Genomic DNA, 72,089 nt, shown 5'->3' on the forward strand with positions numbered 1-72,089 from the left:
AAGGAGATTAATAAAGTATTTTATATATACTTTATATATGTCAGGTTTTGATTTCTCTGCAGAATAACGGGCAATATGTGGGCATCAGTTAAAGATAAATTTGTTCTGACATCAGTGTGTTTTTTTCACATGCAGAATTGTTAATGCATGAGACTGCTAGTTCATGCAGTAGACATAGATCTATGTGGGCAGTAAAAGGCTTGGATCACAGGGTTGGATATGTTAAATTATTGGTACAATGGCCTATATAGCCTTTTGTAATTATTATATTCTTTTTTTTTTTTTTTTTTTTTTTTTTTTTTAGAATTATATGCTTCTTTTCTAACTAGTTATACTGTGTCTCAAGTGCACACACACACACACACACACAGGTTTCCTCTTTGAGTCTCAATAATTCTTTGTGAATTGATTTGTGCAATTTGATCAAAAAAAAAGAAAAAGAAAAATCAGCATGCTCTTTGAAAGGCATTATCTGGTCATGCTGATCTCTGCCCCCCAATGGTTTTGTGTTTCGTGTCTCTTCATGGGTGTAATCAACCAACTTCAAGATGCCATTCATCCATTGCAGGTGCAAGTTACCTCAAATGGCAGATCCTACATTCATGTAGCCACAAGGCTACATAGATTATCAACAGCATACACAAGAATAAGGCTGAATCTAAAGTCATAACACTAAGAAGAGATAGATACACTCTGTTCAATGTACAAGGAACACATTACAAGGAAATAATTAGCAATAGGGCAATAAGGAGTTGCTGCAGACAACTAAGAGTTCACTGCCCCAGTCCTGTCCCTGCCATATTGTTTAATGTGAAAGGCTTGGCCTATGACAATTCTCACCAGTTGTTACTGTTCACAGGGTCTTACGGCTACACCCGTTACTGTTACTGTACTATTTGGGTGAAAAAATATAGTTTTTTCAATGAGCGGTTGCAGGTGCCATGTATGCGCAAACTTAAATGACGAGTGCGAAAACACAATAAAAAACTTTGGAAAGTGTGAGCCACCAGCAGCGTAGAGGGTGTACTTTTATTAAAGTCAGTGACATTTACAACCTGGATTACTATGAGGACTCATTATTGAATCCGTAGAGTGAAGTTTGGGGGTGGCAGCTTGCTTATCTCGGCCCTTGCATTGTCTCACATTAGATGACGTTTTATCTGCAATAAAGGGCTGGAACCCTTCAAAGACAAGTGATGAAAGGAGCGCTGTTCAGCTAAAAGGAAAGTCATTATCTCCTGATAGAGATGGGATGTTTGAAAATGACATTGAATTATAATGTAGCACAAGTCAATTCTGCGCATAAAAAGACTTATACAGTGATAATGCAAGACCAATTTACATTCAATTGAAAACGCTTATTTTGTCCTCTGCTTTTGTCCCATTGTCCCCGGTAATGGCTTGTTCCGAACCATAAATGTTACACCCGGACAATTATAATGATGGCTTTGAAATATATGTTTAAAATTCTCATTTCTATGATTCCGTTTTGTGTATGCCCACTGGGTCACATTAATGGGGAAGTGAAAAAAGTGCAACTGAGACAAAATGAATACGCTTGATGTAGATGAACATTTCTTTCTTTACTGTCTTTTATTTTATTTATGCATGCGCAAAGGCTATTCACAGAATTAACAAAGGCAATATTTACTATTTACAATTAAGCCATGTAAGTACTGGAGTGAGTTGCCCAACAGATGTTGTAACACACAAGTATCTCTTGAGGAGCACTGTGAGTGTCACAAGGATTTCCTGACATATTTTGGCCTACGTAATACATGCAACGTGTTGGGAGTTCAGGACGCGTGACATGTCTTGAGATTTGGAGAATCTCTTGGCTATGATGATGCAGACATTTAAACAGTGCGGTTAACACAGTATCCATGGTTATAAGTACGGAAAAGCTATGAAAACACATGGAATGCATTTCTTCTCCCCCTCATCCTGAAATGTTTATCGAAATAAGATTATAACACTGATAGTTTTTTTTTTCTTGCATTATGGGTAATAACTAAATATACAATTAAAAATTTGGCCATGCCTTGTGGTAACTAAAAGGAAAATGCTACCTGCAAATCTAGTCTTCGCAACTGCCTTCTGACTAAAACACAGAAGCACATACATATATGCTATGCAATATATGTACACAGTCTTTTTGTCTTATCTGGTCTTCTCTGTTGTTGTCTTGTCTTGACTCTGCCTTTCATGTCTGCCTGCCCTTTTTGCCACTTTCAGACACGCTATTGATTCTGTTTGTTTTCTGATGTTATTCTAGGTTCAGATGTAGACCTCTTAGAATAGCCCTGTCTCTGCCAAAAGGTGCCTCTGTTGTCAATAAACTCATTTTTTCTAGTGTCACACCATTTTGCAAGTCAGCCAGTGGAACAGAAAATAAATAAAATAAAATAAACGGTCAAGGCTTCATAGTCTAAGATTAAAGAGGGATGACAGAAATATAATTTTCTGTCTGACTTTTGTACAACTAAGTCATTGGTATTCAGCTTTAACAATTTCTGTTCTTTTTCTTTTTTCCAGAAAAAGCTGCAGGCTTTTCAAGAATGCATTTTTTAAAACTTATTTTCTTGCCAATGTAATTGATCATTATGAGGCGTGTGCTAGTGCACCACATCCTAAAAATCAAACCAGACATTGCCGTTAGACTCAATAATTCTAGTTTATTCCTCGGGGAAGACATTTATAGTGCATTGCAATAAAATCTGTTCCCTAGTTTTTCATTTAAAAATAAACTAATAAAATATATCTCTGTAAGCAGTATCATTCTCTCGGTTACGTTTAGTCAACAAATTAACATTACCAACTATGGTGGGAGGAAAAAAACATGAATTTTTTATGTCAATATGTTCTATTGGCTGAAATAGCATGACATTATCACTCTAAATTATTGTAGGTGATACAACTTATGTGTTCTGTTTTTGGCTACAATAAATAATGAACAGATGTTGGGATGTGAAAGTTTTTCTTAAGTAGATCTTGTTCAATCATGACACTTTATATGCGTGGGCTTGCAAGAAGAAGAAGATAAAGAAGTGTTTAGGGTTTTCTTGCATGGCTGTGTGATGCTGTATCTCACGTTGTTTTGTTTTGAAACAAATGAAGTGAGAGAATCCAGACGTTTAATTCACAACCGAGCCCTCACGTTCATAGATGGGTTGAAAATCGGCTGTCCTACGTACTGTGCCACATGGTCTCCCAAAAATAATATTTGTTAGCTAGGTAACCATAAATAAATAAATAAATAGTTGTTTTCCCACTTACAGTTAGCTGGCTTGCTACATTAAAGGAAAACTATGCAGGATGTTTAACTTAAACATATTGTAAAATAGCCAAGGCATATCTATGATGAACTGCCAATCTATGTATTTAATTAGTTTCACCAAATTCCTGCACCTGTATTTGTTATTCTAAAATGTGTTTTTGGCGTAGCACTATTTTCTGTGTGGAGAGGGGTGGTTATGGCTACAGAGCCTGTGGTTTGAGATCAGATTCCAGAAGTGTTTGTGGCTTGTTAGATGCTGCAATGATGGATGCCAAGAAGCCTCGATACAGCAAAGCAAAAAGACAAGCTGACAGGGCTTGTTCAATAACTCTAGTCCATTGCTTTTCCATGGTGGCGTCAGCTGAAGTTCACCCAGGGGATGAAAAGAGATGCAGAGTTGGTTTTCTGTTGGACCTGTAAATAACATTACTTTTAGCTAGCTAGTAATGTTAGGCAACTGGATTCCTGAGGTTGCAGAGCTTTTGTATTGAATTCTGTTCTCTCATCAAGATGTCATCCCTATGGGAACTGCTGCTACTGTTCATAGTTGCAATTTAGCTAGCTTGGTAATTCACCAACATTTATTTCAATCGGGAACTGAACTGCATGCTATCTAATGAGACAACTTCACTAACAAACCTAACAACGTTGCAAACAGAGACTCCCCATCCTCATCAGGATTCACTGATGAAAAAATGCAGCATAACTGCATAGGCATTGGTAGTTCACCTGCACTTATTTCAATCAGGGGAACTGATTTTGATGTAACGTGCATGTTATCTAGTTACATGTAGCCAACTTTACTAATGAAGCTAACCAAGTTGCAAACAAAGACTCGTCCTCATCAGGGTTCACTGATTATAAAACAGCATAACGTGAAATATTGAAAACATTTAACAATTGATTTCTAACTCTATAGTTCAGGAATATAACAAAGTGATATTAAAAGATGAATATCAGTGTAAAGTAGTGTTATACCACTGCCTAATTACTGATACCATCTATATAGAATCATTCATGTTGCAAAGAATGCGATTTTCAATACGACCTCACCTTCTCGTCTTACATTTTGCGTGTAGCGCTTGATGGTGCGTCCTCAACGTAAATCGGGATGGGGTTGAGGAGGAGACAAACACAGAGTCTAGAAAGGCTCCAAACCTGCATAGTATGGCTTTGAAATATGTTTTGCCCTATTATGCTACTTACAATAGAGCTTTGTAGATAATATAGTGTATTTATTTATTTTTTTACTTGTGGGAACATGATGTATGATATGGTCGTGACTTATTAGTACATGGGATTGAGATCCTTATGTTTTCACGACAAAATGCATGGAATTGAGATCCATATGTTATGGCCATGACTAATGCGTGGGAATTAGATTTGAATGACGTGGAAACGGTTTCATAAACCAGTGCAATGTGATTAAATTATACACTGTTAGCCATGCCGTCAGTAGGCTAATTTGAGAGGGAAGTTGGGGGAGCTGCTTGTAATGAATCCAAGTCTGGACGCAAGCGATTTAATTACACTTCTGTATGTCATTCTCACATTAAAATAAAATAGAATTGCATGAATCATTTCCTTTTTTGCACAGGTGTTTTTATAGTAGGTCCAGATGAATCATGATTGCTGTCTGGCATGCTTGTTCTTTGAACATGTAAAACCCTGGCCTCAAATTTGCATCTTGTGGCCACATTAGGTCTGTCAAGCCATGGTCGATATTTGAATGCTATTTGAAAGAAAGAAGAAAAAAAAGAAGACATTTGAGCGTGAAATTAAAAAAAAATGCAGCTTGTCTTTATAGCAGCTGTTTTCCTTTCAACTTTGATTGTGTTCAATCAAAAATAAATCTTGCCTTTTTGCACCTCCTCTATTGAATACGGAAGTTACTGGGTCATACAGGTCTTTTCTACGCTGTTACTGTACTTTATGGACATGGCACTTTAATTTCTTCCCTGGTTCCTTGGTGCAATCGGAACACATTTTTTTTCCACTGGGAATATTGGGAATAAAAAGAGTTTGGCACTGGCCTCTTCACGAGTGGACCATCTGGTATTTTTGGCAAATAATCTGCAAATGACATTTGGCATAAAATGCTTAACCAATTAAGTTAGTTTTAACTTATTTATTTATTTTTCCACATTAGCTTGTGAGAGTTCCAGAATTTTTGCAGATGCGTGATGCTCAATTGCTGAGTATATATGATGAAATTGCAAGTAATCCTAAAGTTACATTCAGGTATCTACAACAGGCCTCTGGTGGTGGAGCCTATCCCAGCATGCATTGGGCGAGAGGCAGGAATACACCCTGGACAGGCCGCCAATCTATCACAGGGAACACACACCATTCGCTCACACACTCATACCTGTGGGCAATTAGCCTAACTACTTGTCTTTAGACTGTGGGAGGAAACCAGAGTACCCGGAGGAAACCCAGGAGGACACGTAACTGTGAGACGACAGTGCTACCCACTGCACCATCGTGCCGCCTTCCAGTATGCTATCCGTATGCTAATTCAACTCATTTACATGTTAAACAGATTGAATTGTAACTTATCTCTCTTTGTGTCAAAAATGATCATTCCTTCCAGGCTAAAAGAATAAAAGGCTAAGAAACTTTAATTGCCATGGACAGTCCATTGGACTCGATAAATTCAGACTAGTTATTTGTTCTTATAGCACTGGGGCATGTCTGAAGCTCAGATTTAAGACTAGGTGGCGGTGCCTGTCAAGCTCATCTTTGACTTGTATCAGTGGTCCTGGTCTTCACCTGCTGACCAAAGATTCCAAAGTGTCTTTTCTGGCTGGCTTGCAATATTCATAAACATTTTCAATTCTGCAAGTGTTTCAACAGAATGGTTAGACTCACATTTAATGGAAAATTTAGCCTGCCCAGAATATTAACGCTTCTTGGTTCTCAGCAAACAAGCAAGCAATTTACAAAGCAACAACTTATTTTTTTTTTTTTATGTTAGAATATATATACTAGCCTTGATCAGTTTAGTTCGTGTTCAGAACCTATTGTGTGACTTTCTGCACTGTGAAGTAATTCTGTGTCTGAAGTACATTTTCTAAATTCAAATCAAATGATACACTATGAAAGATTAAGCTCTTCTGCTAATTGCATGCCCGGAGGTACATTAAGAATATAAGCGTTATCTCATGGGTATGTGGTTCAATTTATATCTTTAATTTTTCAAGCCTTAGAAAGTATAACACTGTCAGGAAAGAAATCACTTATTTATATATGTATTTTTTCTGATGTTTGAAACAGGGTAAATTTTTACCAGAAATAGCTTTGTTGCTGTGGCATAAATGGAGCATTGAGCCAGACTAACAGAAATTACCAGGGAAGAGGCACCCAGCCGATGATCAGAAATGACCGTCTGCATAAACGGAGTGAATATGAATGCTGCACGTTTGTGAAGGTCTTTTTTGGTGGAAGTTTTGATCATGCAAAAATACTCCCTTACATGATGTAAAACACACACCTCTTTTTAATCATGACAATTTTTTAGAGGCAGGAGAGACGAGACCTATCCCCCTTTTTTCTTCCTCTTGTGGGAAGATTAAAAACATATTTTTAAACGGAACTGGAAGGCTGGATGTCTAATAATCTTTGATGGCATCTCCTCTTGTTAAAAAGCTCCAGTCCTCTCAAGGCAATGGATGCCATACATCAAGGTGCAATGTGAGACAACATTTAAATAAGGTGAAGCCGATGCTCTCCATGCAAAAACCGCTGGGCAAATGTGATACTCCCTTTGAACAACGGGTATGAAAGCCATAAAGATGGAGCCGGATCCAATTATTGCACCTGGAAAGGAATGGTTATTGCCTGATGATGTGTCATCTGCTCGCTCTGTGCTGCAAATTGGGTTTCCAATTCGGTAGTGGATTGTCAGTGAGTAAATAGTGTAGATGGCTTTTTATTTATTTGTTTATTTCTTTCTTTATTTATTTATTTATTTGGGGGGGGGGGGGGGGGGGGGGGCTACACCTCTGTGCTGGTGACCAGGTCTGTCGCTTCCAAATGAGAAAAAGAGGGTCTGGTGGGGTGGCTTGCGTAAGGGAATTAAGAGCTACGCCCACAGGCCACGTGTGTTTACACGAGTGGAACTGCAGCTTGTAAAGTGTGACCTCACAAGGCTAATTAAGTTTGTCTCCAGACCAGCTCATTCTCCCTCCCCCCTACGCCCCCCTCCCAAGCAGTCTCAGTTGCTTTTGGTGGACTTGGGGACTTTCGTAGCTCAGAAGCAGCAACACAGTTTCAATGTGTTTGCAGTTATTTTTCAAAGAAAATCTCACAAATAAATAGTGGTGTACAGCATATTTCTTGTGGGAGCTTTTTGTGGAAGTTCTGGCAGGGAGATTTCTCAGGCAATCCTCACGCAGCCAGTTAGTGCAATCGTTACCCTTTCAAAAAGGTTATGCACTCATCCAATCTGCCTGTTCAGCAATCCTCCCATCTTCCTACTGCCACCAGCTTTGGCCTCGCAGGCCGGGGAGGGACACCATTTTCCACAGTGTGCCTCCACTGAGCAGACAAGCAATTCCTGCTGTGAATTAGGGTTGGATCTCAGGACCCAAAATCCTTTTTCAGTCTGTTCTCCTGAGAAGATTAACACGTAAACACGGATTCCTGGAAATGGGAGAAATCTTAATATGCGAGGCATAGTTAACAAATAAACAATATTTTTTTGAAATATAAAAAGTCACGTGAAATTTCCTCTCATGTGGACTACATTTAAACGTATGCTGCGCTTCAGTTTTGCTGTGCATTTGCTGTTATTTGGGGATAAAATAGCTGGTCAGTGTGGAATGTTTTCGCCAGAATGAGTGACGGAATAAGACATTCATAGAAGTTGCACCGTTAGAATGCAGCCCAAAATTATTGTTATTATAATATTTTGTATGCTATTGGACACACAAGGAGGAAATTGGTCTTGATCGTCCATGGGTATGGTAGCCAAAAAGCGACTTTGCTTAAAAGTTTGGACAGTCCCTTTTTAGTCAGTTGTTCTTTTTTCTTTTTTTGGGGGGGGGGGGCACTTTTTTGTAGGTACAATATTTAACTAGGCTGCAGTGTGCTATTAGAATATGTGATGAAGACATATTGTCTTAACAGACGGGTTAATGATAAAGTGCTGTTTAATAATTTTCATTTTTTTTATGACAGAAGCTGACACTTTGTTTAACTCATTTCACTGGCTATGTCTGATTTAAGTTACGTTTCTGGAAATTGGATACAAATGCCCATTTATTGTGTGGCTGGTTGTAGTTGTATTATTCACTGAGCTTAAAGTGGGTAAAAGATAAGTGCTGGTATTCATATGAGCAAAATCTAGAAGTACCAGCCTCTTCTGGAAACTTCCCATTTTTAGCCAAGCTAACATTAAAGGTTCCATTGCAGCTGAACATTTACAGAACTATACCCTTGAGTCAAAAAATAGTTGTTTAACAAGAGGTTCAACAGTTTTGCAAGCAGTTTGTAAATAGCATCAGGTGTTAGAATTGTACATTCCATAAATGTATATGGAAGCATCTTCTGTTACCAGAATTATAATCTCTTGAACAGTGCAATGGGCTTCAGAAGTCTGGTAACACATAGCAAAATCTGTACCCATATACAGTATAGATTTCCACATCAAAGCATAATTTCTCTATGTGGAAAATGAATGGGACTTTCACATAACCGTCCTTGTCACAGTCTGTGATTTACTGTAAACTGGTGTTTAAAACTTGTACGCTTCTATCCAGACACATTCGTCTCTTAAACAGCACAGGGCCTACTGAATTGCGATGCCGATTTCCAATTATGTAATTATTATGCTAACAGCAAGCTAACTCTGGCTGTGATTGTTATTTATGTCACAGCTAGCCCGCCAGCTTTTCAAACTGGCCAAAGCTGCCGTTAGCCAGCAAGTTTTCTTTTCTTTTTTTTCCATATACGAACAAACTTCCAAACTTCATAAACAATGTTTAAAGGAATTAGTAAAACACCATTCATTTCTCCCATGGGCAGTCAAACTGGCAGCCTAAAAGTAACAGTCTTATTGTTGTAAATAATTATAGCATGCATGCTTACATGCACTAACAAGTGGCAGTATGCAAAAAAAAATAAATATGCATAAAAAAATCTAAAGTGAGTGCCAGCCTAATATGGGAATGAATACCAGGAGCTTAAAAGTGCTGGTGCGCAAGTCACAGTACTCCAAAGAGCAAAATGTAGAAGTGCTGACACTGCGTACTACCAGTGACTAGGCTACCAGGCCATTTTAAGCACTGATTATTGAAATAAGATATGCAGAGCACACTTATTTTCACTATACTTTTAATGTTTGGAAGAATATTTGCCTTCTTATGGACCGATTGTTTTTTTTATAGAAATAAAAATCCAGTCAGAAAATGTGCTTGATCTCTAACTGTTCTTGTGGCAGAGATGTTTATTTTGCAATGTATTAAACCACAATAAAGCTAAAAGATGCTTCTAGTTTCAGTCAGAATCTCGGGTTTCCCTCTAGGGCCTATCAAAATACCAGGATTTGAAAATAGTCCATATTCGGGAAAAATGTCCAGCCCTACTGTGAATCTGTGAAGGCAGGGTTGCCCCCGAGCTTGTTTGCCGTAACGATGTATGCCCTACATGCCTAATTAAAATTATCGCTTTGCTCTGAAATCTGACTTGCTGATTACAATTTAAAAGGGACATTTGGAAAATGAAATTGCTCCACTTGAATGCACCCAGGTGAGGGTTACGTACCCTATGTGCTGGGTGCTCCAGATACGATCCGGGAGTCTCAGGTTTATGCTGTTCCACCTCAGGTGTCACTTGATTACTGAATGTGATTGGGTAGAAATTATAATCACTTGAGTTGAAAGGAGATTTGAGATCTGATTCCATTGCCAGATGAGAGGTTTTTCTAGAATCTGCATAATCACTGCCCTTGAGGTCCCAAGAAGGCCACTCTGTATTATGTCATGTAAATATGTGGATTATCAAGTGCCAACTCTGAATCCTCAAACAGTGATTACGGGTTATTTTCCTGGTTTTATTTCCCTTCTAATTATGTATTTGGCAATGGCCAGCCCAGCATGAAAAAAGAGGCACTGCGAGTTTATTTGAAATGTTATCCAGATTTGTAGTAGACAAACAGATTAAGCACTGTGTAGTACAATAAGTCACTTACATCTCACTTTAGCATCTGAAAAGTTAAGTTTGAAGTTTGAGACAACTCAACCTTTTCTCCTTTCAACACCCCCCCTCCCCCCCCCCCCCCAAGTCATTATAAACGTGCTACACTTGATAGTTGTCTTTGAAATGTTCTCATAAAAGGTAGACCTTTATTAGGTCACAGCCACACACCACACAAGATGAAATTATTACTAAAAAAAGCATAAATTACCTGATTTTCTTCGACTCAGTGGGCCTTGAAACCCCATGCGATTTCATATGAAGAAACACTACAACCTCCACTGTTTTTTTTTTGGTTGAGCCTGAAATGATCCGTGTCCATGCACAGTGTGCAATGACCCTATGTCCCATACTCCTGTCCAAACTGACTCCAAACTGAATGATTGAACTCATGCTCATTTACAGTACTTTATCCATGTAGGGTACAATGACATTCCAGGACATTATGACATTCAAATAAATTATAAGACATTACTGACATAAAAAAAAAAAAAATCCTCTTCAAAACGTATTTGGTAGAGTTGATAAAAATGAGCAAAATAGTCTTCATAAAATGACACAAGCATTTGGTATGTTGAAAAAATAGAAAACTAATTCTTTCATTCTAATGACTGAAACAGGTTTATTGCAATTTTACTTAAGAAGTGAAGTAAATCAGCCTATGTTGAACCCCAGAGGAGGGAGCATTCTCAAGGTCATTTAGTAGAGCCCCGACAGACCACTTGAGAATAGCAGGTCACCCCTGCTGAGTGATATATTGGCTAGAGCAGAAAGGTCAGGATCTCACACAGCAAATACCTTTACCAGGCGAAACACTCATCACCATTTGGGCTGAATCAGAAAGCAGGATAAGTAACAGTCAAACACTGCCATTTATCTTTAACCTGAAAAATAAATGCAATTCATTCTAATTGTCTGCTGTAACAATGACATTAAGAAGCACAGAACCTCCATTTTGTTTCATAAAATGCAGCACCTCACAGCTATAACAATTACCGGTCTCGTAATCAGATCTCATTATATGACCACTTAAACTGATAATCACGCAGTTTAATTTATACGTATTTAATTTACAAGAATAATTAGGTCAGTCTGACCGATTAAGATTTCACAAATGTGGCTCTATTACCGTAACTCATTTTATTTTGAAATGGTGTCATCAAGCTCAGCACATTCTTGAAATAAGCCAAACTGACACTAATTAGGCAATGTGCTTATCTGTTAACACAGTCACTGAAAGGAGTCCAGGGGAGAAACTGCCAGTCATTTATGTTTCTTTCTTTGTGCACACAAAACAAGACAGAGGTTCCATGCTGTGCCCCCTGTGTGATCGACACAATATTAGAAGGTCAGTCTAGTGTGAAATTACTGTCCATACTCCATCTGCAAAGCAGCTCCAACAGGAGTAAAGTGTGAAATATGTCTCCCAAAGGAACAATCACGACCGCTGTGGACAAAACATTTTGCCACGGATGCAGACCGACAGACAATGAAAGATGAAGGTAATGACAAACTTTTCCAGTGTTAGGGTACAGGGATCAACTTAGTGTCAGAATTATTGATTTGGAAAGTCCAGACCATCCAATGGTGCAGTGCTTTATAATCTGACAGTTAATGATGACAGTCTTTGTGAATCTGAATTGATGATTGCCTTGCGATGTGTTAACAGTGACTTGCTGATCGGAACCAATTTTGATGTTTTCTAAGAGAAAAGTTTTTGCCTGATTGATTGGAAACAGTGATGAAGACCAAAAGGGTCTGTGGTGGTTTTCAAAAATAAAAAAATAAGATAAAAATAAAAACCACATGGCCTAAATGGTTTTTAAATGGTTATGACATACAGGGGGCGTCGATACTCTGAATCATGTGGATTATGTACAAGATGAACAGTAACAAACCTATGGAATGACACATTGTAAATGAGGCAAACAAGGTGTAAGAAGCCTGTAGTTAGACATGCTAACTAGCTTGTTTTTCCCTATAGCCAATACTAAAGATCTCCAAATAGACGGATGAATGCAGTTTCTTCAAGACCTGCTACTAGATAGCAGAGAACAATTATGTTGTCATTTTTATTTTTTTTTTTGGCAAAAAAAAAAAAAAAAAACTGCCTTAAACGTCCATTTAAAACTAAATATTACAATTCAAAGCCAAGCCGGATGCAAATAGTGTATAATATGCCAACAGTGCCTTGCAGCTCGGTTTAAAACTCTGTGACACTTTAACCTATCATAAACTCGGAGTATAACATGTGAACAAGACCACAGACACCTCGTTAAAAACGTGTCTTTCACCGCAGATCCCCGCTGTCGCCGCGGCATCCTTCAGTTCTACTGTTAATGAGGACGAGTGCATCTGGCACAGCCATCATCATCACACACACACACACGCACCCTGCTGCCAGCGGCTTTTCTGTTGAATAACTGTCACCGTACAGTATATGAGGGGAGAAAAGGCTCTAGCTCCTCTTATAGACAAATAAATTAATAAATACCAAGGAGCTAATGTAACCATGTGTACTGTGCTCCAGATACAGTAAATCAATGAATTATGTGTAAATTTTCACTGAAATGTCACCTGGACTTACTAACTTATTTATTTATTTATTTCTGGTGATGAGAGTGGAGTGGGAAAACTTGAACCCCACTGAAGGAAGTATAAACACAAGGTTATGGGAGTTATAAGTAATTATTATAGTAAATATTCAAATGTGTCTCCCTGGCCCTTTCTGAAGTAAAACCGTACTATAATTTTGAACACCACAACAGTGTGTCATACTATTTTTTAAGCATTGCGATTGTGTCAGCATGCTTGATTCACTCATTACATAGCACATTAATGGTTAAGAGAGAACATGCCATACATATCTAGACTGGATTAAACTTTTTTTTTTTTTTTTTTGTTATAGTATTGTCTTAAATGTCTTATAAATTAATTGTCCACACCAATTTACTAATGCAGTTTATTCAGAGTGTGTTTTGAATTAGCTAGTAAATCTAGCAAACAGCTAGCTAGCTGGCATAGCTGGCTGGCATTGTGGTCATTATCTCTTTGCTTTGGTTTGTGTGTCTTTTGTATTTGCCTAATTAATATATTTATATTTTATATAATAACTTTGATACATCAATTACTTCATAATATGTGCAGAAATAATTGAATTAATTTAAATAGCAGAGGTCTCCCTTATTGCAGATAGATTTCATTCACAGAGTTGACATGAGTGAAAGGACGGGCAGTGATATACCCATTCTTTGGCCAGAAAAGGACAGAGGTAATAATACTGAGGGTTAAAATTTGGGGAGCAAGGTGAAGCTCAGACACCCCTAACCCCCACCCACCCCGCCTAAAAACAATAAGCAATAATTGCGATCAGTCTCTTTTCCTCACTGCAATCTTTCTTTTTTATTATTTTTCTTTTCATTCATTTTCACAGCAATTACTTGATGTAATCTCTAGGCAGGATTCACACATTACCTTTCAGTAAAATCTTCCTGTGAATTTAGTGCTCTTGTTGGCAGACTAAAGAAGTCGTCACTGTTTTTGTCTTAATATGCCACAATACTTAAATGTTACACTCATCACTCACCGAGGCACAATAATGAAATTATTTTTCTTGAAGGTGCATTAAAATCCTAAACTAAAAATGAGCTTAGCATCTCCTTAATCCCAATGCGAAGAATAATAAAAAATAAAAATAAAAACACATCACAATGAATAGGGATCTTAAACTATATAGTATGCCTGTGGTTATGTAGTCCCAAAACACACATAATCATTTAAGCAGTTAAGTGAAAGCTACAGTTAAAAGCTGTTTCAACTGTACTCTGATATACTGCCAGTATATCTGCCATGTAGTAAATCTTGAAAATAATGTCTTAAGTTTTCTGAGAACATGTAGAATTGTACCACACGGAAAGTATTAATTTACACCCTTGTTCATCAAAGTCTGTTTAGAAAAGACATGTCCAACACTTGTATTTATTCATTTATTGGTGGCAGTTACAATAAACAATGTATTTTACTCACATAAGTTAAAGAGTGAAAAGTGCATGTTCTTAATCACAACACATCTGGCAGAATATGCTGGACTGCTAACAAATGGTGTTCAAAAATAACAATGCTGCATAGTATATTTCCCATGTGTAAGGTTTTCATATTGCACAAACCAGAAATCAAAGTGGATTTTCTGGAAAAGATTGTTCCTCTCCCTAAATAAAACTTAAATAAATAAATGAATAAATAAGCAAGCAGGTGTAAACACCTTTTTTTGCTTAAAAATCAGCCTGGCCACTTCTTAATTCTTGAATCTTTGAAGACCTCAGAAGCTCCCTCATGCATTTGTAAAACTACTCTACTACGGCAAAATGTAAACTTCATTGCTTTCGTGTCCTTGCCTTAACCTGTGAGCCTTTTGTGCATGACAGCATGAGCTGTGCAAGATGGGGAGCAGTGACTTAAAACGTTCTGAGGTGCACATTTTAAATTTTTTTTTTTTTTGAGGAGATGGTTCCAGGGAATTGAATTAAATCTTTTCACCTGGATTAACCAGAATACATCTGTGGTCAACACATTTGGAAAAGCATTGGGAGCCCAGGTTCATAATATATTTATATCTGATGCACCATTTTTACAACTGATAATCACCATCATTATCATCATCATCATCATCATCATCATCATCATCATTATCATCATCCCTCTCTTTAAAACTGTCAATAGGAGTTGACGGTACAATACAATAGGAGTTCACAGCCATCCAACAACCTACTTTCAAGCTTAATCAACACATCTAGTGGGTGGGTCATTCACAATTATTATTATTTTTTGTTGTTGTAATCTTATAGGTGAACAAAATGAGTATGCCATCTCCATGTAACAGTTTTAACATACAACTAATGCACAAACACATTTTTTTCCTCAGAATACATCTCTTATACTGTACATACTGAAGAAACACAGCTGTCATTTATATTTCACCACTTATTTGGCAACATTTCCACAAGAGTATCACAAATGTAACAATATCCCATTTAAAATGAATAACTTTTTCCTGTCAGTGGCTTGAAAGCATGTGCATGCAGTTTTACTGAGTGAATGAAAGTGATGGCAGTTTAAATGGCAAGGTGAAACAAATGGATGACATGCAGCTTTACTAACTTCATAACAAATGCTTTGCTGCAATTATAGCGTACAGTATAATTACACTTTACATAGTAAATACATGGTATACAGTGTAATTATGTTTCATACACATTCACTGACATTTCTTTATTATTTTTTTGCCATGGTGATAATGTCAAGATCAATTCAAGAAAGAGTCAGCATATTGTCTGTGGTTGGCCACATGGTTGCACATTGAAAAGAACTGCAACAGCACCATAGAACAAACTCAGGTATGACACTGTAACACTGATAGACATCACTCTTCTCTCTGTAACGTTTTCAGCACTGCTAAATTGATTATAACCACTTATTTTCCTTCTGGAGTGGTAGCGATCCCTTTGTAGTGTAATGGAGTGACATGTGAGGTCAGGTTGAAAAAAGCTTTGCTTGGAGTATCCACTGAGGGAAGAGAGAACGGACACGCCACTGTTTTCCCCCTTTGTTAGCGCAAGATACACCTCATAAGCAACTGGGAATTTCTTACACTTGAGGGCCAAGGTTAAGGCATTCAGTCAGAGGTCAGATAAACAAGACCATCTGTGGGCACTGGACTGATGAGAAGGGGGGGGGGGAGGTAAGCATCTTGGCAAAAGTAATGTTTTCACTGTTCATTTCACTTGCTCTTGCGCATTCTGGCTGTGCGATTATAACAAGGGTTGGTTTGGAGAGATGTAAGGGAGGAAGTGGCTGAACATGAGTAGGATGGTCAACTTTGATCTGAAAGTAATTGAGTGCTAGAGCTGTAAGAAAATGGGCTAGTATGGGTGTTCTGACCTATCTGCCTCAGGAATAAAACTGTGGTGCAGTCCTCTTCCGATTGCTAATGGCTCCATGGAACCGATCCAGGGTGAGCATATTGTTCCTAGTGGGTTGAAACTGACAGATGTAGCATCTAAGAATGATAATACCTGGAAATAAATAGCTGATACTGCAAAGGCTGAGTCAATAACTTGGTGTTGACCATTGTGTTCATGAATGAGCTTTCCTGTGCTAAGTTACGTATGGGAAGAAAAAAAAAACAAAAAAACAATTGCCAATATTTTAATGTTTCTAATTCCCTGCAGTCTAGATCAATGTTTTAGTATATTGTATATGATTTCAAACATTTGATTTACAAAATTTGTATAGCACAAGGCCTGCATGGAGTCGTTTAATAACTCATTACTTAGAATTTCAGCACACAAGCTGGGTCTTGGTCCGTTCAAAGCAGCAAGATCATTCTAAAATAAATAAATAAATAAAATAAAATATGGTCGGCCAGCATCCGATAGACCAAGGATTAAAGGCCTTGCAGCAATGATGGGGTGTGTAGTAGGAGTTTTCGTTGATGTTAAACCTGCTGAAGAAATCCCCTTGTGTGGGTTTTAATTATGGATATTTTAGGGCTTGCTTTACAGTAAATAAGAAACATTTATATTTTAGCTGTAGAAAGATTCTCATTTGAGAAAAGTGGTAAAATGTTTAACAGTATTGAGAATGCAGTTATGCTGTCTGCCAAGTTACACCTTGAAGGATTATACCTACACCAATACATGGACATTAAAATTTTATAGTTTCCCATGTGAACAGCTACCGTGACCCCAGACTCCGACCCCTGAAAAACCAAAGTTTTTTATTTTTATTTTTATTCTGCTTTTTATTATTTCTTTTTCTTAAATTTCCTGTGTCTCTGTCAAAAAATACCAATTCTGCTGACTGCCCTGTATCAACTTCAAGAAAAATCTGCCTGCTTCATCCAATCACAACATTACATTGCAAGGCCTTAGCAGACACTCTTATCCACCGCGGTATAGAAAAATAAATGTCATCTAAAGGGGGACAGGGCAGCCATGGTGCAATCTGAAAAGGTGCGTCTTCAGTCTGTGTTCGAAGATGAGCGAGGTATCTGCTGTTCTGACTGCAGTGTTCAGCTCTTTTCACCACCTGGGGGGGGGGGGGGGGGGGGGGGGGTGCCAGATACCCAGAGGTAGCAGAATTGAGAGGGCTGCTAGGTGTGCCGGGATCTTTTGAAGATATAACAGTGCTGTCCCTTTAGCTGCCCGACAGGCCAGCACCAAGGTTTCGAATTTGATGGAAGTCGATACAGGTTGCCCGTGGAGGGAGATGAGAAGGGGAGCGACATTGCTGAGTCTGGGGAGATTGTAGATCAGATGAGCAGCAGTGTTCTGGAGAACTGCAGAGGTCTGAAGACAGAGACAACATCTGTTTAATTGTCACTGTTCCCAATGACATGGCACGCAGGGACAGGTGCTGCTGTTACATGATGATTTTTTTTGTGTTCCAAGACACATTGCACTGGTCATGTCCTGTAATCTATTTTGTAACGCTCACAATTTTTGCTATATGGAATGATGTATCTTTTTTTTTTTCCTTTCGATTATATATCCATTTGCATTCCTGTGCTGTCTATTGCCATTTATTTGGCCTTTTAAAATTTATAACCAGGAATGGCAAGCAGACGTTTCTGGCTTGTTTATTGAAGACACGACCATTTCCTAATCATAGTTTAGCTGAGCATCGTACATTGCTTATGATAGTTTGCTGGACATCAAAGCAATTCTGTTTTATTAATAATGGATTATTGGAAGGACTATGATGTTGCAACATGGCTTGTGTGTCACCTACTGAATTATGGGTTGAGAAAGTAGGTCTATCTCCTACCACTCGTTAAGCAATAAACACATTTAAAATTAATAATGAATCTTCCTTGCTGGATTATTTCTACCTGAACCATCATTAATTCAAGATAAATGATATGCTATAATTAACTATTCATGATCTGCTGCCTAAAGTATTGCAAAGCTACATCATAAATAAATAAATAAAATTATAATCATTGGCAGCAGTGTGGAATAATGGTTAACCTAAAGGTCACAGGTTTCGATTCCCAGGTAGGACACTGCTATCTTACCCTTGGGCGAGGTACTTAACCCAAAATGCTTCAGTGTTTATCCAGCTGTATAAAGGATGCTATGCCAACAATTAAAATTATGAAGTTGCTATGGATAAGAGCTCCTGCTAAGTGGCAGTAATGTAATGCAGTTGGCCCTTACAGTGAGTAAAGGCTAACAATTCATAAATTGCTGTTGGAAAAATGCATGGCATGCTACGAGCAGGGATCGAGATAGTACGTGTATATCAACATTTCCATTTAAACTGCATTGGATGAGACCACTTTTAATATTTAGCTTCATAAAATGTAAGATCAACATTAAGACAACCCACTGTGCAAATTTCAGCTCAGACGCAGCACCAAGTTCACTAACATGGGGAAAGGCAGCATTCAAACTGGCAGCAATGAGATGAGTCTGTTCAACAGCAATTTACTCCCTGAAAGTCCCAGATTAAAGAAAATGTGCTCTGTGTGAGGTGCGTGTAGGTTTGAAAGGAGTCATTTTTTAGTTTTCATAACAGAAATTCATGACAAAACAACTGAATTGTTCTGCAACACAATGTTGCCAAACAGGAAGTTTTTAACTGTCGTTGATGACAAAGGTATTCTTGCTCATAACCACAGGAAACACTTTCATAAAGTTAATTTCAACTGCAAACTGTCAACAGGCAAAGGAAGAGATTGTTCGGTGAATCACTACAGTGGAGAGGTTTGAATTATTAGTCAGCACAGCTGTGAAGGGGTTCTAAGGGGAAAGCTAGTTGCTGTACTGCTACAGATACTATTGGTGAGATGTCTCCACAGGTGTTCCCACTATGTTAAACAACTGGGATGAACAGGTCTATGACATTGTTTTCCGAATAATGAGCCAGTGTCATTCGCAGAGTTTGGTGCCACACTGCCGGGTGACACACAATCCTGGCACAGCGACAGGAATGGTTTCTTGGGTCAGAGTTCTGATGGTCGCGTTGATCTAGCGCCACCAAATGGTAAGGCTGCTAACCGACTCTCTGCACCCCTGGTGCGGTTCGAGTTCAAGGGAAATTCGCTCTCTTAGCATTTAAGATTTACCACTGTTCTGCTGCCTGTTCAGAACTAAACAAGAGATTCCATGAAAGAAAAGCTCTGTGATGTCTTCTCCAGTGATTCCTCCATCAGTTCTGTCAGGGGCATGTCAGTGCTTATGGGGGGGTGGGGGGCGGGGGGGAGTGGGGGGGGGGGGGGGGGATTAAACACTCCGGCGCTCACGCTGCTGCCACCCATCGTGTTCCGCGACCCGTGGAAGACAGCAATCGCGTGTTTCGGCTGTCGCGTCACCCTCGGAAGGTCTCCGAGCGCTCAGATCTCCGACTCTCAGGCTCCGAGGCTCCGGATGATCTGTTCTGGTTCCTTCCCTTTGGCTTTCATCAGGTTCCAGCAGAGTCGCTGGGATCTGACACCCGATTAGACAAAACCATCATTACCCTGCCGTTCAGCGCTCGACTTGTACTTTTTATCGCCCTGCTATAGTTACACTTTACGCTGCCGCACGATTCCCAGATTCAGAAATAGAATAAATCAAAGATGCCTTGCGGTATTAAATCTGGGCAATGGTTATTGTTTATGTTTGGGCATTTTACCCACATTGCTCGTTTTGTTTCATGATTTCAAGCTTCATAAAGTTGTCTGAAGAAACACAAGGAAGCACACAAGTGATATATCCAGCTGGTGCTCTTGTTCTTAATACAGCGAGACACACCGTGTCAGTTTTTACCAATCTTGTCACATACCTGCCTGGGGCGTTGGGGGAGGGAGGGTCACACAGGTAGGGAGAGTTTTATTTTAAATTCCCCATCGCATTGCTCTGTAGTGGGGCCACTGCTCAGGCGTATGGCAAAACACCCATTTTAAAATCAATTATGACAGAGTACTTTTGAGCACATTCCGTCCCAGTTATTCACACTGGGGATTTTGTTGTGTGCCTGCAGTTTGCAGACTCATTAGCGCTCAATCTGCACAGCTCAGCCAGTGGCTTGCAAAGTGAGATATGGAGAGTGGTGGCTGTCTGCACGGATGATGTCACATTGCCAGCTGAATGGATAAATGACAAATGATGGAAAATATGACTGGACAATCTCAGTCATTCCAATAATTGTTTTTTTTTAAAAATGACCCTGACACATGCCACATACCAAACATGTATATATACAATTTGATGTGTCTGAACTGCTTTTGTGAGGCTTCCTGCAAGAAACGTGTGATATAAATACAATTTGACTTGATTTGATTTCATTCGCAGTTATGTTGAATTTAGGGCATTCTGTAAAACATCCAGATCTCAAGAAAAGATTTGAGTTGTCTGTGGGCGCTGGGTATCAGTTTTGAGAATAAGCATGGCGGGGCGGACATTAGGTAGGTTTTGAAATCTCCACACAGTGCTTATTTGAATCTCCAATACTCTGTTGCATACTTATTTCAGCACAATCAATGATATGGGTCTCACATTACTCTTCGTAGCTTCAACCCATCAGGATAGGAATTAGCATACACCTGGCAAAATTGCTAGATAAATGACAGATGGATGCCACATGTACTCGATGCCACATGTGTATGTGTATGTGTGTGCGTGTGTGTGTATGTGCGCACGCGCATGTAAAAGAGCATATGTGGCCTATACCATGATGGGTGGGTCGTGAGAGAGGGCTGCTCTGGCACTTGTGGTTTGATTTGATTTCCTACATGCAAGGGGAATTTGGTTCAGTAAAGGACGCTAGCTGATTTCAGAAATGAATGAAATGGGCTATTTGTATGCTTTAGTGAGCTTGCTGTTCAAGCAAGCAAACAAAATCGCCATTCGTACATTGCCTACAATAAACATTGTGCTACTTATGTGCTTTGGTGATATTGCTGCTCAAGCAAGCATGTGTTTTAAAGAGAACATCACTTGACTAACAAACTGGTTACTGAATAGGCTCATGTTTTCAGTTAGAGGCCTGCATTGGGCTGGGATTCCTGAGTGTCCCTTGGGACTCCCAGTAATTTGTGCAACAGTGGGAGATATTTAGCCTACCCTTGGTGGGAGCGAACGGTTAATAAAAAAAGCTGCAGCTCCCAGCATCCCAAAATTATTTGGGATTTAACTATGTACTGACCAGCGGGTGGCACAGAGGTGCGGTGACTTGCATTGGCGCCTCACAGGAAGAAGGTCCTGGGTTCATATCTGGCCTGGGCCTTCGTGTGTATAGTTTTCATGTTCTCCCTGTGACTGTGTGGGTTTCCTCTGGTACTCTGGTTTCCTCCCACAGTCCAAAGATATGCAGGCAGGTAGGTAATTAGAGACTCTAGATTGGCCGTAGGTATGAGCGTGTGAGTGAATGGTGTGTGTGCCCTGTGATAGATTGGCAACCTGCCCAGGTTGTATTCCTGCCTCTCGCTCAATGCACGCTGGGATAGGCTCCAGCACCCTGCGTGACCCTGACCAGGATAAGCGGGTGTAGATAATGGATGCGTGGATGGATGAAAATAATTAAAAAAACTTGGTGCTTGTGGCTTGTGCAGTGAAAGGTAGCTGTTTATTGAATTCACACATTGCTCTGTACATTAGTGTTTTCTGCATTGCTATACTATTTGTAGTAGGAACCTTAAAATGGCCCAAACTCACATGTCTGGTGACATATTTGTGTCTATTGCTGGTATAAATTAACTATGAGATTAAATATGTAGGCTTGGCGAGCACACATAATTTATAAAAAAAACTGGGAAGGCTACATTTCAACCTAAAAGCCTTCAACACTGCATCCTATCTACACTTACTGTCATTGTGCAGTGGAGAGAAAGTAGTGCGGTTTTTTTCTGTGCCCATTGCTGCTTATACAGGTCTGCTGTCTGTTCAGCAACTCCAGTGCTATTGCTCTCTGGGAGGCCTGCAGCACCATGAACATTGTCAACCGCACACACTGGCAGGCCGGCAGCTGCGACTAATTGCCAATCATGCAGCTGCTGCCCAATTGCCTGGCTGAGTGCTGGAAGGGCCCGGTTCTCGGGCCAGGGAAAGATGCCGACTGTCTGAGCGTGCTCTTTCTTAACCCCCAGTCACTTTTTGTACTTTTTGTTTTTGGTGGTGTGGCTTTTGTTGTTTTTGTGCTTCAAGGAGTCAATAAAAGGTGGTTCGCCAAACTATCCACCATATTTATCTTGTGTGACAGAGTGGCCAGACCCAGTACTGTGCCACAATGTATAAACACAACATACACATTTTGGATTTAAGGAAATTATTGTTGGGGCAATTTAAGTGTCCCAACATATATATTTGTGGGGATGTGGGGCCCCTTATCCCCACCTAAATACACACCTGAGTTTGGAATGTTTGTGGTGAATGAATGAACGTGGTGACTAATTCACAGTTTGGGGTTCAGTTATATATAAGAATACTAATAGTTTTCAAAGAGTATATGGAGAGTACATATATGCATGTTGTGTACCTGGGTTGACAAGATCTTTATTTGCCTCACTTGGGTCTAATACATCATGGCAAAGCTTAACTTGCTATCAGTTTGAAAATACACTAAACACATGTTCAAATGAATACTCCTGTGACTGACGTACCAGTAAAGAGTTGTTGATAGTAGATGTCCATCATGAACGCTACTTCAAATCCTTCCACCCCACCTCTCTACCTCAGGCATAATTCGTTCTGCTACCTCCTCCACATTAGGCATCCTCTCCGCTTCTCCCTCCCCTTTGCCTCAGGCACAGTACCTCACAACCCATCCACCTCTCTCTCCTGTACTTCTTGCAGTGTTGATATATATACATGCAGTCAAATCAAATTATGTGTCATGAGCAGAGTCTCATTTTAATTAAGCAGATGTCACATTTCATGTAGTTAATTATCAAATCACATTACTATTACACACTTCACATACTTGTTGCCTTTTAAATGTCTTTTACAGTGAATTTGTGCAATAGTGCTGATTTTGGTCATCAGTTTTGAGGAAGCATTGGAGGTGAAGGACAGTGAAGATGAACTGCACATCAAGTGCATTACTTGGATGAGAAGGGCTTTTTTAGGAAGGGATTTAGTCTTTTCTTGAACTTTATGCATCTAAAGATGCACCATTTTCATTCATGAGTTAGTTTCAAGTTATCTCAACACAAGATTAGCAAGAAAAATATAGGGATGAAGTTCAAATGTATTGCTATTGCTAAATTAACTCCTGCCCAATAAGTAGGGACACCAGTTTCTCCCCACTGTGACCTGCAGGGATTTAAATTTGTATTTCAGTGGTTTACCTCAAGGGGTCCCCATAGACACTCCAATAGCACAGTCAAGTGATTAATGATACAATTTTGTTTCTAATTGACACCTTTATTTAAAAAAAATAAAAATAAAAATAAAAAATACACTAACAATTAGTTGATGTAATATGAGGAGAATCAGGAAAGAAAGTGAACATGGATGGCAGTTTAAATGCTGCATAAACCATTTATTTGAACACATGGTCCTCACTCTAGGTCCTGAAGAACCACAGGGTCTGTTGGTGTTTGCCGTTACTCAGCATTTGAGTAGGAGAGAAATTGATCAGTTAAACGGCTGATTACACACTTAATTCAGGTCACCTGGTTTCTTTAGACTGAATCAGTCGCTGAAGTTAACCCCTTCGTGCAGATGCCAAATCAGGCCCATCCTTGCCAATTGTTGGGATTTTCTATTTAAGGCTCTATAACTCCACTTGTGAGAATCACAGAGACTTGGAAGATGGCTTAAATTAAGCAAGACAATTGTAGAAAAAAAAGTTGTTTCAAATTAAATACTGAGAGATTACATATATAAGACAGTGAGCAGTGTCTTTGCTCGCTGTATCGGCATACCTTTGGGCTATTTCTGGCTTTATCTGACACAATACTAATTATGAGTGGAGAAAGAATATTTTATGAACTCCCAGACACTATTGTCCAGTGTGTCATGCTTGGTGGGTATAGTTGGAAATGAGACTGCAGGAAGGGGATCCTTGTTAATGGATGAACTACATGACAATTCTGGCACTTAGAAATGCCATATTTGGTGTAGCTGTTGTATATCGTCTACTAATAGAGCTAGAATCCAGAGTCTGTTGTTTCCTTTCATTTTTTGGTTGCAGGAGCTCTGAATGTATCAGCTCAAACTTAGGACCCCGGCATCTGCGAAGGGCCTAAGGGAAAAAAAAAAAAAACTGCAGATTTTGTGGCTCTCCAGGACCAGGAGTGAGTACCAGTAAAAAAAGAAATGCATCTTTGTAAAGCAGGTTTTTGTTTTAGCCCAGCACTATGACATATGATTCTACTTGATTGAAAACCATGATTAGTAACTAAGATGAATCATTAATAGATTTTTTTTTTTAATATATATATATAAAAAAAAAAAAAAAAAACAGTGTCAACTGTAAACATCACTGTCAAACATTGTCTCTGCTTAATTATCGCCAATTACTTTATCATCTTAGATTACTGAGATGGTGCAAATGGGATCATTGTTTGAGCAGTGGCTTGGCAAACAGGTTATCATGACCTCTAGTTGGCAGGTGACTGAAAAAATTAAGGGTAGACAAACTGGTGGCCCTACCAATAAGACATTGGATTGCCCACTCATTCAGAAATATTTACAAATTAAAATGTCTTATAAACGCATAGTGACAATGACCGTAAACATTATTGTTGTGAAAGGGAACTCTTCAAAAATATATCTCATTTAAAACTATTTATGACATGGAACATTCTGAGAATCAATTTGTTATATTCAGTGTTCACAGGCCCAAATTCAATTCTGATACAATTGTTTACAGAGGGAGATGTACATTGTTTCTCTCTGAAGATTGTCATCAACTAATTGAATTTTTCATTTTTTATTTTCTTTTCTTTTATTTATTTATTTTTGCTGAAGGTAAAGGAGATCTGTGGTATTACTTTAGATATTGCATTCTGTGGTTGTACCTTTGAGTATATCTAAAATATCCATTACTGGTGAAACTCCTACATATAATTATGTTCATATAATTTCCATCTGTTATCAAGAGATAGAAAGAGAAGACTGCCATATTAAATGCAGTGCCTGTATTTTTACAAGGTCAAAACAGTACCAGTTGACCAGAATGCACACATTTCGGTCTACAAACAAACAACTTGGGATTTTTCCATGTGATGCTATTTCAGCCGATATAAATAATTGCTATACAACCATAGTATAGATGCTATTTATTTGTGGGCTTGAAAATTTTGCAGGCAGCAAAACTACATTTCTTAAATGTGTTTCCTATAATTTGATATTTACACCTAGACTCCATTACCAACCTAAGGCTAAAAAACACTTTAAAAATAAAATAATATATAATACTATAATCATGATGGACAGTCATACTTGTGTATTCAGAAAGGAGCTGCAGTGTGAAAAAGGTTTTGGCCGATAGCAGCACGTTTCAGAGGAGTAGAACAAGTGCTTGTCTGTGCTCTTCAGAACTGATGGAAGAGATCATAGTGATGGGACTGGCATACAAATTTAATTTTGAGCATGTCAAATTGGAAGAAAGAGGTAAAATGATGTATAAATTGGTTTTAAAATGTATTCATGGCCCTTTTTTTTCCTGTACAGTGTTCCGTGTTTAATGAGCCATTTTCTTACATGCTTTTTTTTTACACATATATATATATAAGTACACAATAAATAAAATAAAAAAATGAATACACACAAATTACACATTATTAAAGTGATGGTGATATGCATTTAAGTCAAAATTGGATCAAATATGTAGTTTCCTAAGTTTCAGATAAAGTGGAACAACTAGCAGATCAGCAATTAAAGTAACTCCTGCAAATTGCATGCACAATCTTAATTTAGCAGTGCGTGTAGCATCTCTCAAATGGGTTGTTAATTATACAGTGATGTCTAGACCTCTAGCCCTCTGGTGAGAATTTCTAGCAATTTAAATTAGGTACAAATCACAACATAAGCAGTTGTGGCATTACCATGTTTGAAGTAAACTTAATCCTGAGGTAAAAAGGAAAAGTAAAGCTAAGTGGAATTTTAATTTAGTTGCACAGAATTCCCAAACCGCAATGTAAACAAAGGGTGACTGGCAAGAGTTCCTAGTCTGAGACCATCTTCAAGACATGCTTTATTTAAATATGAGTTTGCTATTTTTCCTCAATTGTTTCTGTTTATGCAAAACTCTTCACATGCATCATCTAGATTCTGCTACAGCTGCCAAATGGCGTCATCCACATCTCATCTCGTTTCAAAACGAAATCGCTTCGCTTTTCCATTATCTGTCAGAGCGGTGGCACAGCTAGGCTGCAACAGTGTTGGAACAACCTAAAGACTTGAGTACAATCTTCCCAAGCATCACACCTCACCTCATATCTCTACACCTTCTGCAGCTCATGACAAGTTTGAAACCTTGGTGCTATCCTACTGTGTAAGGAATGGAGCAGCTGCACCATACCTCCAATCAATCACCAGACACTACATATCAGCACGCCATAATTAGTACTTACTGTACTAGAGTGCCAATCTGCTTGCATTGGACTAATTTTCAAGCCACGTCATACCACCATAAGAGACAGCATAAGAGAGCCCATAGTAATCGAGATAGATGTGCATGCTAACCTTTATTATTCAATCAAATATGCTTATGCTTTCATCGTTTTACCTCAGTGCTCTTGACACAATATTTCAATTAGGCTAAAATCTTCCAAAATGAGGTATTGAATTCTAAACAAAATGGATAGTTCTCAAAAATAAGGCAACCATACATGTAAGGAAAAATATATGGACAGAATACACCTGTGGCATTCGGTTGGCCGGAGAAGCGGATTGGTCTCGGCTCTGCCGGCTGGTGGAGGGAGCACACGCACCTGGGTTGCGTTAGCTAATCAGCCCAAGTGCTTAAAGGTGTGCTGCTCTTCACAGTTTGGGGCTGAGACCGGGGGCTCACACTGAGAGCGAGTTTCTTTATTTGAGTTGACTTAATTTCAGTGTTATTTCTTTTAACAAGACCGTAGAAACAATTAACTCCTGCTCAAATGTGTCACGGGGAACTGAAAAGTTGCTGCAGCTCGATTTTGCTTTCCTTTGTCTTTGTTATTTTAGCTTGTTGCTTTAGTTTATTGTTGTTTATGTTTGATTGGGTGCGCTCTATCTCTCTCCATGCGGTAACCAACGGTGGTCCCCGGCACTGCCGCATCTCCGACCCAGGGGTGTCATGCTGGTGTGTGACAACGCCTTAAGTATTGGTGTCTTCCTTAACAGTGTTTTGGCTTTCTTTATTACAATCTTTAAATAATTATAATGGTACATTTTAAAGAGTGAGCATTTTATAGGCACTATAGGCAATGCTTTAAAAAAAAAAAAAAAAAAACATAAACACTATACAACTGCAACCAACAGGAGTAAAGACCCAGCGAGCACACAGCAATTACAACTAAAAACAGGTCGTCCATAATCTTGCCTGGCATCTGGGGAATATGAAATGGCAGGAGTGAAACCCATTCTGACATCAGACTTACAGTACAATGCAATCAGCTCACACTTTTTTTTAATAGCCATTTCAAGGCTTTATTCACAACATAAATAATTGGTCCATGCAGCCACTTGTATTTTTTCCGTCTAACAAGGGCACGCTGCTTATTTCAATGGGTAGATTTCACGTCTTTGATGATGACAGCTTGCACAGTGTTATAAAGGTAGCCCTTTAGTTGTTTAACATTTGCGATAAATTATACATAATTCACTGCAAGAAATATCCAGCAACTGACAGAAAGCCCTTGATAAAAAACTGAATCTGGTATGAAGAAGCATACCACTGATGGAGCAAGCTCTTCACTGACAGTCTTGTACTGAGGTGCATTTGCAGTCTGTCAAGAGATGACTTTGAGAGAGCGTGCTCCATGACAAATGGCACAGTGCCACTTTAATGTGGCTCAGAATAGAATAAGTGGTGGACTGCTAAGTGTCCTGTTGGCTTGGTTCAGAGCGCGAAATACTCACAGCACCACAGCCATTAACACTACAGATGTAACTACCATTATATTTGCCTCAATTAAAATGACTGGTGAGAACCGTTCTGCTCAGTCACATCTATGGAAGGCCTAAAGGTTATTTATGTTATAAATAAGAACAAACTTATCATATACAATGCCATTAAATCGCTAACATAAAACGTTTAATATGTTGGAATTCATGAATAAATGCCCTCTGTATCCTCCTATTCTGTTTGGCATGAAGAAAGACTTGTTTCTTTATTGAGTACTTCTTCTTGAGATCTCACTTTGACCTGTCTCTGCTGTGGCGTTTAGCTGGTGCTTTGCATAGTTATGATATGATGAAAAAAACAGACACCCACATATCCTAACACCGTGTTCCCATCCACATTGTGCTTATTCAGACCACAAGGCACTTATTTTTGAACAATAACTATGCAAGTGTTAGTTTCCCCATTCCCAATACTCTGTGGGCTCTATAGCCTCAGAAATGCATATAAATATTTTAGTAAAAATAAAATAAAATTTAAAAAAATCCATTAAAGTACAATTGAAAAGAGTTTGTGTAAATTTGAACATATTATTAGTCCTTCCCAATACCCAAGCAAAATTCATGCAAGATAGCATCTTTTATTTAGCTGGATTTTATAATTACAACTAGTGTAGATTTTTAATCTCATAACATTTTTTCGTGTGTGCTGCAGGAGGCTATAAATTAGTCTCTTTTTGCCTTGAAGAAAGCATCTAGAATGTTCTCTCTCTCTCCTGAGACATCACCTAATTTGTTTTTAAATGGAGTGGAGGAAGTCGAAGAGAGCCGTCATGCAACTCAAGCTAATCTCTGCTGATTTAAGGACCGTTGAGAAGAGCGGACGAGCACGCTCAGCCCATAGCAAAATGACAATTCAGATTTAATTTGCTCCTAACATATTATGGATACGCTTAATGATTTTACAGTTTTCCTCTTTCACGTTTTGTTTATTTTATTCTTCTGCTCTGCTGTAATGTTGTATGTCACACTAATGAAAGTCAGTGCAGCTCCAGTTAAAAGCATCGGGGGGCCTCTTGGGAGTTCTAAAATGGACCAGCTGACAAAAGCTTCTGTGACATGCAGCCTGTGGCCTACAGTTCTCAGTTGTGTCTGTTGAGATGGGTGTCCACTCAAAATCCCCTAGACATTCTCAGTGGCCACGGAGAGATCCCAAGATATTATATAACATAGCTGATGAAATGCATCATTAATAACATAAATCATATAGATTTTAATGTCAATGTTGATCTACATTGGGGATTGAATAAGAAAAATGAACTTGCTAGAGGGAAGAATGAAATCACAAACCATGTCCAATATGTACGTGGGAGATAAAAAAAAAATGAAAATTAAAAAAAAAAAACAAGAGACAATGTTACAGGCCTCAATTGCATGTTAATATTATGCTTTTCTTGGAGATAATTAATGAGGATGTGAATTATGTCAATGTCAGATTTAATGTTTTTTTTTTTTTTTTTTTTTTTTTTTTAGGTTATTTGAAATGGTTGAGGTGATTCAAGTATCTTTGCTTTATGTAATGTATCAAATTACAAATAACATTTTAAAGTGCTCATTGGCAACTGTAGTTGACATGTACTGAATTGGCATTCTGATAACACCGTGCCCCTTGAGAGAAGAGTGTTGATGTGCTCTTCTCTAATAAGGAGCAATTCAAAGTTTTCACGCTCCTGCTTATTTACAATGATACCATCTTCAGGGGATGAGAGTGGAATGAAAGAGGGGAATGCCATTAACAAGAATGAGGGACGGAGAGAAGCCAATAAAGCACAGCGCTATTTCATCCTGATAACAGCGCTCGCTGAAAATGCACATTGGTTTCGCGACATGCATTCTCAAGTGTGTAAGGTGCGCACAAGCTAAGGTAATGGTCCTTAAGAGCAGCTATAACTTGCAATCCAGTTCCTGGCATACCAGAACATTGTTGCCAGTAAAGTGACCAGCAATGGATTTAACAAAGTTGAAAATGCAAATAAATCTGCCGTTGGTTTTGTTTGCTACGATACACGTCCTCCGCTAACTTTCTCCACCCCATCCTTTGCAGTTTTGTTTTATGATATTCTGGGAGGGAGCTCAATGGGCAGACGTTCACATTTAAAATGAGCGCAATGTGCATTATTTACTTTCAAATGAGTATACGGGATTGAAATACAACTTTAATAACTTTTTAGTTTAAAAAGCATGACTGTAAAATTGCAAAAATGTAAAGATGTATAGAATGCTCAATGCAGACTATGCATCTTAAAAAAAAAAAAAAACATAAAAAATAAAACACAAACTCCAGGGGTTTTCGATTAAACAAATTTCACAAAAATGTGATTGTTGGTTACTCACCCCAATCTTTATCCTGACAGCAGAAGCAAAATATTGTTATTATACTCAGATTTTCAATGAGATGTAAAATGATGACATAAATTCTATTTACATTCCATTTCAAGCTAGAAACAGATGACACACTGGGTGTTTTTATGGACCTTGAGAGATTGCACATTTCACCATTGAGGAGAATTGTGAAACCAAGCATTTTACACATAAACAATAACAGCCAACTGATGGCATTGGATGTAAAATATTTCAGTGTTAACTGAAGGCTGCAGAAGTAGGCAATAGGTTTCAACAGCAGGTTGAAATAGTTACCTTATATTGTACCTTTTTATGTTTATTTTTATTTTACATTTAAGAGAAGCCATTGTGCAATATTCCAAAAGACTCCAACACTGGAAATTGTGGTGCTGTTATGTCTGCTCATCAAAATTGGTCTGATCTCCCTTTGGCCTGTGGCGGACAAGCCTTGATTGGTTGGGCAGGTGGGGGTCGCTCCCCTTTCCCTGGTGCTGGCTGAGAAGCCTCAGTCACTGTGGCACGTCATGGGCCTCCAGGTACAGCGAGTATTATCACAGGCTGCATCACATGATCTTCAACATTACATTACATTACAGGCATTTAGCAGACGCTCTTATCCAGAGCGACTTACACAACTTTTACATAGCATTTTACATTGTATCCATTTATACAGCTGGATATATATACTGAAGCAATGCAGGTTAAGTACCTTGCTCAAGGGTACAACGGCAGTGTCCTTACCCGGGAATCGAACCTGCGACCTTTCGGTTACAAGCCCAGTTCCTTACCCACTGTGCTACACTCCGTCCCCCCATGTTTCTGATGGCATCTTCACAGGCACACATCCTGCAGAGGTGAAGCCACCTCTGCAGTCCTTTGATGTTCTGCAGCGGATCTCCTAGCTGACGTCAGATTGTCTAAAGACCATCGGCCCCTAATTCTGATTCCCCCACGTGTGCTAAAATACCCACCCACTGGGAATTCTTTGCAGCTGAGTTATGCACTAATACACTTGCTATGAGGGTAATCAGAAGTCACATGCATAAAGGATACATAGCTCAGCTCTCCTGGGCTCAGAAGGTTTGAGCTATTTCCCTGAGCTGTCTAGGAGCTACAGTGGTATAAAGGCTCATTATAAATAATTTGATTCCCAGTTCATTGATGCCCGTGGCAAAAAGTGAATTTGTTTTCTTAACTCTTGAAAGATACTTTTACCGTTGGTATGGGGACGAATAAATAAATAAATAAATAAACAGAGCTGAAAAAAAAAGTTTTTTTTTCTTCTATTTAACAGACAGCAAGGTACATGTGTGCACACACACACACACTGAAGTCATTTTTAAAATCAGCATCTAAATGTGTGAATGTGTGCTAATAAATGCTCATTTAAACGACAGACACATTGCTTCTTAGCTTATTGGAATCACATGCTATCAAACAGAGGACACTACCTCATGCTTCAGATGTGATGTTTGTGACCTAACATGAGAATCCGTGAGACTGTTTTGGTTGCTTTTCCGGCCATTTGCTGCAGTGAGATCTGGAAAGACCCCCGTTTCCTGTTGTTCATTTTGTGTTTTACCTGCAATAGGATTGATTTTCACAGAAAACGAGGGCAGAACCTAATCAGCGCAAACTGTGCCGGGAGGGGTTCGGTCGCGCCGCGTCTTCCCCACCTGGGCCCCCGTATCGCCGCGGTCCGCCAGCGAACCGCTGGGGCGTGATGCCGCGATGCAGGCAATTCATCTCGAGGAGACCTTTCTACCTTGAGTGCAGGCAGCAGAGCATCAATCTGCTGCTTGTCCAGGGTTAAAAAAGGGCCTGTGCTGGGGTCTTCAGTCAGTCTGTACCAATTCATCCAAAACGCAAAGGAGTGCGACCCAAACGTATGCTGGGCTCGCCTCCAGATTCCTGAAATAAGGCAGCACATGTAGCAGCGGTGACCAAGGTCGCTGTCAATTAAATGCATTTATTAATTTATTTACTGTGAATATGGACTATTCATATATATTCTTTCTAAGACATTGGGTGCTGTAAACTGCACATCGTGATCCTTCAACTGCTCTTGTTTTTCAGATCACGATCACAAATATCGAACCACTTTGAGGGTGTCTACACATTTGTTTGAATGATGGGCAAAATAGCTTTCAGGTACCACCAAAGGGGGTGGGGAAAGAGAGAGAAAAAAAATCCATGTTGTCAAAATATGGGTTTGCTCTGGTCTCGGGACGTCTGCCAGGAGCAAGCACATCACACGGTTGGCAGTGTTGCTCAGTCTGAGTAATGGACTGTCTGGATGTTAAACCGTCTTCTCCACTCCTGGGCTACTGCCATCTCTTCTGATGAACGTGTTTGCCTGTCAGTATTTATCCCCTGCACTTGTGTGGTCTGGAGTCAACGCTTCGATGTTCGATCATCGTACGGTTGATCCGGCCAGAGATGGGCTCCGGAAGAATGTGGCGGTAAACTCTTGTTTGTTTGCCAGCAAATCAAGGGCCCTTTTCATGCTGCTGCCAGTTACATTTGTTTAATTTCTTCAGTCGCATCCGGTCTCCTGATACTTACAAATTTGCACCGTATAGTTGATGGTCCTGATGGCCAGCGAATCACCTTTGGCTTGCCCTGTCTATGGTGTGAACGTGCCGATCACAGTAAAAGTTCACCAGCGATATCTCTGGTTGATAACTGCCCTGCATGGAAGGCCTAGTCATCCCACTGATTATCGTATCTAAAAGAGCTGCTCCTACATTTTAATCACAATTACTTTCAACCCTCACCATGCTTCCCATTTATACTGATTGCTAACTGACAGGCCACATCGTGGGTCATTGCCGTGGATGGCAAAATTGGACTTGAATTCTGAAATTAGACTGAAATAATTCAGCAAAATCCTTTATGGCATAATACGTGGCATAGACTTCTGACTCAGTCTTTGAAGGAGAAAGCATATTTTGAATTGTGAGTCTGAATAGAAGGAGCACTGTATTGTGGATACCAACTTAAAAACAAAGTACCAGAACAAAGCAGACATGAGCAAAATGCTGCATTACCACTGTATAGTGCACATTGTCCATTTACACATTTTAAATAGTGGTTCACTGTTCTTTAAATCTCAGAATATTAGGCAAAATGTAATCAAATATACAGTGAATATTCTGGTGACAGGCAGCAGAAATCATGTACACTAGCCATGCATGATCAACCGTGTAGTGATGGCATTGAATGTATCATTCATATTGAAGATATGGATTGTTCAATAGGTGCAATAACACTTTAATTTGCAATAACGTATTTTGACAAAATATGTGGCATAAACATCTATTAAACATTATGAATAGTCCCATTTACACAGACGCGTATGCAGGGAGGATAGAATATGTGACAGATGTTTGAATTAGTAGGAGAGCTGATGTTGTATTTCTTTGAAATATCAACACCTATCCATTACTTATAATGATTGACGGTGTTTTTTGTTGGAAGGACACACATTATAATTCATAGGCATATGTTAATGAATAATGAAGTACACGTGGACATCATGGTCTGCAAGTTGAGTATTAAATGGAACAAATGAATGTTTTTTTCTTAGATTGCTTCAAGGTTCTTTCCTGTGAAGGAGATGACAACAAAGATAAAGTACATTATAATCTAAAAATTCAGAATGATGATGAATTGCATTAGCTCCTTTCAAGTTACCATGAAATCTGACATTTCTCAGATTGGATTCCACCATACTGCACCATCTGGAGACATAATTATATTTCTAGGGATGGGAATAAAAGGTGTGGGGGGGGTGGCGGCATCAGCGACTTTGTGTGTGGTTGTGTATTTGGATGTGTGCATGTATATGTGTATGCTTGTGTATGGCTCTGTATAAATATTTCAAGGTATAAACTGTGAAGTTAACACAAAAAAGGATAATTACATTGCATATTAATAATATTCCTTTTTCATGCTCTGACTTCAACAGCTGTGTGTGTGTGTGTCATTTCATTATGTTAGATTCTTGATGAAGATAGTGTTAGACAGTGCAATTTTCACAAACCGCTGCTTTTCACTGATTTTCACAGCTGTATTCTTACATGCTGAATATGTCACTCCACTGTGAGTCAGTAGTATTGCGTACAATCGATCTGAGGACTCGGGGGGGGGGGGGGGGGGGCACTGCTGTTGTACCCTTCAGCAAGGTACTTTACTTGCTCCAGTAAAATATCTAGCTGTATACATTCATTGAATGCAAACTGTGGAGGTCGCTCTGGATAAGGATGCTTGCTAAATGTGTGCATCGTTCTGCCTCAAAACCAACTTCATTCTAGTTTTTTTTTTTTTTTTTAAAAAGGTTCCAGATGTGCCCAGCAATACAGACCTACTGTGACTCCATGGGAGGAATGAGATGCTGAAGAAACTAATGACTCAGTGAGGCCACCAGAGATCTGGCTATGCATTCATATGGATGTGTGCATTATGTGGTGACTGTAAAAAAATGCATGCAAATCTGCCTTCTCTGCCTTGTATTTTTGTCACTTATATCTGATCTTGAGATTCCCTGTAGCCCCTATGTGCATCATCATCTGCTTGTGTGACCATTTAGAAATCTCTCAATGACAACAAAATTGGACTTTTGCAGGATTAAAGAACCCAGTTGAAATGCAAGTGACTCCGAGCTGCAACAGACGCTGTGCGGGATTCTGGGAATGTGTAGTCAGCTTCCTTTGGATGCATTAAGGGAGTAGGGAAAGGCGTTTTTATTTTTAGCCAGAAGCCTTACACACACATGGGTCTATGGCTAAGAGGGAATTTCTACAGCCAGTAGAATGGAGTCTTTGGGTTTTCAAGTGGAGCTGTGGGCAAATTCACTCTCAGGTCAGATGCCCGATAGGTGTTCACATATGGCAAGAGATCAGAGGGAATTTTTACTTTTTACCATCTGTATTTTTTTGTTTAGCCACAAACAAGTCCGAAGCGGTCAATTCCAGCCCTTCTGCATTCACCCTTGCCTCTAGTCTTTGATGGCTTGTGCTTCCTCACCATCTCTTTCTATTCCATGCGTAAAGTTTGAAGACCGCGACCCACCTGCCAGAGAAGCTTGAGCCGGAATGGTAGAGAGTGATGATGTGCCCCCTCTCATCTCCTGTGGCACTTTCTACCTCTTGAGTCCTTAAAGATGTGCCATCTGGAGGTCCCCCTGAACTCTTGTGGGGCGAGAATGGCACTTCGCGTTCTCAAGATTATCAGTAAGCGTCCTCAGAAGGTGCTCCTTCTATTTCACTGCCTCTCAAGACAGCCCGCCCAATCATGTTTGGCCACAGGGCTGCCCAGCTGTAGCAAGGTCCCATGGCTGAAAATGATTAAATGTAGCTTTTCTCTCTCTCTCTCTCTCTCTCTCTCTCTCTCTCTCTCTCTCAAAAAACAAACATAGAAATTGGTGTGCCTGGGCCCTCTTTTCTCAAAACCCCTCCCTGCTCCCAGACATGGTTTGTATGCATCTACAGCACAAGCATATACAGTATGTAATCCAGCATGATAAAACAATTTTGTAATTTTGCTGTGCTGTTTCAGAAAGGTTCAGGTCTCAGAGGCTTCACTTTCTCATGTCCCAAAGCAGGTAGGAAAATTACTTTGACATTGTTTTCACCCATCACCAAGGTTTTCAAACAGCGGAACACAAAGTTGATCTTTTTTTTTTTCTTCTTTTTTTTTAATAGACTCAGTGGATACTCCGTGCGAGAGTGGATGTCTGTACGAGCGAGCTGCTGCGGCTCTGATAAAATGAGACATGGGTTACAGAGCTTTTGATATACTGCAGCTGTTCGTCACCTCGTCTGACCTTCACCCCCAGTCCGTACCCCGGAGACGTGTCCAGAATTAGAACAGGTTAAAGTCAGTAATGGTGTTCAGAACTAACAAAATATGGAATAGGCTCACTTGGAGCAAGGGAGAACAAAATATGTCTTTTAAAAATAGTTAACATTGACATGATAAATAAACTTTGAATATTTGTATAGCAATACAAGGTTATAGGCCTACCCTCCCACCCCCTCCCCACCTTCTCCTGTTGCTTTTTCCGAATAAACTGTTGACCTTTGGTCACTTTTTAATGTCATGAGAGTTATATTACTTCTACTGCCCTAAGGCTGAACAGATGTTAAGAAGATGTGTTTGACACTTTTCCCCTAACTTTTTGGATATACATTGCCATCATCAATCATTTCTTTGAAAACCCCCCACCCTCCCAAAAATTCTCTTTTCTGAAAGTGATTCATATGGACACAACTTTGTAACTTAGTTATTATTATATTTTGCTGAATGTGCCATTAGTTTATTTTCAGACTGAGGCTCTATAATATTAGACATACAAGAAAGGAAAAAAAGAAAACATACTGGAAAAAAAATGTGACCGTGTCCAAATTACAAATTACAAAACCGATCTCCAATTTCCCTTCAGTGAGTGATTGCTTATTTGAGTAAAAACTCCATCAGGCAGTCGGCAGTGATATTTAGTCAAACTTTTGACCTCGTTAGGCCAACAGTCTGCAACCCTCATCAAACTCTGAGAATGTAATCTGATAATCTCGTCACGTGCTAAAATGAAGTCCGAGTGAGGTCAGAGTGAACCATGTATGGATCGGTAAGCAATTATTTTCATCTTGTTTTTTCTCCAGTGAAAATGAAATGCTCCCTTACATGTATTGGTACATTTCTAGCTAACTATTAATACGGCATACTGTATTCAAGCATTATGACATGGGGCTAATCTACATACTTAAAAAAACACAAAACACTGCTATGAATAAGAATAAGAAAATAAATATGCGGTCATGTCCATGTATGCATTAAAGAATAATAGTAAATAAGTACATAAATCCCCCAGGTCAGACGAATAGAAACTGAAATAAAGAATAAAAGTGGTACAATTACCCAAACATCCCTTTCAGCCCTGCAGAAAGCGTTTGATACTGTCAGGCACAATTTAATGTCAACTGCATTGTGCCGAATGGGTGTCAGTTTGTGTTGGCGAGAAGCCCGGCGAGACTGTGACCACACAGGACAGTTTCCGGCAGATTCTGCCGGGAACTGGCTCCGGCCTCCACAAACGCTACCCGTGGCAAAACAACAGCACGCCTATTCGCCGGGAGGCAGTGTCCAATGGATGTGCATTTTAAATTTGACTTCTGTTGTCCCACTGATTCAAGAAACATCTGTTATGAAGTTTTCCTACGTCTACCCGGCTATCTGTCTGTTTTTGCCCTTCTGACCTTTAGTCCATCAACAACTTCTGCATCTTCTTCTTATTCTGATCAATATGTTGCTTCATTATCTATAAATAATCAGCTACAGGTTCAAATGTCTCTTGCCTTATTTATCTATTTGTTTATTGGATTATTTATTTATTCATTTGTTTTTTTTCTTCTTCTGTTTATTCCTGTATTTATTTATTCTGCGGGATACCAGGGACACGGATGCCGGTTTAAAGTTCCTGGATAATTAGCCTCTAAATTGACATTGAAAAAGTACAAGTTCTCCCACTGTGAGAGAGGCTGGTGGGGTAAAAGCATTTGTGCAGCTGGTAGGGTGAATATTCTTTTCATTTGCCTTGACTTAATAAGGCACTCCACTTGTAGCCCGGGGGCACTGTTTCAACATTGGAAGCGCTCCATAATGCACGGCAGGCTTAAAAGGTACATTTTAAATGTATAATTCCGTGCATACAGAACAGAATAAAGGTGTTGTAGCCATTATAATCAGACAGATTTCTGATGTATTGGTGGACAGTAGGTAATTGTATATATTTTGATTAAAAAGCAATATTATGGCTTATAAAAATTCTAGCTACCATATCAGTGAAAGTTATGTGTTATTGTTTTATAAGTCTATCAAATATGTTTTTACTTTAATAAGTGCTATCATAAGTTTGATTCAAGTGACAAACCTTTGGTGACCACTCATGGGGGAAATGTAAATAATCTGAAATATTATTAATATACCACTGCTGTCCCCTGCTTAGTGATGCTATATTTAAATTTCATGCTAATTAAATGACCACAGAGAAAGAGAAATACAAGTGATAAATACAGATATTTATATGTACAGCAGATCATGAAAATAGATGGTAAAGTTTTCCGTATGTGTGTTACAAAACTGTGATTTGTATGTGAGAGTTAGCAAGCCCAAGTGAGTATCGAGGCATGAATTAGTGCAGCAAACCAAGAGGGTAGATTGTATGGTGATGATTCAAACGATGCAATCAAATTAAATTGCATCATCAAAATCATCACCATTATAATTCAAGGCATTTCCTACATTTCACACTTAGCTGGTCTTCTGCAGGCAGTAGTCAGGCCTTCTTGAAAATGGTTAACTAGGCAGAGGTGCAATAGTGATTTAAAGCATTTAGCTATACAGTAGATTGATTCACTCATTCAATCTATTTTGATTGCTACTTTTACAATGTATGTCATATTCAGTAGCGCATAGATTGTAATCATTGTGTTACAATGCACAGCTTACAGGCTTTGTTTCTAAATGATCTGCACCAATTTGGAACGTGTTGCCAGTGCTGATTTAAACATGAAAACTATAATGGGTCAGTCATTATTGTTACATAACATTATAGATTACATTACATTATAGGCATATGCTGCTTCTCTTATCTAGAGTGACTTACAACAAGCCCAATCTCATACATGCACACACACACACACACACACAGACACCCTCTCAGTCAGTGATGAACAGTAACAATGCAGCACAGAAGACACAGCCTAAATAACTGAACTAACCTAAGTCAAATGTGCACTCCTCATTTTCAAACATTTTTCCAGGGTCAATTGCAGAATGCTTAGCTGGAGTTTAGACCTCAGGTCTAAATCCCTAGGACACAGAACTGCATTACAACTGGAACAGTTCATCCTTCTTTCACACATTTGGATAGCAGGTCCAGTTGTAACACTGTTCTGTGGTTTAGGTGTTTAAACCTGAGGTTTAAACCGTAGCCAAGAATGTTGAAATTGACCCACTTTTTTTTCTGCACATGTTACAACTCAACAACAAATAATTCACCTGATTCATTCTTGTAATTGTCTTAGCTACCTAGCTTGCTGTTCTTTGAGACTGTGAGTGAATTTCCACCCACACTGGGCATGCCAGCCAACATCTGGTGTTACATGTTATTTATTTATGTATTTATTTATTCATTCATTTATTTAATTGCTCGTAATCAGAGATGTGTTGCCATATTCAACTGCAGTGTCGCCTGCTGGTGGTGCCTGGCCCCACAGGCCGAGATATAAAATTGCCACTTTTTTTTGGGTAGCCTGTGCCTCACCAACATTTTGATCATAATGATCTTTCAAATACTCTGGTTAATGTTGTTTTTTTTTTTTTTCTGTCTCAAAGTGTGACAACCTTATACAGCAGATAAAGCTTCAAGTACTACCGTTCATTCAGTCTTGACTGATCATAGAAATAATGATAATTAGCATGCAATCTCAGCCCTCACCAGCCTGACGATTCAGGAGTACCTGATGACTCATCAAAATTCACCGTGTTGGTGATGATTGACACTCCTTATTTTCAAACAACCCAGTGTCATGCACTTCAGTTTATTTATTTATTTATTTATTTATTTTTTTTAACGAGGAAGCAAACTCGATGGTCCAAGTGGGGGAACTGACACAAAAGGCTGCTGCAAGGTTTCTTACAATGTGTCAACAGCAACAACAGCTGTTCCAGATTCTGAAGAGGCTAATTTCACATCTCCAGCTCTTGATCTTGTGTTGACGAAGCCTTGCAACACTCTATGGAGGCATTTGCTTGTATATGTATGAGAGCCTAACCTAAACCTGACACCAACCATAGCCCTTAATTCAATCTATGTTCAAACAACAAAAAATTTAAAAAGCTTGTTTTTTTTCACCCGCTTGGTGTCTTCAATTAGGTGATAGGTGAACTCATCAGACTGTGAAGAAAGAAATTTAAACATGCAGACATAGGGGAGAGTCAGTATACATGTAACAGTTTTTGGATTTTGCTCCTTTTCTCAGAAAATGTTCAGTCTAGCACTATGAAATATTACTTCAAACAGTTCTGGCATGTCAATAGTAGCCTACCTGTTTCAGTTAAGCGACTGCAAATTCATAACTTAATCAAGTCAGATTAGTTACGCTGGATTTTTGCTACCGTTACCGTAAATGACTGTACATCAAAGTTACCATGTAGCCTACTGTTGTAAGACAATATAGTGACCTGTGAATGAGATTATGTTCATTGCTTTACCGCACTGAAAAAATATGCATTTATCTCTTTGACAACAGACCATTTAATTTCGTACAAGATTAGGCTTATTTTATACATGAAATGAATGAAAAGTTTAATTACTTTTGCCACTGCTTATTTATGCATTGAAAACAAACACAAAACCAAATAGGAAAAGCAAATGGCCAGCTATACAGACCAATATGTTGTGTGCTTATAGTAAATGCATGTGGCCAGGTGGCTGTTTCTTTTACATTAATCATTTGGTATAGGACTGAATTGTGCATAGCCTATACAATCCTCAAATGGCGTCTGTAGCAGCAGTGTACAAAAAGTCATTGACCGTATTACATTTACGATGCATTACATTTATACAGACTCTCCCCTATATTCTAAGTGAAACTAACATGGATGACTTTAGCCCATAGTCTGTGCACAAAACTATCTGACTATTGTTCATTTTCACAGTCTGACCATGAAGTTAGCTGAATAACCGTTTATAGACATACATTTCACAAAAAAAAGAAAACAAATGTTATGGGTAATAAGCATGTTCCTATTTACATCTTATTTCTTGTTAAAATAAGAGCAATAATATTACCACAAGCCATTGTTCTAGTTTATTTGTGAGTCCCAGGTCGAAGTGTTAACTGTCAGATATGGTTTTGAGCGCTCGCATTTGGTTGTGCGAACAACAAGTAGTTCCCGCTGGGAAGATCTCACGTGGTGGCAGTGCCAAATGAAACCCTAAACCACTGTAACTCTGTAACTGTCAGTCAAAGTTCTGGGTAAATGTTAATTGGACCCAGGCTCTTGACTTCTAAATGTGACACACCCATCTTTTCATACATAATTTCCATTTCAGGCATTTAGCAGACACTCCAGAGTAGTTTACACAAATTACATTCTTTGTTCATACAATCAATACATAAAACTGGATATTTATCAAAGTAATTCAGGTTAAGTACCTTGCTCACGCCTACACTAGTAGCAGCCCACCTGGGAATCCAACCTACAGCCTTGGAGGTTGCAAACTCTCTTCCCTAACTAATTTTCAATCAAACCTGTTTTTTCTCACTCCAGATTTTATGCGATAATAAGTGTGAAGGGTATAGAAGATGGTGCCCACACTGCATTGCCTTAGCAGCACTATGTAACATTAATATACCTACTGTATGTTCAAGCTGGTTTCATAGGGGGATCAATGGCAATGTTTATGATGTTTAAAATTAAACTTAGGTTTTTTTGTTTTTTTTTTTGCATGCCATTACACTATTGGCTTGGCAGCCCATAAACTACTCAGGTAGCATACTGTAAAACAGGTATACACCTTACAGCCCTGAAGCCATTCCAGCCAGGCCAGCGTCACTCTGACATGCCTTATGTTCTCAAACACAATCAGGCATGCGTTTTATATGTGTGCGCGTGCATGTGTGCGCGTGCATGTGTGTGCATATGCGTGTGCATGTGTGTGTGTGTGATCTGAAATGTTCACAAAAGCCAAGAAAATTGCACTTCTTTAGTGTATTTTTTGACAACATAAAATAAACATCACACAGCATTATGTATTATTGTATTATTGCTTGTGCTTCTATGAAAATTTAAAATACATTGGATAGAAGGTTTGTGACAGTGTTCTTAAATCCTGACATGCGTTTTTAGTGCACAGTAGTAAACCACCTGGAAAGATTTTCAGTATGAACCAATGTATAAAATGTTTTATAATAAAAGGCATCATGTCTGTAGATGTGAGCATGAGTATGCAAGTGTTTTTGAAAATAAAGTACCTCATTAAAATTCAGGGGGCATTAGGGAGGCTGCTCTGGTATAAGCTCGAGCTCTGATTTCTTAAGACAGGGTCCATACAAAATGTATCTCGTTATTTCCCTTGCTGTTTGCGTGATGATGTCTCAATTGGAAAAAAAAAAAAAAAAAAGAGTACAACAATTCTCCCTTGTAAGCAGTGGACCATAAATTATGCATCTTGAAACAGTGGAGCATTGTTACACTTTTAGCTGTGACTAATCTCCCTGTTATGTATTTTGGCAGAACAAGATTTGTAGGTTTGTCTCATTTACCTCATGCCGTCATTTGAAATGCTACAAAGAGGTATGATTTGATCTTAATGGAACAACACATTTTTGTGAAACACAACGGACTGACCGATTGTAGACATTTCAGTTGCGTGCAAAGATAACTAAAAAATAAGTGTGTGTGTGTGTGTGTGCATGTGTGTGCAGTAACAATATTTTACCACTAAAGTAACGTACACGTTTTTGAACAGTGTGCAGTTTTAGTCCTAAAAAATAGGTTCTTCTGCACCAAAGTCAGCAAACCATTTCTTTATGGACCTCTTTGTGCACAGGAACACTTTCATGCTAAAACAGGAAAGAGCCTATGCCTATCATTGTATGCTGTAACATTATGATTACCCTTCACTGGAACTAAGGGGCCTAGCCGAAACCATGAAAAACAGCCCCAGACCATTATTCCTCCTCCACCAAAATGTACAGTTGGCAATATTTGGGCCAGTACATTGGGCACTATGTACTGGCTAGAATTGTTATGTGGGAAGGGGTTAAGTGCACCTAGAACAGGGCAATGTGACATTGAACCATGCCATACTCAGATCAGCATACAAGTAATTGGATAAAGAATGAGCTGTTAATGATTAAATTTGATTGGTGGGCCTGTGTGCCACCCCTCAAGTTGAATCATGCTGTGCACTGTGTTCCAGCGGGCAAGGTATGATTTTAACACATGCATACGTAATATATACCATGTTCAAATTATATATTTTGGCCAGAGGTCACCTTGAAATTCATTGTAGAGAAATCGATTGGTGGATATTAAGTGGTTATGGGATATTCAACAACCTGCCTGTTACTACTGAAAAGATTGTCAGAGATAAAAATTTCTTAGGAAGTGCCATGCACTGACACTATGCCAGATGATGCAAATAACTTCATGAATATTTAAACGACATGCAAATGACAGCGCATGGCAAGCAATGCTTTTAGTTTGAGAACTAATTCTATGTGCCGTTCTTTATTAATTTGTTTTTATATATATATACACAATATATATGTATATGTATATATATATATATATATATATATATATATATATATATATATAAATGAACATATTAAAAAACAGTAGTCTACTCCAGACTCCATGTTGTGAAATGTATCCCGCATTCAGGCTGCAGCGAAACGTAAACCCAAAAAGTTCACCGTGAGTACAATGCATCTCATTCTTTAAACAACAAAGCTGTTCCATTCGCGAAGGGGAAAAGTAGAATAACAGTGAGAGAACATTGTTGCAGACTTTCTGTGACATGCTGACTTATATTACTGTATTTTTTGTCTACATTTCACATTAGGCAGAGCTTGACTCACCTTGAAAAGAAGTATAGATGTGTCAGGTCTGCTTTTTAATACATGCCCTAATTCTCCACCTTGCTTCATGCGTTTTTTCTAACGGTTCATTACTGCCGTTGCATTTCTATTCAAAGTCACTCCGCCATTTGGGCAAAATGATCAAGGTCATACCACCCCTGCCATTGCGCTGTTCACCTCTTTTTTCCATTTTTCTTTTCTTTACTTCATGACAATATGAGGTTTCCTGTAGAGTGAGTGTTGGAGCCGCCGATTAGCTGTGATGTTCCTTCAGTCCAGCATCATGGATTCAAACATGTGCTTTATCATTTCTCATACTGAGTTTGGGGCAAAATTATCATGAATTAGAAAACAGCCGAATTGAAAAATCTCTCCTTGGTTGTCACTGATCACTCTCAATGTTGCTCTTATAACACTTCCCCCAGCAGGGCTGCCTAACCCTTTTCCTGTAAATTTACCATCCTGTAGGTTTTCATTTAAATCCTAATTTGGCACACCTGATTTAGCTTATTAGCGGAGCAGTGAGATCTCTGGCTATTGAATGCTGTGTGCTTTATTGGAGTTGGCGTGAAAATCTACAGGATGGTAGATCTCCAGGAGCAGGGTTGGGCGGCCCTGGGCTACGTGATTTCATTAAATGCTAAATGCTATTGGAAATGAGCTGAAGAGGTACTGACCATGGTTGGCGTAGATAATTTTGTACAACCTTCTAATAAACGTTACCTTTTTTGTGAATTAAATAAAAATCACTTTAATGAATAATTGTTTAGTATTTATTTTAATTTTTATTTAAAAAAAAAAAAATCATTCACTGCACTATGGAAAGCACTTTGAGCTGCATGGTTCCTAGATGGGGACTTGTTAGGGAAGGTTAGAATTAGCACTGCTCTGTATATTGGTATATAACCCTGCATAGTGTAGCCTTGCTGTAGGTTCCTCAAATTGACTACTCAATAACAATAATGGTTAATAACACATTTGCTTACTGTTAATTTTGACAAACCACTCGGAGTGCATCTGATTAACCAGTCCACGGTGATGAACAATAAGGTTATTAATAATGCATAATGCATTTGCATCTGCATGGCATTATTGTTGTAACCGAATGTATAATATGCAAATTGCAGGAAAAAGAGCATCTGGTACACAAATACATTTATTATAAAAATACATTTCAAAAAATATAACTCCTATCTCATGCTTTCAAGTTCATTTGCAGAAATTATCATTTTAATTATGGTTTGACAAAAAAAGCCAGTGAAAAATTATATCTGAGGGAAACCACACAATTGCAATAGGAAATAAATCCCAAGATCCCTCTAGGTGAAAGGGGTTGTAAATATTTTGGAATTGAGCATATTCTCTATAGCCCAATGTGATTCAACAACAGGCTTTTGGATGAAAAATATTCCTTCATCGACAATATTGGGAAACGTTTGTCTGAAGAAAGTAGTGCCCTTGAAGGGATAATCAATATTATGAATATAAACCATTTCAAATAGTTCCATGAAAATGCAAACATGACAATGATATATTCAGCCATTTCTGGGAGATGCCATATATCTTGAGTCTAACATTTTCTGTACTGTGGGAATGTGAATTAATGCAAAGAAAAAAAATAATAAAGAAGAAGAGAGAGAAGTGGAGACAGGTTAATCAAATAAAATGTGTGCAGTTCCCAGATTCTGGCTGGCTGTTACTGAGGCTATTATTTTTTATTATTATTCATTTTTTAAACAGGGTAAAATACAAACACACACAGAGTCAGTGATGCACAGAAACAATGCAGCACAAAAGGCACAGCCTAAATAATTGTTCTAACCCAAGTCAAATGTGAAGGGTCATTTTAGCTAGAGTTTAAACCTCAGCTTGGAAATTATGTGTATGGAATGTGAGCAGGCACCCAAAGGTATAGCCATCCATAAACAAAAAAAGTCTGGATGGACAAAATATACTCTGTGACTTTATTATGTACACCTATCTAGTTCCAGGTAAGACCTCCTTTTGCATCTAGAACAGCCTGAATTCTTCATGGCATGGATTGAACAAGGTGCTGGAACATTCTTTAGTGATTGTGGAATATGCTGACTCCATAGCATCAAGTGATTTCAGCAGATTTTTCAGTCACACATTCATGCTACGACCCTTCCCTTCCACCTCATCCCAAACAGGCTCTATTGGATTGGGATCTGGGAACTGTGCAGGCCATTTGAGTAAACTGAAGTCACTGTCATGTTTGTGGAACTAGATTGAGAGAAACAAGAAACATTTCCCACACCATTACTCCATGACCAGCAGCCTGCACCATTGACACAAGACAGGATGGATCCATGGATTCATGTACTTTATGCCAAGTTCTAACCAGACCCATTTGCATGTTGCCACAGAAATGGAGATTTGACAGACTGGGCAATGCTCTTCCAAGCTTTAATCATCCAGTTTTTGTAACCATGTCCCCACAGTAGCCACATTTTCCTGGTTTTAGCTGACAGGAGTGGGAATCCGGCATGGTCTTCTGCTGTTGTAGCCAATCCACTTCAGGTTTCAACACATTGTGCATTCAGAGATGCCATTCTACACACCACTGTTGTGAACAGCTGTTATTTGAGCATCTGTGGCCTTTCTGTTTTGCTTGAACAAGTCTGCTCATTCTCTTACCTCTCTCATTAACAAGATGTTTCCCCCCACCGAACTGGCTGCTAACTGGAATTTAATTAATTAATTTATTTTTGTTTATTGCACCACTCTCTGTAAACTCTAGAGACTGTTGTGCATGAAAATCTCAGAGGGCAGCTGTTTATGAGATGCTGGAACTACCATGTCTTATGCCAACCATAATTCCACAGTCAAAGATGCTTAGTTTGTGTGCCTTGCCATTTCTGATGTTTGGTTGATCAACAAATTAACCTGCATGTTTTATATATTTATATATTGAGTTGCAGCCACATGATTCGCTGTCCTTAGGGACAAGCTATTTGTGTTAATGAGCTGGTGTACCAAATTAAGTGGCCACTGAGTGTGTACGTATATATCCCACTGTCATATAAGAAACAGTGGATGACACCATGTGCTTCTGAGACAGCGCATGCTTGTCCGTACTCTCCATTGAATTAATAGCAAGGTTGTGGTAATGAATGCTGACAACTGCAACTGGGAATTCCAAAACTGGATGAAAAAAAGTTTTTGGTGGTGTTGAAATTCCAGAGTTCTATAGGGGATGCAAATGGCTGGTGAGGCAGTGCTGAACAGAGATGACTCATGATAACATTTTAACTGGGCCGGAACGTCTCGGGGTATATTGTCCTTCAAGGTTTCATTTAGTGGAGCATTTATAGAATTTACATGTGACTGTGAATGATGTCATAGTAATTTATTTGATTATTTATTTTTAAGCTTGCGTCAATAGATGGATATCAAGACAGGTCTTGAAATTACATGGATAGCCTTCAAAAGTAGAAGGTATATCTAAGTAATATTTGTGATTTGTATATAAAATGACTAGGTACTCTGAAAAAGTCAAAGTCGGGCTTTAATTGTGTGTGAACGCATCGTGCACAAATTACAGATAGTAAAATCTAAAATGTACTAAATTAAACAATATTGTTATCAAGCAATCCAGACCAATCAAGCTGCATACTTCAAAAAAATATATTTTTCACATTTTCCAATTTACAGCTACACTGAATCTTTGCTGAAGTTCAAGGGTACAACAAAAATAGAAATTTTTAACTGGGGTGAACTCAGGATTTGAACCGGAAACTTTGGCTACGAGGCAGTCATTTATCCCTCTATGCCCCATCCTGAGTTCCACAGTGCAATCGATGTTTAAACACAAGATCCTGCCTCGTCCAGAGTATGGATCTCAAAAGCACAAAAACTCGCCCGCTGCCTTAAAAGATGTCCTCGAGTTGTTTTTCATTTGGAGAATTAAGACTGATTGGACTCCCCTGTCTGACATGGTCCCTGCCTAATTAGGTCAGGTTAAACCCCGCTAGAGCCCAAAGGCCTGGCAGAGATAACACGTTTCCTCCATCTGCGTTAAAATGGGGGGGTGGGGGGCGGGTGTGGGTATAGGCGGTGCGGGGTGGGTTGGCTGTGTGGCTAGAATGAAAAATTGACACAGGCAGCTCTGGGTTTTTATTCCATATCAACGTCAATAGTCATTTTGGCGCTGAAAGCCAAATTTAGACAGGGCCAGGCAATAAATTAAAGAATAATTGCTGCACCACATGTGCATCAAGCTCTGGAACAGGTTTAATGTCAGAGTGGACAGGGCCGAGGCTGCAGAGATGGTATTGGCCTTGGGCGAGCGAGTTACCATCACTGAATAATCCAGCCGCAATAAATCAAAGAAACAATGTCACTTTGGGGCTGTTTTACTACATTTGGGACTTGGCAGATGAAGTGCAACTTGCTCTGTTTATTTATTTATTTATCTATTTTTGGTAAACAAAGAAGTAACTGCTCATCTCAGATGAAGCAGTGAGATTACTGCTTTTGGGGGAAAATGATACACAGAGCCAGATATGTTTTATGGTGTCCACTTGACAGATGAGTATTTAAACTAAAACAAATAAAAATTATTATTATTAATAATAATAATAATAATAATAATAATAATAATAGTGGCTCATACTTATTAATTTAAAACACTCAAAACAACCCGTTGTTTACATTATTATATTTTTACTCATATTTTTATCTCATTCCTGTACAGTTATATTGGTTTGCAAAACAGATAGAAGGAAGAGGAAGTAATGCATTTTCTCAGTACAACCTCTTTTGCAACTGTGACATTGATGTGCTCCAGTTATCTCTAGTCTCTAAAATTACTCAAATTGATGGGACGTGCCTTAATTTGCCACATCTTCAGAATTTACGCTAGAATTTTACAGAATTTATGCCTTGGCTGCAAAATTTGGGCTCTTTTTATTTACTTCATTTATTCAAGTTTTTAAAAAGTATTACAGCAATTATTTAGATTTATTTATTCTCAATACTCAGGGCTCTTGGACACTGCATGACCTGTTTTGGAGTTATCATTATGATAATAGAAGGCTTTGCAACACAGACTAAATGCACTGAATTAATAATAAATTCATAAATATCTCTATTTTATATTATTTTACTGCGATTGCTATTCTCAAAATGACACTTACAGTCACTAACCTAGCCCTGTGCTCTTTGCTGAAGTCTCACCACTCTTGGCCATTGCCATGAGTCATATGGAGTGTCAGGTTCGGGCTACATTGAATCATACCATCAAAGGCATTGCAGCTTGCAAGCCTACCCACTCAGAAGGCCAAGACTTCATGGACACCGTACTCCTCTCTACAATAATCTATTATCCTAATGGCTCTGTTGATACTCTACTGTCCTGAATTTGGCCAGAGCTGCCTCTTGAGCTCATTACAACAGCGGCTGTATGGTTTTGCTTCTTCCACCGCACAGCGACCGCAATTCTCTGGTCACACCACTGCTTTGATTAAAGCTTCCGATATCAACATTGCTGCCGATATCACTGTTGTGAGATCATGTTCTGTCTAGTAGGCATCATTACACATCCTCACCCCAACACAGACTCAAAAGAAGAGGGGCAGTCAGCACACATGAACATGATCTCTTGGATTGCCTTTTCCCTCACTTCGACAAGACATTCTTGTCTTCCTTGCAGAACATCTATTTTAAGTGTACAAATCGGGGTCATGTTTATTTTTGTCTCCATAGATGGCCAATACAAAGTTTGCACTGTAATGGGAGACTGGTTGTAATATTACAACGTGCATGTTTGATCACAGCAATGCTTCAGCAACATAGGGCGATGTCTCCATTAACCAAAAATAGCAACCAGGTAAATACAAATTGTCTCATTTAATGAATTATTAAACCTTTGTTTTTCCCCTTGGATGATTAATTTATTTTCATAATGTCTATGTTCACATGTTCACATTATGTTACTGGAAAATGAAATTATTATATTCTGCCACATGCAATGTTTCCCAGATAAATATTCAGTATTTGTCATCTGTTCTGATGAACATACACACAGTGTAGGGTAATGGGGAGGGAGGCTTCGGCAGAACAAAGGCAGTTGCGTGGATGGTAATATATGATAAAGGATGATTAAAAATAAATCTCTGTAATAGGAGTGCTGCACATTCAGTCCAACAGCTGTAGTGTTTGGACCTTAATTTTGAGTAATTAACAGAAGCATATATTACATTGTTTCATAATAATATGTTGTGTTCATATATTTGACTGCTAAGCTTGTGATTTTCAAAATCAAGTGCAAAATAAACTTGCCTTCATTTGTATTTAATAAAGAAAAGTGATCCCTCCAGTCCTGCTCCAGTATAAATGAAGGGGCATTACCAGCTAGGTATTGGTATATAAGGAACTCACATGCACAAAGCCGCACACACACACACACACACACACACAGACACACCTGGAGTATGTTTGACCTTGTGAGGAGAACTGCCTCTGTGCCTGTTAATACCATTGATGATTCTGTTGGAAGGCATTGTCTTGCGAATCACACAAACAACAAATTATTTCCTAGAGATGCATGCTCCTCATTTCCGACTCCTCATTTGATAATAATGAAATTTTAATCTGGTGAAACTGATTAAAAAGCGGATAAAAATGAGGGCAGTCCCAGAAGCCCAGATGGAATTTTCTCAAACAACAATGCAAATGTAACATTGACTCTGTAAGGTTATCATTTATTAAATACTTTGCCAACATGCAACTCTGTAGGGAGTGGGAGTGGGGTTAGGGTCGGGAGTAAATCAAGGGGGATTAAATACATTATGTACATAAAGCAAAGTTTTCAAAGAGGATATTTACTTCAGATTCCAGAGGGACGGTTGAGCAATGAAAAGAGGGTTGTCTGGTCCTTCTATCGCAGCTGATAAAACATATCCCATGCTTTGGTAAACATTCATAAATTCACATGGGTTGAGTACAAAACGATCATTTGCATTTGAGCAACGTATTGGGAATGTCTGTAGTTTGGATTCATGGCTCAAGGTATTGTAAAGCTAGTCTGAATCCTATACTGACTTGCAATTAAATTACAATTATGTCACTCATGATAACAGGCAGGTTTACGTTAACATGGTTATAATACATATTGTTACATGTCTGACAATATGGCATTTTAATTTTTTACTTTAAATCTATTATTATTTTAGCCCTGCTATTTAGACCTAAATATGTACATGCATATTAACTTAACTTCATAAGTCAGTATTTATTCCCCCTCTCTGCCATGGGTCCCCAGCCAACATAGAGTACATGAGTACCATACAGATGCTAGTCCACTAGATGAAAAATATCCACCCCATGCATAGACACACTCGACCCCCACCAACCACCAAAATACAGGCACCTTTGTCTCTAGTTAGGCCAGTCTACAGTTATCTCAAACCACGAACCTCCTGTATTGGGACTGGCTCACAAGAGACTCGATGGGTGACCTATAGAAGTCGCGGAGTCCTTGCTGAACCTGAACGTCGAAAGAATTGCTCAGAAAAAAGTTGATAACGAGACCTCAGCAACTGCCTTTGGCATCTCTATAAATGCCCGAGCATGCCCGTCTCAATTGATTAGCAAAATTCTCCGGCTTGCCAGGGTTTGTAATTAGTTGCAGCTCACGGAGCGAGCATTTATCACCGTGAGCGGAGCTACCTGCCAGGGTTATTTAGGCCATGCGAAACTCCAGCCATTAGTGGTCTGATCCGATTATGTGAACTCAAGATGTTTCCGGTGGCAACCGCTGTAGGGACAGCACCCCTCCGTCTGTGGCTCACCCCCAGTGTGCTGCTGGTAAACTGCTCTGGAGTTTCAGCAACTCCTCTACAGAGGTAGATTTATATACTGTTATTACAGTATTATTATATATATATATATATATATATATTATTATTATTTTATTTTTACTTTTGAAATGCTTTGAATGTAGTGGTTTCAATGATATAAAGGATAGCCATGTTACATTGGGATTCAGACCAGTGGTAAACATACACTATCCACCATAATTCTCAAAGTCTGGAGTTCCTGCATTTTTATATGACATCAATTTAATGTTATATTTAGCTTCATGTTAAACACACATGTTTTTACTCATGAATGAATTATATAACACACATACTTTTGATCTGTGGAATGAATGTTTCTAAAAGGAATGGCCCAGTATAATAATAATAATAATAATAATAATAATAATAATAATAATAACGATTGTTATTATTATTATTATTATTATTATTAGTAGTATTATTAGTAGTAGTAGTAGTAGTAGTAGTATTAGTAGTAGTATTATTATTAAGGTACACAAACATTGATGCATGTATAATAATAATTATAATAATTAATATTTTAAATACATTATTATTATTATTATTATTATTATTATTATTATTATTATTATTGTTGTTGTTGTCGTTGTTGTTGTTATAACATATGTAGATTATATTTACTTTCCTGGCATGTACAATTATTGCATTTTTACATGCTAGGGACAAATTCACTTTCCCAGCTTCAGCAATCCACATAAAAATAAAGTAATCAGATGAAAATGCCATTTTTGAAGCTCATTTAAAAGCAATTTTCTGAAGACACAGGGGTTTGGGAGTCTGAGGGTCCAAAGAAAGACAAAAAAAAGATCCTAATATCATGCTTTGCCCACCCGATTTCATCGTTTAAACCTCCTCTTGGCACATTTCTGCAGTAGCTTAAAGACCGTGCTGACTTTATAGGCCAACATCCACCGGCAGATGTATAAAAGAGAAGCCTTCTTAGATGAAGTGCTTTTTTATTATTATTATTCTTTTAAGAAAGGCAGCGATGCTGAAACCTACTCAGCTGTAGATTCTCAAGACACTTCCACAGGCAGCGCTTAAAAGCAGTCACGCAGAGACCTGATTAGATGTTGTTTCTCTCGGTTCTGGGTGTTTGAGAATACGCAGCAACGTCGAAGGCGGCTCAGTTGGAGGGTTCACGTGCATGTCCACAGGCGACTTCACATTCTACATCTGTGTTGTTAATCCTTAGGTTTCCACCTCATTTTCCAATTATTGCTGTTGTGTAGCAATGTTTTGGAATAAAATTTTCATTTTATTTTAGAAATGCCAGGTTTTGGTTATTCCAGCACAGTGTTATATGATGGGTGGGGTCTCAAGAGCGTTGGCCTCAGCTGACATCCAATTGGCTCGCTCAGTGCCTGCTTTCCTGTCACTAACCATTCCCAAGAACTTAATTGGCACAGTTTGAAAAATACTAGATAACACAGTTCATTTGATATCTCTCTCATGTTTTCCCTTTGGGGAGGCCACAACTCTTTTGTATACATTACCTGGCGGGTAGAATCACCTGGGAGAGGTGATATTCTGAATGCAACCCGGTTATTTTTGCTCTTTTGCTGAAATTTGCTCTGGCCCTGCCAAACGCAATACAGCTGCTGTCACACATCTCTCTTCCCAAAGGAGCGTTCGCTAAACTGCAGTATATGTCGTGATTATGCGATGGCTCCAGCTGCTTGGCTAAGTGTTTCTGATAATATTAAAATGGAAGCAGAGTTTCCAACATGACAATGGTGGCTCTTGTTATAAAGAAAACAGAATAGTGTTACAAATGCTTTGTGGATTGTTATGTAGAAAGTGTTACACTGTATCCAGCGTCAGGATAAACTCTGATTTCTCTGTCTGTTTTAGGCTGGGGCTGTGTGTCGTATACCTGTATATAACTATTTACAATCTAAGACATCGTTAATAGAAATATTAACTTGTATTAAAAATAAAAAATAAAAAATATTGCATTGTCATAGATTATTGATGTGAAATTGCATCAATACTGCAGTGGAATGTGTTGGCTTTAGATACTATGCAGCTGAATCTGATTGATCTTTAAACCTTTCAGATTTTGAGTACAATTGAAGTGTTGAGGCTTTATGGCTTTCTTTTTTGTTCCAGATGTGTTTTACTTGTATGTGGATTCCATTTCTTGCCCATAATTTTTTTTTAGTTTTATTTGAAAAAAGATGTATGAACCACCTAACAATCTAATCCTTGTTTTCAAAATATGTGTCACATGCTAAAAATAACAAAGCAGCAATGGGTAAAAAATAATAATAATTTCCCTGATGTAGCTGACTGACTAGTAAGTAAAAAGAAAGGTGGTAAATTGGTAACAAAGATAATACATTACATTTTACATATTATATATTACAATGCTAGATCATAAAAAAACATAAGTATTTATGTGATTGGAATCAGAATTGGCGGTTTTAATATGAATTAGGTTTAAAACTCTTCATGTATTGTGCCAAACTAGAACACTGTCCCTTTCCTTACAAGTGTATCCACCATCTTTGAAGCACAACCCTGCATTAAGAAAGATATTAATTCTATTTTTAGAATGTTTAATTATACAGGAATCACACACCAGCCATTTGGGTGGTTGGGAAACACAGAGTCTTGTGGTTCAGAGGCACATTGGGTTTGAAGCCAAATATAAAAAAAATAAAAAAAATGAAATAATATCTTATTATATATGGCTAAACATGTTATTCTATATGAATAAGGTGTTTATTCATTATGGTATGCTATGTATTTGCATATTCAATTCACTGTATGTTTTCATCGTGTAGATTCATTGTCATACAAGATGAGGGTAGATGAGGATCAAATACTCATACCCATACCCATATTGGGCACAATAGTAAATTGTATATGTGAACAGAGGATGAAAACCACTCCCTGTTTTACCTTTACCTATGTAGGCCTAGCATCCCTTCGATGTATCAGACCTGATGAAGGCCTAGTGTGGGCTGAAACACTGTCTTTTTAACTTAACTTAAAAAAAATAAAAATAATCATACAAGCAGATTGCAGGCTCTAATTTTTATTTTTAAGGGTTCTGCTTCAACCCAGCACCATCCAAATATGTGTTCTTAACTATAGCTTAATTAGATGTATATGTAGATGTAAGGGAAATTCGTAAGCATATGAATGAAATGAGAGAAACAAATTGAAACTGTGAGCGTAGAACTGGAAGGAAAATGGCCTTGCTCAGCACATTGTCTGGATAGCAGCACCACTCTGCCTTTTATATGTACAGTGTTTTCTCTTGAAATTGACAATGCTCTCATTTGAATAAACTGAATATACATCAGTCAGTAACATCTCTACTTCATTTACCAACTCATTTTGCTTCTGGGTGTGAAATGACACAGTGACATCACAGTCCAGACTTTCAGGTTGTCATTGCCATGCTAAAATGACAAAAAAAAAGTGTCACTAACCTAATCTTTGTGGAAAAAAATGAAAAATATTTGTAAACATATCTGTGCCCCCTCATGAAAAATAAATAAATAAATAAATGAATCCTAGAATCACCCCTGGTTATGCTGATGAGCAGTGCATCTCACCACTGCTCCTTTTTCAGATGCTACCCAAATCTGTATGTTTTTATGTTATCCACTTTTATCCTCTTGCTTTTGAAAGCCATTAGACTTTTTAAGCTTTTTCACAATAACATTATTAGGCTAAACTTTCACTCTCTCTCTAGAGCTTTGTCACTGGAAGCTTGTCTTCTCAACATGTGTCAGATCCCTACCACCAAAATAAATAAATATTTTCTTTGAATCAATTTATTTATTTTTTTGTTTGGTGCTTCTTACAGAAAAATGTCATAAAGATGCTTAGCAGAGTAGCAGAAAAGAGAAAAAACCAGGCCTGAACACCCAAATAACAAGCACATGAGGTAAAAAAAAAAAGAAAAAAAAAACTCCCCAGTGCGGAGAAAACCCTCAAATGGTGGTGCGAAAAAAATGGTGGTACGAGAAATATCAGGAGGAACCTGGCTATACCATTTTCCACTGGCCTGTCCGGTATAAATGACCAGTAGAACAGAAACATAAAAAGGATCTATCACAACAAATAAAATGACTTGAGCAGGCTACAGTTGAAGTAACAAACTATCTGGAAAAGTAGAAGTCCAAATTAAGGAAAGTACAGTGTGCAATTTAGAGGTGCAGGGTGATACATCTGGAGCTCCAGGCTGCATCAAGGTGTGGGCATGAACCAGGGGAAGAACAGGGCTGCAGCGGTCCGTGACCACAGCGAGGGACAGGGCTGGAGCGATCCTGTGAACTCAGGGCGAAGAACAAGGCTGGAGCTGTCCGTGAACTCAAGGGGAAGGAAGGGCAGTAGCCCTAGGGAAAAAGAAACAGAGAAGAGAAGGTTAGGCACTGCAGAGATTGTCAACGCACAGAGTAAGTTTTGTCTCCGTGCCAAAAAACTAGGACAAACGCTCATATAGAAGCTACTATATAATCCTGAGCCACCAGTGTATAACCTACAATGGCTAAGGCAGCCACCACTGAGAGCCCTCCTACCAGAGCCTCAGCCCAATTTCAATTTATATTCTAACCCTGCAGGGCTAACTCAGACTAAGCTACCTTCCTCCCTCTGTGCCCAGAACAATGAGCTAAGCTAGGTTGCTATGTGACTGTCTGGTCCTGCTGGCTTGAGGGGCAGCGCTGCTAGGTTGCCCCGGCCTGCTCAGCTGTCCAGACGTCTGCATCTGACTTCCTAAACTCCATTATTCAACTTGACCATTTATCAGTGTCCAGCGTCCCAGAACTATCACCCTCCATACCCCCTCTCACAGACTAAACAGTATAGTCAATCTAGCTTACATAACAGTATCTACACATAAAGACACAGAGTGTGCTGAAGCCTAAATATGCCTGTCGATAAGACAGGATCTTTGTAATTTTAGATATACTTCTAGATATAATTTTCACATAACCAGCATCTTGAGAATGAAATCATCTTGGAGGAGAGTAAGGAATAAGTAACTTACAAAGATATTCTGGATCCAAACCTTTAAAATCTTAATCATAAGTTAACAGTAGAATCGTCTATCTCTTGTTTGTTACTTAATGCCCAGGTAAGCTTTTACAAAGCAAACAGCCTACTATACAGACCAATCTGGTGTGTGCTTATTACAAATTCCTGTGACCAGGTGGCTGTTTCTTTCATTAATCACTTGGAGCATCCACAAGATGATGGTATGTCAATATGGCAAGCAAATTAGCTGAACACATTTAACATTAAACACTGAACTAATTTAAAAAGTCAAACATTATGATGAGTATAATTCATTTCTTAAAAATTATTAAACACCATTTAAAATGCCAAAGGTCTCCCAAAAAGGACACTATATGCAGATGGTTTTCAACACTATCTGGTGTTCCAAATCTCCAGATCTGAAGTCCTCTCTATGACCTCCCTGGGGACCAACCCTCTTATTTTCTTTTTATGGCATTTTGTAAACGTATTGCAGCAAAAAGTGTTGTTTGTTATAACAAATCTGAGGTGGCATAATTGTAATGGGGATAATGTCAAATTTGATTTGTTCGTTTGGCACGCAGTAGAGGTCTGAAAACAATAATTTACAATACTTTATCGCTTTATGGACACATCTGGATGAGGGGTTTGCTTATTCAATTGCACTGTAGGACAACCTCGAGGAAGCTGCATTTGCAAGGAAGCTGTCGGTTATGCAGAGCTGCCAACTCTCACAAAAAAGAGGTTTAGAAAAATATGCCTAAAGTACACTTTTCTGAACTGAATCCCTGAGCGTAGGGTACTTAAAGTGCACTCTCTGTTTAATTTCCTGAAGTAAATAGTTTTAAAATAAAGTATACTACTTTTGGATACAGATGTTAGAATAAATGGTATACGTATTCCAGGAAATGGCCTACTTCAGGTATACTTAAAATAGTATAATAATAGTATGACCACCAAAAATGAGGCATACAGATTGACAAATATAGCCTGCCATTATTTCTATGTAGACTGTTATACAACTAAACTATTAATTGAGCCCTGGACTGAGTGCACTTTTTCATCTTATTAAATAAAGCTTTATCAAATGCATACTATAATAATAAAAAAATAAAAAAACAGTGATGTTTTGCCATACCACTTCAAACTTTAAATTGAGCATTATGAAAGCCATATCATGATAATTAATATTGTGATATCATATTTGGCCATATAGCCCAGCTCTACTTTGAGGAAAGGAGTGAACTATTTTGGGACAGTTACAGTAGTGTGGAGTTTGATGGGGTAGTCTGGGGTAACATAACCATGTGTGACTCTGGCTGGGAGAGAAATCTACCATGAAATACTGCCAGAGTAGTGCAGAGATTTGAAAATTTCTCTCTTTAATTCTCTAATTTGATATTTCCCCATGTCCACTTCAATTTGGAGTTCTCCCTTTGAGCGATGACAAAAGCTCCCATCCCCATCTCTGCCGCTGTCACTCTCCGTTGAATAAAGTGTTGGCTAAGTCATCAGTGGCGGAGATAAAAGTGCAGGAGAAGGGACAGAGAGTCAGTGAGATATTCTGAAAGCAGTGCTGCCTTCTAAATAGCCAGAGCATTGACTTGTTATCACAATTAGGGGTGTTCATGAACAATCCATGATCCATTTATTAATCGTTGGGGAGGGGACCTGTCACCTCTCTGAAGTCATAGTTCTGCTGCACAAATATAAGACAATATGTTATTATATTATCAAATTGCCTGACGATTATTGTTTTTTTGTTTGTCAAGAAAGACAGTAAACATCCATCAATTTCTTCCCTAATACTATAACAATCTAACATTAATAATTGTTCAATTAATTACAAATACATAGAATTTTGTCAGAGATTTAGGCAGTTCAATGGAAAAGACTTACTTTTCCCAGAACTCTTCATTAGGTTGGCCTTAGCCTTTTTATTCCTGTGCTGCAAATAAACAAAATTGTTCCAATAAAAGAAAACTACAGATCTTGTATGATACAAAACCTTTTCCATTTTCAACATTGTACTTGACCTAACCTCACATTTTACCACTCATCCCAGAGACTTCAATCAAGTTCCATTGTGTTCAGAATGTCCATTTTAAAGTCTTTCAACTTGAAGCATGAACAGACATTTTATTTAAGATGTTGTTACGAAAATGTATGAAAACTGTAACAATGGCATTTAAGGCCAGTTTCTCACAAAATGTATCTGTCAAATCCTCCATCTATCATGCATTGATCTGGATATAGCGTTAGTAAAAGGGACCTAACTGTAAGTATTATTATTCAGTAAACATGTACAGTAGTGTGTTTATAACTATCATTACCTTACACCTGGCATGAAACAAAAGCTATATTTGTTCCCTTACAGAAACCTACTTCCTGCAGCTTACTTGCCCCCCACTGCCCACACACCTTATACTCCATATATCTTTTATTACTGGGGGGGAAATCAGAGTCTTCAGTTTGTGTTGTGACAATTTCTGTGTGCTCTGATAAATCTGTTTGTTTCTTTCTTGGGATTGACTGAACATATGTAGAAAGGAGAGAGTTGTTGTAAGCATAAGCATTAAATAATTACCTTTATTAGTAACTAGATATTTAAAACACTGCTGAACAAATGTATGTAGCACTAAGTTAAAATCCTCTAAGTTAAATGATCTGCTCCTTTTCTTTTCTCTCTTCTCCTCTCCCAGAGTCTTCCTCATTCTCTTTTACTGCATAAGCATACCTTTTTCCTTCTGATCTTTAGCAGTTATTGGCTGATCATCGTAGCAAGGAGAAACACTAATTACAGTCAGCTCCATAATGTTTGGGACAAAGCCATATCTTTTTGGAATGAAGCAACCCATATGTGGTTAAAGTGCAGATTTTCAGCTTCTATTAATACATTTATACATTTTGGTGTCACCATGTAGAAATTACAGCACTTCTATATTGTACATTAGTCCCGCTATTTCAGGGCACCATCATATCTGGGACAAATAGCTCCAAATGTGATTCTGATTAGTCAAGTGTGTTCAGTTGTGCGTTCAGTGTCCTTGGTGCAGGTATGAGAGCTTTCAATATCTCGTCTTGATTCTAAGCTTTTGATTGCCTGTGGAGCCTGCTATTGGTGTCTGTCCATATGAGGACCAGAGTTGTGCCAGTGAAAGTCAAGGAAGCCAATACAAGGCAGAAAAAAATCAGAAAAATACAATTAAATCCAATTGAACTTATATGGGACGAGATGGAACGAGCTATTCGAGTCTGTCACCAGCTGTGGGAAGCAATGGGCCCAGCATCCCCCAATGCTTTCATCACTTCCTGTAGGTGAGTCCGTGTCCCAATAAATTTGGGCTGTTCTGCAGGCAAATGTGGGTGAAATGCAATATTGTAAAGAGATCCCTAATGGTTTATACCATCATTGTATAGTCATGTTGGACTCTCAAAATATTGCACAATTTCAAAACATCTGTGTTTGTTCAGAGTTATTCCACAGATCACTGAAGAGACTTAATAGTTTTACTTTAGGAAGCATGCATTTTGAATGTCACAGAGTCTAAATTATATGCTGTTGATTTTGATTATATGATGTTTGATGCATTTTTTGGTAATTGTGTCAAAAACAGAAGAAAGGAAGTGAGAGTAATTGGTGATTATTACTGACCTGCATGTAAAATGCAGTCTGGGTCAAAGTAATTCCAGTCTCTCCCACATTATATACTTCTACTGGAAATAAGTGTTTATTGAAATAATGGCTATGTACAGTTAAAGCTGCAAAATAATTAACTCATTCATGCCTGTTTATGTACACGATTGCGTGTCTCAGTGTGTGATGCTTTTAAGTCTGCACTTCATTCTGTATTTGTATTTCTTCTAAATTATTATACTGTCTTTTATATGTATATTGTTGTTCTGTGCAAACAAATGCATAACATGTTTATTATCAGGATCACTGTGTCACTCCAAAAATATATATTCCCTCATCAATGGCTGCAAGTCAGCAAAATGGGTGTTCTCTTCTCTATGTACTTGTGTTTGTAATGTCATCTGGCTCAATTTAATGTAACCTAATTCAAAGACAAAAACAGCCAATAAATAAATAAATAAATAAATACTCCAGTGATGATCACATCCCATCTCTTTGTTTTGCATTGCAAAAATGTCCAGTGCAGGTGTTCTTAGACTGTGTAAATGAAAAAAAAGACCAATTACCTTTTTTGCTGTTTGTAGACGTTTGGCTTTGATTCACCATTCTTCTGGGCTAAAAGAACTGATGAGGCCCAGTAGGACTCTTTAGGATAAATAGAAAGGAACTTTACTGAACATCCTCAATTATTTTGGGCTAATTAAAACCTTACGGAGGACACAAGGTCTTCTCTGTAATGAGGCATGTTCGAAGAACAGACAAGACTGTGCAATTAAAAGGTCCTTAAAGTACGCCTGGTCTTCAGTCACTTTTCAAATGGAGAGAAAAAGTCTGCATTCCTTAATTCAAATTGACTGTAGTACCCATTAGTGCCTCATCTCTATTACCACCAGCGGAGCACCAATAACCCTGCCATTTACCCAGCCCACACCTCGCTGTGACATTTCTCATCACTGATCTTTTCATTACCTTACACAAACATAATATGCACTCAAAAATTCATGCAGACGTGGTATTGTTTCATTGTTGCAAACTTGTGTATATCATGAAATATCGTCTACCGGTTCAGACTTCCTACTTTAGTTGCCCTAAAAGTAAAAAAAAGGTAAAATATTCAGAATTTATGTACCTTATTATGTAAATTACCTAGAGATTATCACCTTTGAAGATGAGACAATATCATGTCTGTGTCCATAGGAATGTATCTGTTTTCCCTTTGCCCCTCTCCCGTTTTCCCTTTGCCCCTCTCCCCTGTCTCTGCTGCACAGGCAGGACTGGAAACATCCTTGGGGCAATAAAACCATGTTTCAGGCCTTATCTCTATACAGACTCAGGGTGTCCTGGAGCGCTTTCTCTCTTTTGAAAGTTTTATGACTTTATTACCTCCCAGAAGAGACACCATATTGGTGGTCACAGATCCTGCATGGCTACATGCTGCACAAAGATCCATATTCGTTTTAAATTTGAATGCAATCCGAGACATTTAATTGAAATCCCTGATGGAAAATCTTAATGTCTATATAGAGAAGTGGTTGTTGAGGCCTTCTAACAGAAATCTACATTTTTTGGAGCAGTTCCAGTTTCAAAAGGCAACCAAAGTGGTGCTATTTGGTTTTGTTACGTGAAAAACACTTTGCCTGATCGAGAAGATTGCAACTGGTTGGATCTAACAAATGTTTGTCTACAGATATAACCTTGTTTGGTTTGTTTGTTGGCGCTCCAATCTAAATATGTATCACATATCTAGTGCTGGGTTTTTACTGTATTTACCTTTCACTACCGGATAAATGTGAAGAAAGTAAACAGTTGAATGTACTTACCTGAGATATTTGTCAAGAAAGAGTGTTATATTCATCCAATTTCATTACAAAGAAAGATGAATGATTATAAGATGTATGCTTACTTTTATAATTCTTGTGTACTGTTGTACACCTTTCTTCAGTAAAATCCAGCCAACTACAATACATGGTAATTTCTTAAAACAAACCAATGGATGTCAAATAGCATAACTGACAATCTGCATAAAGCTAAACCATATTAGCTACAGGGGGGGTAATGCACAAACAACTACCCTCCAGTCTATGGCACCAAGATAACGAAAAATGCATAATCCGCTATAATTTGGGAATTTAAAAAAAATCTGATCGCGCAACCCATTTCTTATCCATTGGAAACAATTTTCAAGATAAAAAATATAATTTGCTAAATATTCCCTCAACTGCCCTACTTATAGTTTTAGAGATAGAAAATTATCTGATATTTTCATTTTCAGAAATAGTGCATGTGGATTATGGCTTTCCTTAATCAAAATTTCATGAACAAGGCTTATTGCTCAGCATGGTGGTCAGAAAAATCAAATACATAATTATTGAGATGCACAGAATTGGCCCATCACAAATTATAACAGGCTGGCATGGTGGCCCATCTGACACCTTACACCAATCATTTTGTCACAAAGCGTGCATCATCGCAAATCTGTTCCACAAACACGTCAGCGACTTCAGGTTACACCAATGGCCTGCAGGGTTCCCAGATCTTAATCCAATAGAGCACACTTGGGATGAGATGCAAGGGGAGGTTAGCAGCATGAATGTGTAGCCAAAAAACCTGCAGTAACTACTTATCTACCTGATACCAGATAGGTATACCTAATAAAGTGGCCACTTAAAAAAAAAAAGAAAAAAAGAAAAAAAAAACAAAGAATAATAATAATACCACAGCTGAGTAAACATAATAAATATGGTTGTGCTTATCCTTTTTTTTATTTTCTTGAAATATACTGATCAAGGCCTTTCTGATAAGGATGCTGAGTTCTCGTTGGCAAAAAAAAAAAAAAAAAAAAAAAAAAGAAACATTGTTTCTCTAATTGCTAAAATCAGTTCATCGGCACACCAACTTCTATCATTTCATACCATTTACAGTACTCGCTGTGCAATGCTCACTTTGCAGATTGCCAACAGCAAAGAGTTTTCATTTTCTTCTCGTCCGCACACATTTTCAAAAGCTTTTCATATGCAAATACCTCACACTGGATTTTAAATTTGGTATGCCCATTATTGCAAATGTGGTACACTGTCACAACATTGCCCGTTCAATCAAAGGTCTTTCATTTGAAACAGGTCTAGCAAGCTACTGTTTTCCAGCCAAGGCCCATACATTATATATTATATGTCATCAATTGTTTTTAGCTGAAGTAATTCAGGTTAAACACCTCAGCCTGGTCTGGATTTATTCATTTTATATTGTTATCCAAGGCTTAGTATCATGCACCTTAACCATATACACCGATCAGCCACAACATTAAAACCACCTGCCTAATATTGTGTATGTCCCCCTTATGCCGCCAAAACAGCTCTGACCCGTCAAGAGTTTTTTTTAAATCATGTGGAAATAATTCACCTTCTAACAATATCTTAGCTTTTTATAGCCCTGTAGCAACTAATAATGTAATAAACTACCAATAGTGTAATAACTCCCAATAATGTAATCCAATTCAAATCTTTTATGTAATAAAACCCACTAATGTAACAAGGAATAGTAGTAGTAGTAGTGTACTTTATTGATCCCCAGGGGGAATTTGCACTGTTGCATCATCAAAGACAACAAAGTAACACAAATATACAGTAGATACAAATATATACAGAAATCCAAATATACCAGAGGACACCTTCAGAGGTGGAGTCCATACCTCGACGGGTCAGAGCTGTTTTGGCGGCACGAGGGGCACCTACACAATATTAGGTAGGTGGTTTTAATGTTGTGGCTGATCGATGTATATATCACTTACTGTTCAGATAATACAAATACATTATACACATTCATGCACACATCAACACAAACACTCACGTGCACACACTTAATCCCTATCATGTTACATGCTCATTGCATGAAAGCAAGGACTCAAACATACTTCAAACACACAGGCACACACACACATACATGGGTGCACAGGCACGCATGCACACACACACACACACAGTTCTTTTTTCACTGCCAGGGTTTAGGTTGCTGACATTAGGACGAAAGTTTGTCAACTCAGCCATTTTTAATCTCAGAAATGGCCTGAAAAGGTGCTGGCTTCAGTGCACCTGGGTATCAACTGCCTTTGGCTTTGAGGCTCAGGTGTACTCTTTGTAAAGCGTTCATTATTACTACATGCTCTAATAATTTCAATACCAAAAGGGCTCATTTTTGTGGCGGTACCCTACTCTTATTTGAGATGGAAATACTCTTCATTCACATTTGGCATGAAAATTCACTTAAACACAATCTATATAATTTTGTTTACGTACACTTTTCTCATTACTGTTGCCTCCATGAGTTTTCAATCTTAGTGTAGCTGAATTTATAGGCGGTGGTCATTGGCATCACCTGGATCTATGTTTCAGGGCTTAAACCCTGAATGTTTTGAGGCTGAATAAAATGTAATCTGTTTGTTGGATCATAGTAAACTGTTCTGATTACTTGGCCTCGTTTTACAACATCCTTGGTTTGTTGTTGTACTGTTCCATCCAAGCACAGACTCCTCGACAAGCTTATTTATTACATTATTTCATTATTTCCTTCCCCAACATAGTGAGAAGAGTATACAGCTGTGCTGTGATAAAAAATGCATTGAAATTATTATTACCTCATTCTATTTACCTTAATATTTGATTATGCAGATCCTGTTGTCAGACTCAGTAGAGTTCAGTGTAGTTTGGTTGAATTTAAAGGTGCAACAGCATATTAGTCTAGGTCTGTTGAACTTTGGCCGTGGGAAGTGTCTCAATATTAGCATATTTGTTCTTGTTTTGAGGTAATACAGGATCTTTAGATCATAATGTAACAAGCTGTTAGTTGACATTGACAACAAATAATACATCTTAATCTTAATGGGATAAAATAATGGCATATTGGTTAAAATAAAACGCACATGTAGCCTGTGTTTAAAGAGAAGCAATATCCAAATTATATATTTTGCATTCACTTTTCTACCTCTTTATTACCAGAGCTATCCCATCCAGAAGAGAGTAGAGGAGAGGGCAGAGAAGATAATCCAGTGTATAAATACATTTTAAAAATATACTTTGACGCAGAAAAGCCCATTTGTAGGAGTGTTTTCTGTGGCTGAAGTGCTTTCAGTGGTGTGCCCATTTTGGTGTAATCATACTAGAAATACATGCACTCATGGTATCATAAGATATTTTGGCTAAAATCAGTAACCGACTAGCATAGGTTATGCCTCATCCTCCCACAGATATTCTGTTGCTTGTTACAACATACTTACTTGATCTAGGCGTTCAATGTTCTAAATGAAATAGTGCTGTAATTTGAAAATATTTTTGGTTAGGGCACCCCAGAGCCACCCTACAGATGTCGAGGCTAAGACCCAGATGTTTTTAAGTCCTGGAAATGTCTCTGGCTGTAGTTTCCATCTCGTTCCTATAACATTAAAGGTGCAAAAGGTCAATCCCAACCAAAAGAATGACGCCGCCTCGCTAGTTGTTTTTGAAGGAAACTGCTCTGAGAGCAGTTATTGGGACAGTACTGAATGCAGTGTAACAGGAACCTGGCTATTGTAGCATCCAATATGTCAAGATTAGTCTTACGTCCAACAAGTAATGAACAATATATTTATATCGTAACTTTACAATATATTATAGCAAAGCCACTGAACAACACAACAGCTAGCTACCTATTGCTACGAGACACTGGTATAGACAGGCTAACGTTATGGAATGGGTTGGAAAATTCAAACGTCTACTACTACTCTACATTCAGCACAACTTCTATTTTAATAGCTCCATGTTGTGTGTGCTATGTAGCTTTAAATGCATACTTTTGCAACATAGAAAATGTTCAGATGTTAGCCTGTCAGGTTTCTATTCGACCAATGAGATCATAGATAATTCTAGGCTAGAGAAAGCAAAACGTCATTGTAGAATGTTCTTTTCAATCCTGCTGTAACTTACTGAAGCTTAGGCTACCTGCGAGAAGAAGGGTTGCCAATGCTATCTTTCGGATGAGATGTTCAGCCGAGGTCCTAACTCACTGTGGTCATTAAAGATTCCATGACACTTGTCGCAAAGAGTAGGGGGCTCCCCGGTGTCCTGGCTAAATTCCAAATCTGGCTCTCTCAAACTTGCCACCTAATCATCCCCTGATTTAATTGGCTAAAAAATGTTCTCTCCCTCTCCACCTTTGCTAATGTGTGATGAGCGTTCTGGTGCAAAATGGCTTCCGTGCATCGCCCAGGTGGGTGCTACACATTGGTGGTGGGTGAGGTGAGTTCCCCGTCATCACTGTAAAGCACTTTGAGCGTACAGAAAAGTGCTATATAAATGCAACAATTCATTCATTCTGTCACTTTTCAGCCCTTTCAATTCCCTCAGCTCTCCCCACCGACTAAAAGACTGATGTTCACCCTTGTTTTAAATGGATAGCAAGGTTTCTTGGTCTTAGTTAGCGCTAGTTGGGTTTAGCTGGCTCTCTGGTGGAGCTGTGCGCTTACCAACAAAGTCAGCCATTTCTTCACTGTAACTAACTGCCAACCTGCTGCACATTTCATTCACGTGGAAAAGATGAGTGTGTTGTCGGCCCAGGAGCATTGTTGGAGGAGGTAACTACAGCCCTGTGCAGAACTGTTATTTTATTTTTTTTAAATCCCATTCTCGCTAGCGTCCGCAACATTTCTGACCATTCCCGCCCACTCCCCGGGGGTTCTGTTCTATTCCTGACCGCTCCCATGGAGACTGTGATCACGCCTGCCCGCAAATAAATACATAAACATAGACATTCTGAATCATTTAACTTAAAAACATACAAACGTGCAAAACAAATGAAGACGGGTTCGCAAGCATAACAAAAAATAGAAGAATTAGAGAGCACATTGTTTCTCTAATCTGTTTTCTTATTTTTTGCAGTATTATATCTAAACATTTTACACTTTTAATCATATTTAAACAGTGTAATAATTGCAGGTCCAATGTATTTTATTTTGCCTCTTTTTTGCTTTAAAGTGTTAGAAAGATGGTGCATTCTCACCTGGTACTGACTTCTGGTCTCAAATCTGCAGGAGCACCTTCTCGATGACTAACAAGACTAACCTACTTATACAATGCAAGGTAATCCACAGGGCACACATCACTCAGGGCAAGGCAGATAAAATGTAACTCTCAGACACACCAGAAATAACTATCTCCACTTCAACGGGATCTGTCCACTAACTCGATGTTTCTGGCAATTAGTCAGTGACAGACTATCCCTCATCATGAGATGCAGCATACCATTATACCTAGCCCTCTGTTTATTTGCCTACCTCTCAGTAATCAACCCACCAAAATGGTGAAACCAAAATGTGTATGTGTAAAACTAAATAAAAAATGTCCTTTAAAAGAATCTGCACTTTAACCACACGTGTTTTAATTACAAACATAAAATTGTGAAGTACAGAGCCAAAAAAAAAAGTATAAGTCTCAAACATTATAGATGGCATGGTATATATGAAGGACTGAAACATCAATTCAGTAATAGGTGGATCATAAACCTATCCATATTATATATGCCATGCAAGCTTACCTCTCCAACATATTTTTTCTTAATCTTATTGAGAAGACAAATCCATTCTTGTTCAAATGAAGAACAGACATTAGGCTATATAAGATTTTCCCTGACTTCTGCCTTTGGGTTCATGGGCAATGTATGAAAGAACTATTCATCAACGGCATTTTGCCAGTTCCAATGACCATCAGAGAAATGACACTATTCTGCCCAAAAAAGACATGCTTTCAGAAAATCTAGCTATCAGATCACATAATATAACTATACACAATTCCTCACGCTGTCAAAGTCAATGCATACTGAGAATAGTTTATTCCAAAAAAAAAAAAAAAAAAATCAATGTTGAAACATCATTATACACAAAATGTACACCAAGAGATCTTGAGAGCCGCGTGTCTGAAACAAATGTGCAATGTTACAGAACTCAAATCCCCCTGAGATGAATCCCACACACGTCCTAGTTTCCATCCGCTCACAAGACAACATTTCATTCTTGCCTTTTTCTTATCCACAGAGCATGTATCAGTTCTGATGACTAGTTTGATTCATTTAAATTTTTATGTTTGACAGTTCTTTGATCCTTTTCCCCCACTCTGCAAGCAGCCATTGATCACAATCTACTTTGTTGCAGACAGTTCATTTCTTGCATTGTTTTTGTTTTTGTATTTTTCCCCTGGTTCCTGGGATTTGTAATCTAGAATACGTGGCTTCATCCCTCCCCCCCAAAAATGTTTCGAGAAAGTGCGAAGCCAAGTCAGACACTCAAACATGAGAAAATTACAAGGAAACTGGATATAATTCTATTCCCTAAATAGAAATGTCAAACAGAATTTTGAATATATAGGCCCATGATAAGACATGTCTTAAAAGTTCTGAGTTTAAATTCTGAATTTATGTGCTTAATTGAGTGTGTTGTGATGTTTCAGAAATTCTCACACACACACCTCAATGATCATCTGTTTTTACTTTCAAACATGTGGCATTATACAGTATGATCCATGTTTATGTTGGGATTGTTTCCCAGGATAGGTTTCCCCTTTGATAGCATTCCTATGCTGTATATTGTCATCTACGGTTTTAGTCATATTTTTTTATGCATGCAGAGTGCTGATGTCATCTCAGTTTAGGCATATTAGAGGCTATTTCAGGCATCAATAGCTGCCTGCTTTGCTGTCAGAATATATCAGTCTTACATTTCTTGCCAAATTCCATTATGCGTGATAGATGGTTTTGCATATCAAGGCTTCTCAGTGGAAAAACGATATTGATGAAAAGCTAGTATTTTCACATGTACTGGAATAAATTGGAATGCATTTCTCAGTTGACTGTGCAAATGTAAGGGTTATACACTCTATCAAGTAATAAGCACAATCGATATTGAAATAATATAATATGAGGTTAAGATAACAATATTATATAGTTCAGATTCCTAGTGTTGTAGATTCTTAGGCCAGTTTCCCCCTAGGTCAGATTTCACAGATCAGTAAGCATTGAACACATCACACGCACAGACACTGTTCAAATTCATTGTGTCATTCTGATTTTAATTGTTTAGAAATTCATTGTAAACGATGCATGGTGTTTCACAGTTATACATTGTCTTTTTTTTTTTTATATTTGAATAGAATAAATAAAACTCCAGCTTGCCCCCATACTTGCACATATGTGTACAGGGAGTGATGATTAAGTATTAATAAAATAGCTGTGTGCTGTTACCCAATTAATGATTTTTACATAAAACTATAAAGTTCATGCTGTGTTCATTATGTGCTAGATACACATAGCATCGTACATGAACTATGGTCAATATGTCAGTAGTAAGATTATTTCCTTTAAATTTGCACCCACTTTGTGTGCATGGTTATTGAAGTATAAATAAAATATATTTTGTTATTTAGTGTATTCCACTAAGTCAAAGGTAAAATCATATTTTATAATGTCTGGACATACTGTAAATGCTGTAGACTGGGCTTCACTAAAACCTTACTCAAACTCTTTATAGCATTTTTTAAAACATTGGCTGGAAGGGGATGGACACAATCCAAAAATAATGGATCAAACAGGGGAAGCAGAGGGACAGTGGCATAGGCTCCAAGGCAGATCACTGATTAGGGGTTGGGTTACCCTGCACAGTTCCATGAAATGGATCTATAATGAACTTATATTCAATTTTGTACTTTTAAGTATAAGCAGTATTACAATCATTCTGAAGGAGACTAGAACTGCCCTAGTATATGTACAGTGTCGCAAAAAAGTATTTTCCCCCTTCATCATTTCCTCTATTATTACTTTTTTCCCATGGATGATATGGATGTTTGATAACCTTTTTCATTAAATAAATGAAATTTAAAAAAAAAATAATAATAACAAATGTTTTTTTGTTTACTTAGGTTCTCTTTGTTTAATATTGCAATTTGCCAAAAGATCTGAAACATCTCAGTGTGAAAAATATGCAATAACAGAGGAAATCATGAAGGGGCACTGTACTTTTTCATGACACTGTATCTCGGAATGTAGCTGCATTCACGGTATTGGGTTGGCAGTGAGCAGGTAGCTGTTTATTTGCAAGATTTGTGGGAATAAGATTAAATGTATAGTGTATGTAGGTTTTTAAGACATAATTGTTTTGGTTATTACAGACTGTTCTACCAAAGAAATTTATGGGCCCAGTAATGTGAGTTGTCAGTTATGGTGATTTATTAACTGGTGTAGTTGGTTGCATGCATTAAGCAATTCCGCCATGCTCTCCTTAAATTTAAAGCTTTTATTGAATACAGGAAAACAAGGTCAGTAAAGTATGTTACCCCTGAGGAAGAGACATGTATATTATGTAAATGAATATACCTTCTTTATTTGATTGAAGAAGAAAAAAATCACTGCAACAATGCTTTTATGACTTTTTAATGTCAAGTGCAGTAGTAATGTCAAGATTATTTTGCAGTGAATGAATTTACTGTGAAAACTGTAAGATATGGAGAACTCAGTTCAAGAAGTAATCTGAGGGCCCTGTATCAACCAATAAGCAATGGCTCCTCCTTGGAAGTACAGATATGTTTTCTACATGAAGAAAAGTCACTCTGCGCTTCTTAATTAGATAGTATCGTACACAGACTTAAGACAGGTTTCAAATGAGAGAATTAAGTCATTTTAATTGTCAATTATAAAATATTTCTTGGTAACTGATTAAGCTGAAATGTTGTGCCAATTTTGTGATGATGTAATCTAATTCACTTGGAGCCTCAAAGCAGCATGTTTTCTGTGTAGGCCAAGTTTGTACCACAAAGCAAACCAGTTGTGTCAGTTAAGTAGTTCCAGGGCTTTCCAAAACTCATGCTACCACTGAATGGACATCGGCGCTTCTGTTTCAGTGGTGTCACAAAAGCGAGCCAGGGTTCTGCTAACCCTTGCGGGCAGGGGGATCTTAAAGCCATTCTTGTCTGCACTGTGCCTCACTTTGGCTACAATTTCCTGGATTGCGTTGTCCTC

At 38.3% G+C, this 72,089-nt stretch overlaps 1 long non-coding RNA gene across 1 annotated transcript; it reads left to right on the top strand.

Annotated features, from left to right (window-relative positions):
* The first annotated feature begins 11,730 nt into the window (after positions 1 to 11,730).
* On the top strand, positions 11,731 to 37,015 carry LOC118231400. The gene is made up of 6 exons (XR_004766054.1): positions 11,731 to 11,822; positions 11,907 to 11,976; positions 35,252 to 36,146; positions 36,332 to 36,386; positions 36,472 to 36,517; positions 36,618 to 37,015. It is a non-coding gene; the product is annotated as an uncharacterized LOC118231400 (long non-coding RNA).
* Positions 37,016 to 72,089: the final 35,074 nt, after the last annotated feature.

This window comes from Anguilla anguilla, chromosome 7 (genome assembly GCF_013347855.1).
Source record: "Anguilla anguilla isolate fAngAng1 chromosome 7, fAngAng1.pri, whole genome shotgun sequence".
NCBI classification, from domain to species: domain Eukaryota; kingdom Metazoa; phylum Chordata; class Actinopteri; order Anguilliformes; family Anguillidae; genus Anguilla; species Anguilla anguilla.